General features: G+C 37.9%; 1 protein-coding gene across 2 annotated transcripts; it reads right to left on the bottom strand.

Annotated features, from left to right (window-relative positions):
• Positions 1-37,523: 37,523 nt before the first annotated feature.
• Positions 37,524-41,006, bottom strand: LOC140887770 (uridine nucleosidase 1). 2 transcript variants are annotated; one of them, XM_073295232.1, is made up of 11 exons: positions 40,992-41,006; positions 40,795-40,871; positions 40,509-40,672; positions 39,398-39,513; positions 39,225-39,284; positions 38,766-38,948; positions 38,581-38,685; positions 38,393-38,489; positions 38,198-38,305; positions 37,910-38,045; positions 37,524-37,814 (listed from the first exon to the last, which is right to left on the bottom strand). In XM_073295232.1, the coding sequence occupies exons 3-11, from the start codon at positions 40,612-40,614 to the stop codon at positions 37,706-37,708; spliced, it is 1,020 nt and encodes a 339-aa protein (XP_073151333.1). In that variant the 5' UTR covers positions 40,615-40,672; positions 40,795-40,871; positions 40,992-41,006; the 3' UTR covers positions 37,524-37,705. The 2 variants fall into 2 exon arrangements, with proteins under 2 accessions (XP_073151333.1, XP_073151332.1); XM_073295231.1 differs by lacking the exon at positions 40,992-41,006 and having other exon boundaries at positions 40,795-40,953.
• Between the last annotated feature and the right edge of the window lie 31,083 nt (positions 41,007-72,089).

The raw sequence follows: 72,089 nt of genomic DNA, 5'->3' as shown, positions 1-72,089 counted from the left end.
GACAGTGATGTCTCCTCTTTCCACAATCTCCCGGATGATGTGGTATTTCCTCATTACGTGTTTGGATCTTTGATGAGACCTTTGTTCCTTTGCCTGTACAACGGCACCCGTGTTGTCACAGTACACCGGGACTGGACCAACAACTTCCGGAATAACGCCCAACTCTTGGACGAAATTCCTCATCCAAATGGCCTCTTTAGCAGCAGCTGATGCTGCAATGTATTCTGCCTCAGTGGAGGAATCCGCTGTGGTGTCCTGCTTGGAACTCTTCCAAGAGACAGCACCGCCATTGAGCACGAACACAAATCCAGAGGTTGACTTCGAGTCATCCACGTCACTTTGGAAGATAGAGTCGGTATAGCCTTCCAATTTTAGTTCTCTCCCTCCATATACCATGAACATATTCTTAGTCCTTCGTAAGTACTTAAGAATGTCCTTCACGGCTTTCCAATGAATTTGACCGGGATTAGCTTGATATCTGCTCGTGACACTCAGAGCAAATGCTACATCCGGTCTGGTAGATATCATCCCATACATGATACTACCTATGGCTGACGCATATGGTACATGTGTCATTTTCTCTATCTCTTTATCAGTCTTGGGACACATAGACTTGGATAGAGAAACTCCATGACACATGGGTAGATGTCCTCTCTTGGACCCATCCATTGAAAACCGTTTCAATATGGTGTCGATGTAGGTTGATTGAGTGAGTCCTATCATTCTCTTAGATCTATCTCTATAGATCTGTATCCCTAAAATATAGGATGCCTCACCCAAATCCTTCATCGAGAATCTACCTGATAACCATATCTTTGTTGACTGCAACATCCCTACGTCATTCCCAATGAGTAGGATGTCATCAACATAAAGTACTAAGAATGTCACAGCATCCTTAACTACTTTCTTGTACACGCATGGTTCCTCCGGGTTCTTGATGAAACCAAAATCCTTTATTGTTTCATCAAATTTCTGGTTCCAACTTCTTGATGCTTGTTTTAGACCATAAATTGATCTCTGAAGCTTGCATACCTTATGCTCGCTTCCCATGGATGTGTAACCCTCAGGCTGCTTCATATAGATTTCTTCCTTAATGTCTCCATTAAGAAAAGCAGTCTTCACATCCATTTGCCATATCTCATAGTCATACCAAGCAGCTATGGCAATAAGGATTCTTATGGACTTGAACATTGCAACTGGTGAAAAGGTTTCATCATAGTCAACTCCTTGTCTTTGAGTATAACCTTTCGCCACCAATCGCGCCTTGTAGGTCAATACCTTACCATCAGGCCCAAGCTTTCTCTTGTAGATCCATTTACACCCTATTGGAACAATTCCATCGGGAGGATCTACTAAAGACCAAACTTGGTTTGTATACATCGAATCTATTTCCGACTGCATAGCTTCAAGCCATAAATTTGAATCCGCATCAGAAATTGCTTCCTTGAAGTTTCTTGGATCACATCCAACATCGGGTTCATCTTGATCCCCTTCAAGAAGAAGACCATATCGAATAGGAGGTCTAGAAGTCCTCTCGGATCTTCTAGATACAGGCGTGTCTATCAATGGTTCCTGAGGTGTAGGATCGTTATTTTGTATTTCGGGTTCTTCTCGAATTTCTTCGAGTTCCATCATCTCGCCTTTCTTATCCAATAAGAACTCCTTCTCCAAGAAGGTGGCATTCCTTGAAACAAACACCTTTGTTTCAGCAGGATAATAGAAATAATATCCGATTGAATTCTTCGGATACCCTACAAAATAACATAAGCTGGATCGACTATCCAACTTATCTCCCACTGTCCGCTTCACGTAAGCAGGACATCCCCAAATCCTCAAGTACGAATACTTAGGAGCTTTGCCATTCCATAACTCGTATGGTTTTTTGTCCACTGCTTTAGTGTGAACGTTGTTCAATAACAATACCGCCGTTTCAAGCGCATAGCCCCAAAACGAAGGTGGAAGCTCAGTGAAGCTCATCATGGACCGAACCATGTCCAACAAAGTTCGATTACGACGCTCCGATACACCATTAAGCTGTGGTGTCATAGGAGGAGTCCACTGAGAGAGAATCCCATTCTCTTTTAGATAGTCCAAAAACTCGGTACTTAAGTATTCTCCACCTCGATCCGATCGAAGTGCTTTAATACTTTTACCTAGCTTGTTTTCTACTTCAGCCTTGAATTCTTTGAACTTTTCAAACGCTTCAGACTTATATTTCATTAAATATAAATACCCATACCTTGAATAATCATCAGTAAAGGTAATGAAGTAGGTGTGGCCATATTGAGTACCAACTCTAAATGGACCACAAACATCTGTATGGATCAAATCCAACAGATTTTGACTACGCTCAGGTTTCCCCTTAAAAGGAGATTTAGTCATTTTTCCTTTCAGGCAGGATTCACAAGTAGGTAGAGAGTTAATATCAGACATATCAAACATGCCCTCTCCCACTAGCTTGTTCATCCTCCTTGAGGAAATATGACCTAGCCTAGCATGCCAAAGGTTTGCCGGGTTTTGACTATCGATCTTCCTTTTGTTTGTTGTTACCGGTTTATCAACATAATTTATTGGAACGTCTTTTAATTTTAAGTATATACATCGTTTTCAAGTTGTCCATTTCCAATCAAACATTCATTCTTGTAAATATTGCAAATCCCATTCACAAAATTGCAAGAATAACCATCTCTATCAAGCATAGAAACAGAAATAATGTTTTTAATCAAATCCGGAACAAATAAAACATCTCTCACAAGTAACTTAAAACCGTTCTGCAAAAGTAAATAAACATCTCCCAGAGCTTTAGCTTCAACTCTGGAACCATTTCCGAGCCTCAGCTGGGTCTCACCCATTCTAAGCCTGCGACTTCTTGTCATCATTTGCAACTCATTGCAAATATGAGATCTAAATCTGGTATCCAATACCCAAGAAGTAGTATTAAGAAAAACATTTATTTCAATGTAAAACATACCCTTTGCAGTTCGCAACTGCTTGAGGTATTTCTTGCAGTTACGTTTCCAATGACCGGGTTTCTTGCAGTAATGGCAAACTTGTTTAGACTTGTCCAATTTTGCATGTAACATTTTGCCTTGAGATCATGGTCCAACCATTTCTATAGTTCGGCCAACCTTTCGGCAGTTACATTAGCCGGGGCTGTTTTCGGAGAATCCTTTTCTAACACTTAGAAAATCTTTTCCGAACTTAGGACAATCTTGACTTTATGGAACCATTCCGTATAGTTGCGCCAGAAAGTTTGTTTTGTTCGAGAACATGTGGATTACGAATTCATTGTAATGAAATACTGAGTTGAAATAGACAATAATCGATGATTGTTTAATGAATTTACTAAGACATAAAATAGGCGAAATTTATTTTATGAATCTCACTCCCACTATTTTAACGATTTCACTACCCTCTAGTGAAAACGGAAACTGTTTTCCTTAGTGAGAACATGGAGTCCAATTGACAAACTATGGTCCCGAATAATATCAGCCAACCATAATTTTCAAAAGGTAGAGCCCAATTGCTTCCAAAGCAACCTCCACGTTTTTACCTCATGTCCAATAAGGGCCCAATAATATGACGCCGTTTATTGTGACATGTCAAGATGACCCATCAATATTAAGTTGTGATGGACGGTCGCCATGTGGATCCCCCAATAATATGAGCCGATCCCATGGGAGTTCCACCCAACTTACAACATGTGTCGATCCAATGTACAGCTTTCCGACGAACGGGCCCCCCCAATAATATGAGCCGGACCGTATCCGCGGGTAGCATCTCATACATTGATCGTTGATGGAAGGTAGGAACATTTAAACAAATTTAAATTTCCTTTATATATCTTGTTATCAATTTTAAATCATATTTAAAATGAGGGATTTTAATTTTGAAAATTTGTCTCATCATTTTTTAAAATTTTATATGCTTGCCGGATTCACACAATTTTGTCTAAAACATGCATACAACAATAATATCACATATTATATAGGATGATCGATTCCATTTCTAATCGACCCGTGGTTGCCAATCACGAGTCTTAGTCCAATCCTAGGTAATATGCAGTATGCAATGCAATCCTATTACATTGAGCTTCCAATTTACATTTCTTCTGTCTTTATTGTCTGCTGGGCCCACCACCGTCTTCAAATCTTTATCTCCCACTAAATCTAATGTATTTACAATAAATAACAATGACAAGTAGGGGATACATTTTTAAGGGGTGGGAATGGGCCATAAACCAAGCCCACTTTTATTACATATGACAATTCATATTGGGTCATAAACCAGGCCCATTAATAAATCCAACAACAATAAAAACAAATGTAAATTCCTAACATACACCTACAAAATTGGTCATGACAATCGATCATCCTTATCCAATAACATTTAATTCAAAATTAATTTATTGGATAACATGCATTGGTAATTTAAACAATTTAAATTTAAAAGGATAAAATCATATTTCATATATAAAATCTCATTTTACATACAAAATCATATTTTATCTTTTTATCAAATAAAATCATATTTTATCTATAAAATCCAATTTTATACATAAAATCATATTTTACTCAATATATCCATAAGATCATATCTTATCATCAATTGTACCAAAAATAATTAATTTCAAAATTCAATTTAACGGATAAAATATTTAAATTTTCAAAAAATTCAAATTTATCCAAAAATCAATTTTAAAATTTTTGGACTCGAACAATTCGATCCGACGCCTCGTGGACCAATCAAAAACAATTTTTGATCGGATCAAAAATAGAATTTTAACATATTAAAATTTAATTTAAAAATTAAAAAATTAATTTTTCCTGCGGGCCGCCTGGGACATTCCCGGGCAGCCCGCGCCCCAAAGGGGCTCGGGCCGGGCAGCTCGGCTGCCCCTAGGGCAGCGACGATCGCTGCCCTGGGCAGCGCCGTGCGCCGCCCTGCGCAGTGCCTAGCGCTGCGCTGGGCAACGATCCAATCGCTGCCCGTGTTTTTGCCCGAAAAATTTTTAATTTAAAAAAAATTTATTTTGTTTCAAAAACCGAGGCTTAAAAATTTTTGTACAATCGATTAATTTAATCGCTTGATCTGAGCAACCTGGCTTTGATACCACTGTTGGAGAACGGCGATCAGATCAATCAGAATTGATACCCGGTGCATTTGTCAAACCGAATGGCATCACCAAAAATTCATAATGCCCGTATCTGGTCCTAAAAGCAGTCGTAGAAAAATCTGTGTCTCGTACCCGCATTTGGTGGTATCCCAATCTCAGATCTATCTTAGAATAGACAGAAGTACCCTGTAGTAGATCGAACAGATCATCAATCCACGGCAAAGAATACTTATTCTTGATGGTGGCACGATTCAACTGCCTGTAATCAATACACAGTCGCATCGATCCATCCTTCTTCTTGACAAATAACACAGGTGCTCCCGACGGAGAAACACTCGGACGAATATATCCCTTATCAAGCAGATCCTGTAACTGCTGTTTCAATTCCCTCATCTCTAACGGTGCCAGACGATAAGGTGCTCGAGATATAGGTGTAGTTCCTGGTACTAGATCAATACCAAATTCAACCTCTCGAACCGGAGGAAAACCAGGAATCTCATCAGGGAATACGTCAGGAAACTCGCTGACAACCAGTAACTGATCAATACCCGTACTACTCGTGGACATATCAACTGCATAGATGAGGTAGCCCTCCCCACCTGACTCCAAGACATGACATACCTTCAGAGCCGAAACAAGTGGCATCAGAGGTCGCGCACCCTCACCATAAAAGTACCAGCTATCACCCTCAACAGGATGAAACTGTACCAGACGCTGATAACAATCCACAGTATCGTGATACAAAGTCAGCATTTCTATTCCTAAAATACAGTCAAAATCTGCCAACGCTAATATCATCAAATTAGCCGCTAACACATTACCCTCAAACTCTAGAAGGCAACCCATCACTAGACGCTTAGTTACTATCTCTTGCTCCAATGGAGTAGATACAACTAAATCCATATCTAATGATACATAAGGTAATCTATGTCTCTTAACAAAGCGACTAGAAATAAAGGAATGCGATGCTCCAGTATCAATTAATACAAGTGCAGGAATACCACATAACAGAAAGGTACCTGCCAACATGCGATTGCTTCCCTCAGTAGCCTGCTCCTGAGACAGAGCAAACACCTGCCCTTGAGTCTGGGGACGGTAACCAGAAGAACTCTGTGGTGCTAGCTGCTGACGTGGAACAATAGAAGCCTGAGATCCAACATGTGATCCCGATCCACTAGCAGAACCCATGCGCTGAGGACAATCTCTCCGCAGATGTCCCTGCTGCCCACAAATATAACAAGCCCCAGTAGCCCTCCGACATGAAGCTGCAGGATTTTTCCCCCCACAGTGGCTACAAAAATCCTCCTTCTTCTTCTTCTTTCCAAAACGAAATGTACCTCGTGAACCACGAGAACCAGATGAAGTACTAGGAGTAGAAGAAGACGTAGGTACAGATTGCACAACAGATTGAGCTCAAGGCTCAACAGAGCCACTAGGCTGTCCTGGCATCATCAACTATGCCCGCATATTGCTAGTCTCCAGAGACGGCAATGGTTCACCAAAGTCTCAAAAGATACCAGGTCATCACAAACGACAACCTGAGAGTAGATATCCTGATTCAAACCTTGTAGAAAGATATCATACTTCGACGCATCACTCTCATTGATATGAGGACTGAAAGGTAGCAGATCAAGAAATTGTTGCTGATATTGATCAATAGTCATTGATCCTTGCCTCAGAGTAAGCAACTCCATAGATCGTGCTTGGCGAACAGCCGGAGGAAAATACAATTTCTGGAACTCCCGACAGAAATCCCCCCAAGTCACCTGTCCTCTCTCAGTACGTGCCTGAGCAGCCTTGGCATCCCACCAAAAACGTGCTCGATCCTCTAGAACGAATTCTAGAACTTCCATCTTCTGATCCTCAGTACAATCAAAAGCACGAAAAGTACTCTCGAGTTTAGACATCCAACTCCTCGCCTGTTCAGGATTCTCGCCTCCCACCAAGGGTTTTGGTCCTACCTGCATGAACTTATTAATAGTATAGTGACGTCTATCCTCATGAGGACGATATCAATCATCCTGATGATGATGGCGACGATGATGATGACCACCTCCCTGGCCAACACTACCGTGACTCTCGTCAGCCATATCCTGAAAAGAATTGCACATTAACATCCCAATGCGCAAGAATTACTAGACTAAATCCCAAGTACTAATCCCAAAATCTATGCATGCTCTGATACCAAAAATGTAGTGACCCTGCATGGTATCACCTACTAACTGGCATCTAATAGCATGCATTAAACTTAATACAGCAAAATAACTTAACAGAGTAAAATGTGCGGAAACATAACCATAATTTACATATCAGCTTAGTAATAAAATCCAGGCTTAAATCTGTAGTGATACAACCATATCGAAAACTTAAACAGTAAACATTATACAGCTATATCGAATCTTGCTGTATAATAAAAACTCCTCAAGGCTCCTGCTCCCTAGTCCTGCCTTGAACTACCAGCTCCATCCATCCTGCGAACTGCCCCATGGAATAGGGTGTCCAAGATAACAACTAGGATGTGAGCGCTAACGCTCAGTACATAAACATGAGTACACGTAAATATATGATGCATGCAACATGATGACTGGTAACGGGTCATCCAAAAATCATGCTCAATACCGGCGCCACATGAGTTCTGCCACCGCACGGATCAACCTCTGGGTGCAACCACACTCGTCTAGTACACCAGAGTAGACAGACATAAATGCCCCCGCCGTCGCGGTACTCTCAGTGACAGACTATCGAGTATAGAGTTGAGCGGCTCTATAGTCAGGTATAACAAGGTATAGGCTCAATGTGTATATGCACATGATATATGAATAATGAAAGAGGTAAATCATATCTCATGCCATATAATAATGCCAAATAAATGCAACATATAAACATGTATACTCGCTGGCAATCTCAGTCAATGTGTAGGTACTTCTAGGCTAGTTCTAGTAAAGTAGGATCCTAGGTTCCAAGCCTATATTCAAAAGTTCACCGTATCACTACATAAATTCTATAAGCCTTAACTAAGCTAATAAGTACTCCCAAAACTTAAAGAGATTCCCGGACCATACCTTCGTCAGTAGTTAGCCCTTTGGAATCGCTAGTCCCGGATGACTATAACCACAACTTGGTTATTCCAGAACCTCTATTATAACCGATAGGGCCCTCAAGTGTATATCTCACACTATATAACTGAAGAAAGAAACTCGGGAATTTGTTTTTAGAAATAAATCTGAGAAGCCCTATTTATAGGCAAAATTCCCGGCCAGGATCGGAACTTCCGATTGCAGGATCGGAGCTTCCGATCCAGCTCACTGCGTGCATGTGCTACGTTCAACACTTGTCAAAACTCGCGGCTGAGTCATTGAGCATTGCTGGCAGCTAGAGATCGGAACGTCCGTTCCAGGATCGGAGCTTCTGATCTATGTGCTTCTGATGAGGTTCCGAAGTGGCTGGGATCGGAGCTTCCGATCTGGGTTCGGAGCTTTCGATCCGGCCCAAAATCAAAAGCCCAAATTCTCTTCTGAAGTCCAATAATACTCCGAAATTGATTAATTACCAATCCTTAATTATGTTTATCATATTATTATCTTAAAATGGAATCTGGGTTACTACAATACCCAACTCCACCACTGCATCTATGGTCTCCCTGAGCCTCCTGCTCCATCAAGGCTGAGACCTGCCCCATGGAATAGGATGTCCAAAAATAGTACGCGGACATGAGCATAAAACGTTCAGTAAGAGAGTATGATTATGCATTATTATATGTGAATGTATTCAAGTGTATGAGGTACCAAGACACGAGGTCAAGAATATCAAGATCAAACATGGGCCCTGGGTATGTAGTACTCTGCGCCGTCGCGCCAGGAGGTGGCTTTCATACCCGACAGTGGAATACTTGGTGACCTGAGACGAGTCCACGTGTCCAGATATCTACTAACAAGATAGGGTCAACACCCCATTTCTGGATATCACAAGGATATAGCTCAATATGATCATGCATGAAGCAAAATAACATGTCATAATATATGCAGATAAAATCATGTCATATAATCAATATGATCATGCATGAAGCAAAATAACATGTCATAATATATACAGATAAAATCATGTCATATAATCAATGCACCACATAATACATGCATACTCATTTAGGGTATCTCGAATAGTACTATCGTACCATAGATACTAGGCAAGCCACACCAGCTCTAATCTCCAAGCCTATAGTTCGCACTACAATTCAAAATACTCATGCATCAAAATATTATTCTAAAAGCCTTGAATAAGCTATTGCATACTCCTTAATTATTTATAGGGAACTTAGAAATACCTCTGTCCATTGTCAGCCGGCTGATGACGACTGCCCAGAACATGGGCACCACTCCGCTGCGACTCCGGAGCACCTTGCAAACTCTCTGTCCAAGCCTAGGAAGTCTAGAAACGCCCTAAAATACCCCAAAATACTTAGAATTTGAGAGTGAAATCCTTAATTGGTGTGCCAAAAATAAATCTCGGAGGGCTTATTTATAGGCAGAGATCGGACGATCCGAACTCCCCCTTCAGACGTTCCGATCTTGCATGCAAGCCACGTTGCAGCATGCATAGTTTGGACGATTCGTATTACCCCTTAGAATGTTCCGAACTCTAATGTGTCCCAATAGTGTTGACACGTCACCAGGTGCATGGCCTAACTAAGTTCGGACGCTCCGATCTCTGGTTCAAACGTTCCGAACTCTCTAGAGCTTCCGAACTGCTTCGCCCCTTCCAAAGTGATCGGACCATCTGAACCCTCAAGCTATGTAGTTCGGACAATCTGAACTACTCAAACCAAAATTTACTTCTTAACCATTTTTGGGCATTCTGGATCCTATTTCTTGGTTTGATTATCATATTAAATTCCCTTAATCATGTTTTTCTTAATTTTAAACATGATTAATCACTTAATCTTGTAAAATGAGATTGGCCTACTACATTTTCCCCCACTTAAAATATTTCATCTCTAAAAACATCTTAAGTATACGAACTCAATACTGAGTAAACATTAATTATTATTTATAAAGAATTTTACAAGATAGAGCATGGAAATATAATCAAAATAACTCAGGATGCTCCAAACGCATGCGTCTCTCTATTTCCCAAGAGGCTTCCTCTGTGCCTCAGCGCTGCCACTGAATTAAAAAAAGAGGAATGATCTTGTTACGCAACACCTTATCCTAATGACCCATGATACGCAATGGTCTCTTCACATATGTCAAACCTGTATCCAATTATACCTCAAATAGCTGCAATATGTGAGACTCATCAGCTACATACTGTCGCAACAGTGATACATGGAACACATCGTGGATACTAGATAGATATGGCGGTAAAGCCCACCTGTAAGCCAAATCTCCCATACTTTCCAAAATCTCAAACGGACCAATGAATCTATAACACAAGCTTGCAATATATCCTCAAGATTATGGATAGTGCGCTCTGACTGACCGTCAGTCTCTGGGTGATAAGCAGTACTCAACTGAGCGTATTACCAAATGCACGTTGGAAACTCTCCCAAAATCTAAAAGTAAACCTGAGGTCTCGATCACTAACAATGCTTACAGGCACTCCATGAAATCGTACAATATCCTAAATATACAAACGAGCCATCCGATCAAAAGTATAATCTCGGATATATGCAATGAATTGTGCTGACTTGGTGAGTCGATCCACCACAACTCAGATAGCATCACAATTCCTCAAGGATACTGGCAAATGGGTCACAAAGTCCATCGTTATCAACTCCCATTTTCACTCAGGAATAGGAAAATTGTGAAGCAAACCTCCAGGTCGTCGGTGTTCCTCCTTAACTTGTTGACACACCAGGAATTTGGACACATACTGATACACACTTCGTTTCATTCCTTTCCACCAAAAATGAGTTCGCAAATCCTTGTACATGTTGTTGCTTTCTGGATGAATACTCAACTTGGTACGATGTGCTTGAGATAGAATCTCAGTTCTCAAAGTATTATCCTCAGGTACTACAATGCGTTCTAACAAAAACAAGAAACCATCAGTCTGTTAGTGAAATTCAGACGTAATATCATCTTTGGCTAGACAAGGCAATCTTTGAGTCTTCGGGTCGGACATCTGAGCATCTCGAATCTGATAATATAAGGCTGGCTCAGATAAAATTGCAAACATCTGAATACTCCTCATACCTTTCTTAGGATTGAAGTTATATCTCGAAGAACAACAATCCTGATTATATGAATCTAGAAAACGTTCGAAGATTCATATTGTTCCAAGAATTATTCCGTAATTTTCCATCGAGACTAGAAGGATTTGGAATCCATAACAATCAAGTTGGAATGCATGGAGCTCGAGTTGGAGAACAAAAATTTTAAGGAGACTCTAGAAATATCCAAATCCAATCTCTACCATTCACAATTTATTTTAGAATGTTACAAAGCTACAGTTCAAATTTCAGCCTAATCCGATGGCTAGAACTTGAGATATGAATTTTTCAAAAATTATACACAATTGGAACAGACTCAGCGCCTAAGCTCCAGTGCCAAGCGCTAGGCTCTAGTCCAAGATTTTCACACACTCGGTGTGTAGTGTGTGTTTTTGCATTTTTGATTTTTTTTATATATTTTGTGCAATTTTTGAGTATTCTAAGCCTATTAAGAAACTTTTAGATAATATCTTTTGTATTATTTTAATTTATCTTTTATTATTTTATAGTTGTATTATAAATACAACATATACATTCATTATTGAATATAGAATGAAAATTATGGAAATTGATTTTTATCAATTATAACTCTTTCTAGAATTATGACAAAGATTTGTTTTGTGTATCAAATCAAACTTATCAAAGTTCATAGTTTTGTGGAGTTTGTCGATTGATTATCTTCGTGGATTGTCAGAAACAAGTTTTCTGAAGGTTCCGTTTTGATAAATTGTTTATCTTGTGATTATCTATTGCTAATTTCATTGTAAATTAGAGGTGGATATCCAAAACGTACTTGATCAAAAGATTGGGACAACAACTAGAATCTGTTTTGTTATTGAATTGAGGGTGCGAGTCGTTTATAATCGTGTTTGCTTTTCATGCCATCAGAGATTCATATCATTTGGTATCAAAGCACGATTCTCTTGATTCAAGTAAGTCATATCTTTTTTGTTTTATTTTTTGTGTTCTTTGTTCTTCGTGTTCTTTTTTCTTCGTTGAGTCTTCTCTTCGTCGTATTTCTGTGTCGTTTTTGTTTATCTTGTCGCCCAAGTTTCGTCTCTTGTGCTACAAGTTATTTTCAAAAAAAATTCAAAAATTCAAAAAAAAAAAAGAGAGAGAAGATTAATTCGATGAAAAAAAAAGAGTGAAAAATAAGAGGGGAGAGAAGAAGCGAGAAAACTTGTGAGTTTTTTTTTCTTTCAGGTAACGGGCAAGATTTGAGAACAAATCTTTTTGAAAAAAGGGAGTCTGATATGAATTTAGAAGACTTTCGAAGATTCATATTGTTTCAAGAATTATTCCGTAATTTGCCATCGAAACTAGAAGGATTTGAAATCCATGGCAATCAAGTTGGAATGCATGGAGATCGAGTTGGAGGACAGAAATTTGATGGAGACTCTAGAGAGATCCAAATTCGATCTTTAACGTTCATAATGTATAATAGGATGTTATAAAGCTACAGTTCAAATTTTAGCCCGATCCGAGGGCTAGAACTTGAGATATGAATTTTTTAAGAATTATGCACAATTGGAACAGACTCAGCGCCTAAGCTCCAGTGCCAAGAACCAAGGCGCTAGTCTGGGATTTTCACACACTTGGTGTGTAGTGTGTGTTTTTGGGTTTTTGATTATTTTTTATATTTGTACTATTTTTGAGTATTCTAAGCCTATTAGGAAACTTTTAGATGATATTTTTTGATATTTTTTGTATTATTTTACTTTATCTTTTATTATTTTGTAGTTGTATTATAATTACAACATATACATTCATTATTGAATATAGAATAAAAATTATGGAAATTGATTTTTATCAATTATAATTATTTCTAGAATTATGACAAATCTTTGCTTTTTGTATCAAATCAAACTTATCAAAGTTCATAGCTTTGTGGCATTTGTCGATTGTCGATTGATTATCTTCGTGGATTATCAGAAACAAGTTTTCTAAAGGTTCCGTTGTGATTAATTGTGTATCTCGTGATTATCTATTGCTAATTTCGTTGTAAACTAGAGGTGGATATCCAAAACTTACTTGATCAAAAGATTGGGACAACAACTAGAATCTGTTTTGTTATTGAATTGAGGATGCGATTCGTTTATAATAGTGTTTGCTTTTCATGCCATCAGAGATTCTTATCATTTGGTATCAAAGCACGATTCTCTTGATTCAAGAAATTCGTATCTTTTTTGTTTTATTCTTTGTGTTCTTTGTTCGTTGTATTCTTCGTTCTTCGTTGAGTCTTCTCTTCGTCGCATTTCTGTTTATCTTTTTGCCCAAGTTTCGTCTCTTGTGCTACAAGTTATTTTTAAAAAAAAAATTCAAAAATTCAAAAAATAAAAGAGAGAGAAGATTATTTCGGTAAAAAAAAAGTGAAAAAAAGGGGAGAGAAGAAGCGAGAAAACTTGTGGTTTTTTTTCTTTCAGATAACGTGGAAGATTTGAGGACAAATATTTTTGAAAAAAGAGAGTCTGATATGAATCTAGAAGACTTTCTAAGATTCATATTGTTTAAGGAATTATTCCGTTATTTTTCATCGAAACTATAAGGATTTGGAATGCAAGGCAATCAAGTTGGAATGCATGGAGCTCGAGTTGGAGGACAGAAATTTGATGGAGACACTAGAACTATTCAAATCCGATCTTTACCATTCAGAATTTATATTAGGATGTTATAAAGCTACAGTTCAAATTTTAGCCCGATCCGACGGCTAAAACTTGATATATGAATTTTTTAAGAATTATGCACAATTGGAACAGACTCATCGCCTAAGCTCCAGTGCCAAGAGCCTAGGCGCTAGTTCGGGATTTTCACACACTCGGTGTTTGTGTGTGTTTTCAAATTTTTGATTATTTTTTATATTTTTTTACTATTTTTGAGTATTCTAAGCCTATTAAGAAACTTTTAGATGATATTTTTTGATATCTTTTGCATTATTTTACTCAATATTTTATTATTTTGTAGTTGTATGATAAATACAACATATACCTTCATTATTGAATATAGAATGAAAATTATGGAAATTAATTTTTATCAATTATAATTATTTCCAGAATTATGACAAATCTTTGCTTTTTGTCTCAAATCAAACATATCAAAGTTCATAGCTTTGTGGTATTTGTCGATTGATTATCTTCGTGGATTGTAAGATACTAGTTTTCTGAAAGTTCCATTGTGATTAATTGTTTATCTCGTGAATATCTATTGCTAATTTCGCTGTAAACTAGAGGTGGATATCCAAAACTTACTTGATCAAAAGATTGGGACAACAACTAGAATCTGTTTTGTTATTGAATTGAGGGTGCGATTCGTTTATAATCGTGTTTGATTTTCATGTCATCAGAGATTCTTATCATTTGGTATCAAAGCACGATTCTCTTGATTCAAGTAAGTCGTATCTTTTTTGTTTTATTCTTTGTGTTCTTTGTTCTTCGTGTTCTTCGTTCTTCGTTGAGTCTTCTCTTTGTCACATTTTTGTGTCGTTTTTGTTTATCTTGTCGCCCAAGTTTCGTCTCTTGCGCTACAAGGTATTTTCAAAACAAAATTCAAAAAAACAAAAAGAGAGAAGATTATTTCGGTAAAAAAAAGAGTGAATTAAAAAAGAGGGGAGAAAATAAGCGAGAAAACTTGTGGTTTTTTTTTCTTTCAGTTAACGGGCAAGATTTGAGGACAAATCTTTTTGAAAAATGGGAGTCTTATATGAATCTAGAAGACTTTCGAAGATTCATATTGTTCCAAGAATTATTCCGTAATTTGCCATCGAAACTAGAAGGATTTGGAATTCATGGCAATCAAGTTGGAATGCATGGAGATCGAGTTGGAGGACAAAAATTTGATGGAGACTGTAGAGATATCCAAATCCGATCTTTAACGTTCAGAATGTATATTAGGATGTTATAAAGATACAGTTCAAATTTTAGCCCGATCCGACGGCTAGAACTTGAGATATGAATTTTTAAAGAATTAGGCACAATTGGAACAGACTCAGCCCCTACACTCCAGTGCCAAGAGCCTAGGCGCTAGTCCGGGATTTTCACACACTCGGTGTGTATTGTGTGTTTTCGGATTTTTGATTATTTTTTTATATTTTGTACTATTTTTGAGTATTCTAAGCCTATTAGAAAACTTTTAGATTATATTTTTTGATATTTTTTGTATTATTTTTATTTATTTTTTATTATTTTATAGTTGTATTATAATTACAACATATACATTCATTATTGAATATAGAATGAAAATTATGGAAATTGATTTTTATCAATTATAATTATTTCTAGAATTATGACAAATCTTTGCTTTTTGTATCAAATCAAACTTATCAAAGTTCATAGTTTTGTGGCATTTGTCAATTGATTATCTTCGTGGATTGTCAGAAACAATTTTTCTGAAGGTTCCATTGTGATTAATTATTTATCTCGTGATTATCTATTGCTAGTTTCGCTGTAAACTAGAAGTGGATATCCAAAACTTACTTGATCAAAATATTGGGATAACAACTAAAATATGTTTTGTTATTGAATTGAGGGTGTGTGTAGTGACCCAACCCGGATCAACTAACTTATCAGAGTTACGATAAAAGCGCATGCAATTAAAACTTAAAGCGTAAAGAGCCGATAATCAAAATACAAAAAATCCAATCGGCAGAAAACAACCGATGATATCACAAGTGTATAAGTACTGTTATACAACCAAATCGAAGGTTTAGGGTAAACAAATCTCTACCCTCTACAACCTCGCACTCTCCAAAGCTCAATCCTGCTGAGAGCCGCCTGGACCGTCCAGCCTCAAACCTGCCCCGCCACAAGGTACACAACGAATACCCAAACACAGGGGCGTGAGCTAGAACGCTCAATACGAAGCAATGATATAAATACAAATATGCGCACACAGATGATTTAAAACTCAAGTGAAAACACTTGCTCATGGCGCCGAGAATATACCGTACCGGCTAGAGAGCGACTTTGCGGGGTACTCGTATACTCCATATCAGGGCTGAGCCAACCCCATCCTAACCCGAATCCAAAATAGGATACAAGCCCCATATGGAAACTGTCATACCTGACTCGAGTCCAAAATGAGATCATAGTTCCCTATGGAGACTGTCAATGACTCACATCTCTCCGGATGCAGTCACACGTAAAATCATGTATGTGCTAAGACAGTAAAACATGCTAAAACATGATAAAGCATATAGCACATACTCATGTAACATACATGCAAATATATCATGCCGGCTATCTCGGTTAGTACTTACGTACCTCTAACGCTGCTGGTCAAACCTAGCTCCGCTGGTCTAGACTCCAAGCTTACTAGTCCAGTCTACTTGCTACTACAATGCAAATATTCATGCATCAACAATAAAGCTCTAAAAGCCTTAACTAAGCTAATGAATACTCCTAAATATTTTTAGGATGCCAAAGCTATACTTGCGTCCGTCGTTAGTCCTTTGCTGTAGATAGCCTCAAAACTAGGCCATAGCTCCGCGACGACGTCTAGATCACTAAGCCACTTTTGGATTTCCCATAGGACGCCTAGATCTCCCAAGATCTGAGTTAGAAGGCTTAGGAATTGAGAGAGAAGAGAGGAGATGAGCGAGTCACAAATGAACCTCGGCACCTCTATTTATAGACAAAGTTCGGGCCGTCCGAACTCGGCTTTGGGCCCTCCGAACTTGTTCAGATCCTCCGATCATGACTTCGGATCGTCCAAACACGATCGGACCGTCCGATCCTTACTTCGGGTCTTCCGAAGTCCCATCAGTGATGTCATCCATGACGTCACCTTGCTGACGTAGTTGATGACGTAAGCCCTAACCCTGTTCGGATCCTCCGATCCCACCGACGGAGCCTCCGATCCTTTTTGGATCCTCCGAACATCAGTTCGGAGCGTCCGAACTTCCCGAGCCATGCCCACCATTTTCGAGTATCCTGGTTCTATTTTCGGGCTCCGTTAATCCATTTGGAATTTCTTTAATCATGTTTTATTAAATTTAAACATTATCACTTGATTAATTACCTATTAATCATTACTTTTGGATACGGGTTACTACATTCTCCCCCACTTAAGAAATTTCGTCCTCGAAATTAAAGTCTTAGAGGAAAATAGGAATAGTCAACCAAATAATCTTATTACAACTGAACAAGTACAAACTCGGTACAAAGAAGTACAAAATCTCAAAATAACTCGGGGTGCTCGGCTAACATCCGACTCTCCAACTCCCAAGTAGCTTCCTCTGTACCTCTGCGCTGCCACTGTACCATCACCAATGGTATACGCTTGTTACGAAGTACCTTGTCCTTCCTGTCAAGAATCCGCAGGGGTTTCTCCACATACGATAGATCCCGATCTACATTTACCTTAGTCGGATGCAAGATATGCGACTCGTCCGCCACATACTGCCTCAACAAGGACACGTGGAACACATCGTGGATCTTCGAAAGATCGGGTGGCAAGGCCAGATGATAAGCAACATCCCCAACCTTCTCGAGAATCTCGAAAGGACCAATAAATCTAGGTGTCAGCTTACCCTTGCGACCAAACCTCATCACCTTTCGGAAAGGTGACACACGCAAGAAAACATGCTCTCCCACCTCGAAGTGTAACGGCCTCCGGTGAGTGTTCGCATAGCTAGCCTGTCGATCCTGGGCCGCCTTAATCCTGCGTCGGATCAACTCCACTGCACTAATCATCTGCTGAATCATCCGAGGACCCTCAACCTAACGCTCGCCAACCTTGTCCCAAAACAAAGGTGTACGACAACGGCGTCCATAAAGAGCCTCAAATGGTGTCATGCCAATGCTGCGATGGAAACTATTGTTATAAGCGAACCCCACCAAGGGTAAATGATCATGCCACGCTGGACCAAAATCCATCACCGCCGCGCGAAGCATATCCTCTAAAGTACGAATAGTACGCTCCGACTATCCGTCCGTCTCTGGATGATAAGCCGTACTCAAGCTCAAGGTAGTACCAAGGGCTCGCTGGAAACTACCCCAAAATCTCGAGGTGAATCTCGGATCTCTATCGCTGACAATGCTCAACAGAATCCCATGCAATCGAACAATATCCCTCACATATAATTGCGCCATCCTATCAAAGGTGTAATCGCAGTTATAGGGAAGAAAATGCGCTGACTTTGACAACCGATCCATGACAACCCAAATAGCATCACAATTCCTGGAAGACATAGGCAAGTGGGTGACAAAGTCCATCATCACATGCTCCCACTTCCATTCAGGAATCTCTAAGCTGTGAAGTAACCCTCCGGGTTGTCTAAACTCTGCCTTGACTTGTTGACACACAAGGCATCGGGACACAAACTGATAGACACTGCGCTTCATCCCTTTCCACCAAAATCGAGTGCGAAGATCCTTATACATCTTCATGCTGCCTGGATGTACAGAGAATCGACTGCGGTGAGCTTGCAATAAGATCTCATCCCTCAAAGTAGAGTCCTCGGGTACCACAACTCGACCAGAAAGACACAACAGACCATCTCCCTGCAAATGGAAACCAGAAGTATTACTACCCTCAGCCAAACGGGCCAACTTTTGAGTCTTTAGATCAGAATTTTGAGTTTCCCGGATTCGTCGATACAACGCTGGCTCTGCAAGCACAGAAGAAACACGAATCTCTTACTGTTCTTTCTTATGACGGAATGTGAATCCCAAAGAACAACACTCCTCCACTGCCTTCGAAACTGAACTAGTACGAAGGGAACTAATATAGATCTTGCGACTAAGCGCGTCAGCAACAGGATTAGAAGAACCTGTATGGTACTTGATCTCACAATCGTAATCCTTCAACAGATCCATCCAACGACGCTGCCGCATGTTCAACTCATCTTGAGTAAACAGATACTTCAAACTCTTATGATCGGTGAAGATCTCAAATCGTTCTTCGTACAAATAGTGTCGCCATATCTTAAGAGCAAAGACAATGGCTGCTAGCTCCAAATCGTGTACGGGATAGTTCTCCTCGTGAGTCTTCAACTGTCTGGAAGCATAAGCGATCACGTGGCCATTCTGAGTCAACACACACCCCAAACCCTGGAGAGAAGCATCAGTGAAGACTACAAAACCACCTGATCCAGACGGTAAAGCAAGAACTGGAGCTGTCATCAGACGACGTCTCAACTCACGAAAACTGTCTTCAAAAGCATCAGACCAAACAAAAGAAACATCTTTCTTCATCAACTGAGTCAAAGGATTAGCTATCTGAGAGAAATTCTCCACAAAACGACGATAGTATCCTGCTAAACCAAGGAAACTACGAATCTCAGAAGCGGTAGTCGGACGTGACCAATTCAAAATAGCCTCTGTCTTGCTAGGATCAACAGATACGCCATCCTGAGAAATGACATGACCAAGGAACACAACTCGGTCAATCCAGAAGTCACACTTACTCAGCTTCGCGTACAACTGTCTCTCCCTCAAGACCTGCAGTACAGTATAGAGATGGTAGGCATGCTCATCCATGCAGCGAGAATACACCAAAATGTCATCAATGAACACCACCACAAACTTATCCAAAAAGTCACGGAAAAATCTGTTCATCAGATCCATAAAAACAGCTGGAGCATTTGTCAGACCAAACGGCATCACTAGAAACTCATAGTGTCCATACCGCGTACGAAATGTTGTCTTAGAAACATCCTCCTGTCGAACTCGCAACTGATGATACCCAGACCGAAGATCAATCTTCGAATAGACAGAAGTACCCTGCAACTGATCAAAGAGATCATCTATTCGTGGAAGAGGATACTTATTCTTCACTGTCACCTGATTCAACTGACGGTAGTCAATACACAACCGCATCGAACCATCCTTCTTCTTGACAAACAGTACTGGGGCTCCCCATGGCGAAACACTAGGTCGAATATAACCCTTATCAAGAAGATCTTGCAATTGTTTCTGAAGCTCTTTCATTTCTGACGGTGCCAATCGGTAAGGAGTTCTGGAAATCGGTGCAGTCCCTGGCACTAATTCAATGCCAAACTCAATCTCCCTAACTGGTGGCAAACCTGGAATCTCCTCCGGAAACACATCTGGAAAGTCACGAACCACTGGTATCTCTCGGATATCTGGCTCTCCTAAGGATGCGTCAATGGCATAGATAAGGTAGCCTTCCCCGCCAGACTCTAAAGCACGCCGGGCCTTCAGAGCTGAAACCACAGGCATCGGGGGTCGCGCTCCCTCACCATAGAAATACCATGACTCGTCATCCTCTGGACAAAACTGAACAAACCTCTGATAGTAATCCACTATCGCTCGGTAGGTAGTCAATAGATCTATCCCAATGATGCAATCGAAATCCTCCATCGCTAGAATTATCAGGTTAGCACTAAGCTGATGTCCCTCGAAATCCAAATCACAACCCACAACTAGACGCTTGGCTAAAACCTCGCTCCCCATAGGAGTAGAAACCACTAGCAACACGTCTAAAGGAATAAACGGCAATCTATACTTCTTAGCAAAACGTGCTGAGACAAAAGAATGTGATGCAACGGTATCAATTAAAACATATGCAGGAAAACCACATAAACTACAGATACCTGCAATCATCCGATCACTGTCAGCCTCTGCCTGCTCCTGGTTAAGTGCAAAGACCTGACCCTGGGTACATGGCCTCAAAGAAGAATGACCACGAGAAGGAGTCTGAGTAGGCTGTCTCTAAGACTGCTGCGGCTGCTGGCACTGCTGCGAATACTGCTGCTGAAAAGGTGGCTGCTGGTAGTGAGGTGGCTAAACAGATGCCTGAGAACCTCCGAAACCACTCACTGCCCCAATCAGCATAGGTCAATCTCTCTTCATGTTACCCTCCTGGCCACACTGGAAACATGTAGTGGTCGATCGACCACATTGTCCTGGAGGATGCCTGCGTCTGCACTGACTACATCGGTTCGGTCCCTGTCCACCAAAACGATGCACTCCCCCAGATCCAGAGGTAGAAGAAGAAGTACCTCCTGGCTTCTTGAAGGACTGCCCCCTAGGGCCCAAAGTACTGGCACTCGCTGACCTGGAAGAAGAAGAGTAAAGTCCCCTGTTCCTCCGAATACTGTCCACCAAATCCTCTTAAGTCCCATCGCCGCCCACAGCAACCATCCGATGAATATCAGGGTTCAACCCTTGAAAAAAATGATCAAACTTTGCCATAGAACTATCAGCAACATGAGGACAAAAAGGTAGCAGATCAAAAAACTTCTGCTGATACTCCTCGATCGTCATCGTCCCCTGTCGTAAACTCAACAACTCACTGGCTTTCGCCTGACGAAGAGCTGGAGGAAAATACAGCCTCTGATAAGCAGTACGAAACTCAACCCAAGTAGCTGCTATGAATGGTGCGGAAGTAGATCTCCACCACTTCCTCGCTCTGCCCTCAAGCATAAAGGCAAGAATCTCCATCCTATCCTCAGTCGTGCAACGGAATTCCTGGAAGCACTGCTCCATCCTCTCAAGCCAATCCTCCGCCTCTTCAGCTGTCTCACCTCCCATCAAAGGCTTCGGGCTAACCACCTTGAATCTGCGCATGCTCACTCGCTTGCACTCCTCAGGCTATCCTTGACGACGTCTACGATCATTCGGATCGCCCCAACGACCGCCGCCTCCGCTATCGTGGCTCTCATCGTAATCTGCCATCTGTTACATAAGAACAGATAATTACTTAATCCGCTTTACGATATTCCCAGTGCAATGCGCTCTGATACCAAAAATGTAGTGACCCAACCCGGATCCACTAACTGATCAGAGTTACGATAAAAGCACATGCAATTAAAACTTAAAGCATAAAGAGCCGATAATCAAAATACAACAAATCCAATCGGCAGAATACAACCGACGATATCACAAGTGTATAAGTACTGTTATACAACAAAATCAAAGGTTTAGGGTAAACAAATCCCTACCCTCTACAACCTCGCACTCTCCAAAGCTCAATCCTGCTGAGAGCCGCCTGGACCATCCAGCCTCAAACCTGCCCCGCCACAAGATACACAACGAATACCCAAACACAGGGGCGTGAGCTAGAATGCTCAATACAAAGCAATGATATAAATACAAATATGCGCACACAGATGATTTAAAACTCAAGTGAAAACACTTGCTCATGGCGCCGAGAATTGTGAGACCTCGGTTCTAAACATCTAATTAAGGAGTAAACAATAATTAAGCAACCAAGATCTAAGAACTAAAAGCAAAGCAAAGCAAAAGGAAAAAAAAATATTTTTTTTTAAGAGGTCCGCGCTCGGGCGGCCAAAAACTGCCGCTCGAGCGTGCCCTGGACAGTGGCGCTACTGGATTCTCAGAGTGGGGTGCGCTTGGGCTGCTAAAAAATGCAGCTCGGGCGCCCCCCTGCAGCAGAAACAGAACAGCAGAAACATGCATGGCAACTCCAACTAAAACTATTCCAATGCAATCCAAATCAACACATACATTAAAAATACAGTTCCTCCGATTAATACATGAAGTTCTAGAGTTTAACAACTACTCCAAAATAGAACATGCCACGATAGCAATACGGCAAAGCTTGCATGACAATACAACATAATAACGAAGTTCGATATCTAAACATGTTCTAACAACACTAGGTAGACATGCTGACACGACTTCTAAACCGAGTCTCACTGCTACAACTTTCCCTCGGAGCTAACCATGCCTCTTCTGACTTGATCCTGCCCCACCTATTGCCAAGTACACATACAAAACAAAGCAACAGCCGGATAACCGGTGAGAAAGACATTCCCAGTAAAAGCAACATAACAATTAATACAACAATCAACATGCTTTCAATACAACAAAGAAATCAATAATAACATAATGAATGCATGTCTTTTAAACCGGGATATCAATCTGATAAACGAGGGATTGCTGCTGTGCTTTTGGGATCCCGAGGATAAGATCACGTAACAACTCACCGACTCTCCCAATCGAGGTGGTGCCACGTATCTCACTCCTCTAGACTTTGAGCAACTATAATGAGTATGCTAGCACTAGGCGAAACGACTACGACCTAGGCCACTCAATCATAGTTCCCAAACGTCTAAACAAAAAGGGCGGTTCTGCCCGGTAAAAACAAGATTGGATCAAGATGAATGCATAACATAAACATAACACATAAGACATTTAACAAAAGCCAATACAATCAAACAAGACACAAGTTCCTCATGCTAGAACAAGTGTAAATGCAAGTATGTGATTTCAAAGGGGAAACTCGAGAACCACAGTCCCGAGTATGCTATCCCGCTATGATGACTGCTTTTACCTTTCAATGCAGTAGCTCCCAACTCTGGATACACTACAAAAGAGATTGTATCAACAACTATACAATCTAACAACAACGAGGCAACGGTTCAAGGAAATTCTCTATACCGTTCTTCGTTCAAATCTCGGAAACGATCAAACAGCTGCTAACTCAGGGCTTGGTACCTCCAAACGAATCTGTTACGGAGACAAAAGAATGATCAATAACCACGATCAACTTACAAGTCTAGTTCAACAACTCAAATATGGTTCGAAATCCCCAAAACTCAAACCGACGGCATAACGATTATAAACTGAACAAAACGGCAATGCAGACAGTAGTTCAATACCGATAAAAACTCAATTCAATGCTAATACAACAACAAGGCAAACCCAACATATCTCAAAACTCACATTTTCGAAAATCCAAAAATCATAACAATTCCGAACGTCGCTCTAATTCAAAACCGACAGATAATAAACGATCAGAACTCCGCCAAAAATAACATACTAGAATCTAAATCGATTTTAAGAACCTCCGAAAAATAAAACATATCCGATCAGAGAAATACTTACGGTATAACGGAGCTCTCACTGCTGTGAACACTAATCTGCCTTCAGAATTAATTTCCAACAAACGGATCGAGTTCGGACTGGATTTTAAGAGCTTGGAGAAAGCTTTGGGCGTCTCTAATGGAGAGAAGCCGATGAAGAAGAAGAATATAAGGCAAGGAAGACTTGGTCAATCCAATTCCAAGAGTAGATAATATAACAATCTCAAATTTTGCGTTTTAGTCCCTGAAATTTCCAAAATTTACAAAATAGACCCCGATCAATAAAAAGTCGGCTCATTAACTCTGGAAACTCTGATTATCTCAAATAAGCTCAATTAAGATAAAAACGGGGCTTTACAATTCTCCCCCACTAAGAAGAGATTTCGTCCTCGAAATCAACGAGAACCACAACTCATAAGATAGAATAAAGAACTAAAGACAGTAAGAAGAACTCACGTCAACTGAATAACTCTGGAAAACGCTGTCTCATGTCAGACTCTGTCTCCCAAGTCGCTTCCTTGACTCCGTGACGGCTCCACTGTACTTTCACTAATGAAATCAACTTGGTTCTGAGTTGCTTCTCTTTCCGATCAAGGATCTGAATCGGTCATTCAAAATAGCTCAGAGTCTCATCTAACTCGGCTTCGTCAGGCTGAAGGATGTGAGTAGGATCTGGATGATACTTTCGCAGCATAGAGACGTGAAAAACGTCGTGAATACCAGATAAAGACGGAGGAAGTGCAAGTCTGTAGGCAAGATCGCCTATCTTCTCAAGAATCTCGTACGGACCGATGAATCTAGAAGATAACTTCCCTCTCTTACCGAATCTGACAGTGCCTCTGAACGAAGAAATCTTAAGGAAAACGCGGTCTCCCTGCTCAAAACTCAGAGGTCTACGTCTGACGTTCGCATACTTCGCCTGTCTATCTTGAGCTGACTTCATTCTGGTTTGAATGATCTTAACCTGATCTGCCATATCTCTAAGCATATCCGGTCCCAAATCTGGTGACTCGGACAAGTCATCCCAAAACAACGGAGATCGGCATTTCTTACCGTACAATGCCTCAAAAGGCGCCATACCGATACTCGTTTGGAAGCTGTTGTTGTAAGAAAACACGACAAGAGGCAAAGAATCCTGCCAACTAGTGCCAAAATCTAGCACTACCGCTCGCAGCATATCCTCTAACGTCTGGATAGTCCGCTCTGACTGTCCATCGGTCTGAGGATGATAAACTGTACTCAGATGCAATCGAGTACCAAGTGCCCCCTGAAGACTGTGCCAGAAGTGAGAAGTGAATCTAGGATCTCTGTCTGAAACGATCGACTTCGGCACACCATGCAATCTCACAACATTGCTAACTTACAACTCAGCCATCTGATCATGACGATACGTCATCCTGTACGAAATAAAACACGCAGACTTCGTCAATCGGTCGATCACTACCCAAATGGCATCGCATCCTCGAACGGATCGTGGTAGCTTCATGACGAAATCCATGGAAATGTGATCCCACTTCCATTCAGGAACAGATAGACTGTGCAACAGACCTCCTGGTCGCTTCCGTTCTGCTTTCACCTGTTGACAATTCAAACACCGAGATACAAACCTCGCTACGTCGCTCTTCGTTCTCTTCCACCAAAACTGGTTCTTCAGATCGTTGTACATCTTACGACCTCCAGGATGAATACTAAACCGACTGCAATGAGCCTCTCGAAGAATACGCTGTCTCAACTCCGAAATATCAGGCACAACAATATGGTTATTCACGAACAAAACATCATCTCTAACCTGGAATTCAGAATGATGACACGATCTGACTTTCTCTACTGAAATCTGGATGCAACAAACAACTCTGGCTCGGCTTGAATAGCAAACACTCTGATAGTCTCCCTATCTATTTCAAACTCTAAACCAGAAGTGCAACAATCATCGATCATCTGGGAAACACCCAAAGTAGAAAGAGATAAAGAACAAAGCTTTCGGCTCAAGGCATCTGCAACTACATTAGACTTCCCCGGATAGTACTTGATTTCACAGTCGAAATCCTTCAACAGATCTAACCATCTTCTCTGTCTCATATTTAGCTCTGCCTGTGAAAACAAGTACTTAAGGCTCTTATGGTCAGAAAAGATCTCGAAAGACTCACCATAAAGATAGTGACGCCAGATCTTCAGAGCAAAGATGATCGCAGCTAGTTCAAGATCATGGACCGGATAACGAGTCTCGTGCGGTTTCAGCTGCCTCGATGCATACGCTATCACATGCTTATGCTGCATAAGAACACAACCCAAGCCTCGGTTAGAAGCATCACAATAGACTGTGAAACCTCCAGTACCCTTCGGAATAGAAAGAATTGGAGCACTGGTCAGTCTCCTCTTCAGATCAACAAAGCTAGCCTCACAATCTGGAGTCCAAACAAAAGGCGCATTCTTCTGAGTCAGCTGGGTAATAGGCTTGGCAATAGACGAGAAACCCTCGATGAAACGACGGTAATAACCAGCTAAACCCATGAAGCTTCGGATCTCCGGCACTGAAGTAGGTCTAGGCCAATTCATAACCGCTTCAATCTTGCTGGGATCGACAGAAATCCCATCTTCAGAAATAATATAACCAATAAAGACAACTCGATCTAACAAGAATTCACACTTAGACAGCTTGGCAAACAACTGCTCAACTCACAAAATCTGCAGTACGGTCCTCAAGTGCTCTGCATGGTCAGTATGGTTCTTCGAGTAGATAAGAATATCATCGATAAAGATAATGACGAACTCATCTAAATAACGCTGAAAGATACGGTTCATCAAACCCATAAAAACCGCTGGGGCGTTAGTCAAACCGAACGGCATGACTATAAACTCAAAGTGACCATACCTCGTCCTGAATGCGGTCTTAGGAACGTCTTCCTCTCGCACTCTCAACTGGTGATAACCTGACCTCAGATCAATCTTAGAGTAGACAGAAGAACCCTGCAGCTGATCAAACAAGTCATCTATTCGGGGTAAAGGATACCTGTTCTTAACTGTAGCCTGATTCAATTGACGGTAGTCAATACAGAGCCGCATAGAACCATCCTTCTTCCGAACGAATAGAATAGGAGCACCCCAAGGAGATACACTAGGTCTGATGTATCCCTTGGCAATCAAATCCTCAAGCTGCTCCTTCAACTCTCTCAATACAACAAGTGCCATACGATAAGGAGCTTTTGAAATAGATTGAGTACCTGGCACTAAGTCAATGCTGAATTCGATTTCTCGAATAGGCGGCAATCCAGGAACATCTTCCGGGAACACATCCGCAAATTCTCTAACCACCGGTAAATCTACCAAAGCTGGGCTAGATTTCAGTACATCAACTGCATACACCAAAAATCCTTCTGCACCTTTCTGTAGCAAACGAGTCATAGATAACACTGAAATCAAAGGAATTCTAGATCGAGAACCCTTACCAAAGAATTTCCACTCGTCTGCCATTTCCGGTCTGAACCTGACAACTTTCTGGAAACAATCGACTGTCGCCCTGTACTTGGTTAAAGCATCTATCCCGACAATACAATCAAAATCCGACAGTCCAAGTACAATACAGTCGAATTCTAACAAATTTCCTTCAAAACACAGTTCACAGTTCCTGACTAATCTGACAGAAACAATTCCTCCACCCAAAGGTGAAGTAACAGCTACTACTGTAGGAAACAATTCAGTTGGCAAAGCATGCAATAATACGAATTTCTCAGAGATAAAGGAATGGGAAGCACCTGTATCTATCAAAACATGAGCAGAATGACCAAAAAATCAAACAGTTACCTGCAATAACATCATCAGGTGCTGCTTGAGCCTGATCCTCTGTCAGAGCAAAGACTCGTGCTTGCTGTCTTGGAGGCTGATTTGCACTGGTACTACCTCCCTGTCTGTTCTGTTGCTGAGGCTGGAAAGAGTGCACTGCAGAAGACTGCCTCTCAGGCTGAGCTGCAGATCTAGACGAACTCCCACTTTGAGCTCTATCTCTGTTACGCTGTGGGCATACTTTAGAGAAGTGTCCCGGTTGCTGACAGGTGTTACAATTGCCAAAGACTCCCACACACTGATCCGGTGAGTGTCTTCCTACAAACTTGCTGCAGTACAAGGATGATGACCCAGAACTCGGTCCTGAACCGAATTGCTTCGAACCACTGGAATTGGACAAACTGTTCCCCTGCCTCTTGAACTGTTTACCTCTTGCCTTGTACTGATCCTTTCTGTTTCCCCCACTGTTACCACCTTCATACCTCTACTGCTGGTTTTGATGCTGAGGTGGCTGATTCTGATACTAAGAGGGTTGGTTCTGATACTGCCTCTGCTGCTGAGATGCCACCTGATTACCTCTTTGCCTCCACAAGCCTGCTTATGCTCCCTTTGCGTGATTCATGGCATCCGCAAAGTTGTCTGGCCTAGCAGTGTTCACCAAAGTGAAGATGTCAGGATTCAAGCCATTAATGAAATGATCTGCCTTAGCTTCTTCATCTCCAGCAATTAGTGGTGCAAAACGCAACATACTATCAAACTTGGCAATGTACTCTTCGATGTTCAGATTCCCTTGTCTCAAATTGGAAAATTCTGCTTCCTTGTCCTTACGGTACGAGATAGGAAAAAACCGCTTATAGAATTCAGATTTAAAAAGAGTCCAAGTAACTTCCGTACCTCTATTCTCTATTGCTTTCTTTGTTATGATCCACCAGCTCTTAACAACCCCACGTAGCTGATGAATGACTAACCTGATTCTGCGGTCATCTGTGTAATCAATGGAATCGAATAGCTGATCAATATCATCCAACCAACTCTCACAGTCAACTGGATTTTCTGAACCCATCAACAACGGCAGATTGAACGACTGAAACCTCTTCAGCAAGGTTTCCATAGGAGTCGCTGAAGCATCCAACTGATCAACTTCAGTGCTAGCTTGCTCAGTCATAGGAATAACGGGAAGTGTGTTTCTGTTTATTACTCGATGAGGACCCATCTGATAATCAAAGGTTAGGACACGAGATATCTCAATCGCTACAATCAGTGCCCTTACAACCACTTGGAATACAGGATACCAGTCGATAACAGAAACAGTTATATCTCAAGTAGATCGTACTTTATAAATTAAATCACATAACCATGTAATTCAATAATTCTCAATAATAAAGCATGCTTGCATGGAATTAAGTACACAGTTAAAATAATTCAAACACATGCGAGGAGCCAATACACGCAGACTCGATCTACCCGCTCACTCTAGTTCAACCAAGAATCTTAACTCTCTGATACCACTTAATGTGAGACCTCGGTTCTAAACATCTAATTAAGGAGTAAACAATAATTAAGCAACCAAGAACTAAGAACTAAAAGCAAAGCAAAGCAAAAGGAAAAAAAAAATATATATATTTTTTTAAGAGGGCCGCGCTCGGGGGGCCAAAAACTGCCGCTCGAGCGCGCCCTGGACAGTCGCGCTACTGGATTCTCAGAGTGGGGTGCGCTTGAGCTGCTAAAAAATGCAGCTCGGGCGCCCCCCTGCAGCAGAAACAGAACAGCAGAAACATGCTTGGCAACTCCAACTAAAACTATTCCAATGCAATCCAAATCAACACATACATTAAAAATATAGTTCCTCCGATTAATACATGAAGTTCTAGAGTTTAACAACTACTCCAAAATAGAACATGCCACGATAGCAATACGGCAAAGCTTGCATGACAATACAACATAATAACGAAGTTCGATATCTAAACATGTTCTAACAACACTAGGTAGACATGCTGACACGACTTCTAAACCGAGTCTCACTGCTACAACTTTCCCTCGGAGCTAACCATGTCTCTTCTGACTTGATCCTGCCCCACCTGTTGCCAAGTACACATACAAAACAAAGCAACAGCCGGATAACCGGTGAGAAAGACATTCCCAGTAAAAGCAACATAACAATTAATACAACAATCAACATGCTTTCAATACAACAAAGAAATCAATAATAACATAATGAATGCATGTCTTTTAAACCGGGATATCAATCTGATAAACGAGGGATTGCTGATGTGCTTTTGGGATCCCGAGGATAAGATCACGTAACAACTCACCGACTCTCCCAATCGAGGTGGTGCCACGTATCTTACTCCTCTAGACTTTGAGCAACTATAATGAGTATGTTAGCACTAGGCGAAACGACTACGACCTAGGCCACTCAATCATAGTTCCCAAACGTCTAAACAAAAAGGGAGGTTCTGCCCGCTGAAAACAAGATTGGCTCAAGATGAATGCATAACATAAACATAACACATAAGCCATTTAACAAAAGCCAATACAATCAAACAAGACACAAGTTCCTCATGCTAGAACAAGTGTAAATGCAAGTATGTGATTTCAAAGGGGAAACTCGAGAACCACAGTTCCGAGTATGCTATCCCGCTATGATGACTGCTTTTACCTTTCAATGCAGTAGCTCCCAACTCTGGATACGCTACAAAAGAGATTGTATCAACAACCATACAATCTAACAACAACGAGGCAATGGTTCAAGGAAATTCTCTATACCGTTCTTCGTTCAAATCTCGGAAACGATCAAACAGCTGCTAACTCAGGGCTTGGTACCTCCAAACGAATCTGTTACGGAGACAAAAGAATGATCAATAACCACGATCAACTTACAAGTCTAGTTCAACAACTCAAATACGGTTCGAAATCCCCAAAACTCAAACCGACGGCATAACGATTATAAACTGAACAAACCGGCAACGCAGACAGCAGTTCAATACCGATAACAACTCAATTCAATGCTAATACAACAACAACAAGGCAAACCCAACACATCTCAAAACTCACATTTTCAAAAATAGCTTCCAAAAATCATAACAATTCCGAACGTCGCTCTAATTCAAAACCGACAGATAATAAACGATCAGTACTCCGCCAAAACAACATACTAGAATCTAAATCGATTCTAAGAACCTCCGAAAAATAAAACATATCCGATCGGAGAAATACTTACGGTATAACGGAGCTCTCACTGCTGTGATCACTAATCTGCCTTCAGAATTAATTTCCAACGGACGGATCGAGTTCGGACTGGATTTTAAGAGCTTGGAGAAAGCTTTGGGCGTCTCTAATGGAGAGAAGCCGATGAAGAAGAAGAAGATAAGGCAAGGAAGACTTGGTCAATCCAATTCCAAGAGTAGATAATATAACAATCTCAAAATTTGCGTTTTAGTCCCTGAAATTTCCAAAATTTACAAAATAGACCCCAATCAATAAAAAGTCGGCTCATTAACTCTGGAAACTCTGATTATCTCAAATAAGCTCAATTAAGATAAAAACGGGGCTTTACAAGAATATACAGTACCGGCTAGAGAGCGACTCTGCGGGGTACTCGTATACTCCATATCAGGGATGAGCCAACCCCATCTTGACCCGAATCCAAAACAGGATACAAGCCCCATATGGAAACTGTCATACCTGACTCAAGTCCAAAATGAGATCATAGTTCCCTATGGAAACTCTCAATGACTCACATCTCTCCGGATGCAGTCACACGTAAAATCATGTATGTGCTAAGACAGTAAAACATGCTAAAACATGATAAAGCATATATCACATACTCATGCAACATACATGCAAATATATCATGCTGGCTATCTCGGTCAGTACTTACGTACCTCTAATACTGCTGGTCAAACCTAGCTCCGCTGATCTAGACTCCAAGCCTACTAGTCCAGTCTACTTGCTACTACAATGCAAATATTCATGCATCAAAAATAAAGCTCTAAAAGCCTTAACTAAGCTAATGAATACTCCTAAATATTTTTAGGATGCCAAAGCTATATCTGCGTCTGTCGTTAGCCCTTTGCTGTAGATAGCCTCAAAACTAGGCCATAGCTCCGCGACGACGTCTAGATCACTAAGCCACTTCCGGATTTCCCGTAGGACGCCTAGATCTCCCTAGATCTGAGTTAGAAGGCTTAGGAATTGAGAGAGAAGAGAGGAGATGAGCGAGTCACAAATGAACCTCGGCTCCTCTATTTATAGACAACGTTCGAGACGTCCGAACTCGGCTTCGGGCCCTTCGAACTGGTTCGGATCCTCTGATCATGACTTCGGATCGTCCGAACATGATCGGGCCGTCCGATCCTTACTTCGGGTCTTCCGAAGTCCCATCAGTGATGTCATCCATGACGTCACCTTGCTGACGTAGTTGATGACGTAAGCCCTAACCCTGTTCGGATCCTCTGATCCCACCTACGGAGCCTCCGATCCTCTTCGGATCCTCCGAACACCAGTTCGGAGCGTCCGAACTTCCCGATCCATGCCCACCATTTTCAAGTATCCTGAATCTATTTTCGAGCTCCGTTAATCCATTTGGAATTTCTTTAATCATGTTTTATTAAATTTAAACATGATCACTTGATTAATTACCTATTAATCATTACTTTTGGATACGGGTTACTATAGTGCGATTCGTTTATAATCATGTTTGCTTTTAATTTCATCAAAAATTCTTATCACCTGAATTACACTGTAAACCAGACAAGTTTGAAGTCCAGATACTCACACTTCATTAAGTAAGGAACCGACCAATTCTCCAATTGAGGTGCCCACATCTACTGATCAGCACCTTAGTGCACCTTTGGCTCCTTCTTCACTTTCGTTTAAAGGGATCATATTTACTAAGCCATCTGCTCATGGAAACTCCCTTATGTCCAACATAGATCCCAAAGACAAAGGTAAAGGGATTCTTCTACCAAAATCGAAGGTTCCATCAGTTGCCAAAGTAGAAGCTATGCTCCTTCTTTCAGGCATTCTTCAAGCAGTTCAGTTCAAGTTGAGAGAATTTGATGAATGGTTCACATACAGAACACAAGTCTCATATTCTCAAATTCTCTAGGAAAATAAGTTGAGCTATCTAGCCAGACTTGAAGACAAGATGTTCATTCTCACCACTACTTCGCATCTTGAAACAACACTAGGCCGATCAAAGTTTGTTGATGTCCAACTTTGTTGCAGCCTCGCTCGCTATATCATTATTCAAAGGGAACAAAACTTTGATCCTCTTAGCAGGACTGCTAAATATGATCACGAAGTCATTGAAAGACTAAGGCAATCCACTGATGTAACTGGCCAATATCTTCGTGCATATCATGTAAAGCATCACATTTATTCCGAGCTATCAGACGAATACGTACATTCAAACATATTTGGACGAATCATGGGCAATGATGTCTACCTTGGATACCCAAGATACTTCTGAAGAAGATGAACCCGTCTTCACTGCTGAAGAACAAGCCTTCCTGGAAGCACAAGATGCATCTCTACCGCTATTCTCTACTGTGTCCATGGATTTCGCAACCACATCCGAAGTACCACCCCCAGTGCTCCATCAAGAAGAAACCCACTAACTTACATCGGTTGTACCCACAAATGTTACTATTGACAATCCCTTGACTGAAGTCCCTCTCACATCTGTAACTGAAGTTCTCCAATCCTTATCAGATTTTGAAGTTGTACAACACACTTCATTTCACACAGAGAACACAACGGCTGCATCCTCTCGTGAAACAATTTTTGAAGAAACTCCTCCAACTATTGCAGAAATCAGTATAGAACAGATCCAAAGAACAAGTGAATCTCCTCCAAGGCACACTGAAATATTGGACGAAGTTCATGTTGTTTCTCCCATCTTTCATACCGTTGAAGATACTACTGATACTCAGGCTATCATCAACCCTGTTTTTTACATTGGAAAAAACATTTTGGCTACTCAAAATGAATCTCTCTTAACTACCTTCGATGACTCTCCCGAGAATGATCTTGAAGCTATCATTGAGAGCCTCCGGGTTACAGTGCAATGCTTGAACATATCTTATTCAAGGACAAGACGCCGTAATTGTTGATTCACGATCTGTTATCATCTCTTGCCTAAACGGCTTATCCTCTGACCTTCACAAATACGTCACTGAGTTGAAGAACTATAAATAAAGGAATTTGAATGCTACGGAATCTGTCGCCGACAAAGTAACTCAAAGTGTGCGCCACACAAATGAACATACCTCAGCTAAAATCTTTGTTCTTCAAGCTGATTTAACTGCTCATATCGACTCCCGCATTGAATCTTTTCAAAAATCAGTAGGTGCTCAACTTGGCAAAATTATCTCTCATCTCAATCGTAGTGATGCCAAAAAAAGGTAAAGATTTGAGACAATCAAGTGAGGATTATCATAGAAAAGAAACATCGCAGCACAGGCAAAGTGCATCTGATGTCAAAAAAAGCAGAGGTGGTCATAGCAAAGGTAGTAGTTGGTTCGAAAGGTAAAATTCATGCTCGTCTATCTTAGTAGGTGTAATAGGATTTACATTGCGTTCTTTTGTTGCCTTGTAACAGTTCTATATCAATTCAATTCATTTTCGCAATGAATTCATTATCCTGTTATTATTGATTTTTTGGGGCAAAGGTTTTGTGATCACCAAAAAATGAGAAATTGTTGAATCTTAATTTTTGGTGATAACAAAATAATACATAATTGTTATAAGATTGTCGTCATTCAAATGTACTACCAGGAACACATCTACCGATCTGAGGACATCTACCGATCTATGGATATCAACCAATCACAGGAAAGTCAACTGGTTTTATGAGAAGATATCAACTGCTCAGATATCAATTGATAAAAGTCACTAGTAGCAAGTACTGATGCCAACCGAATACAAGATGATATCTATTGTCTCAGAGATGCCTACCGATATTATAAGCCACAATTATTTACTAACGGATGTTTGAGAAGACAACTTAAATGCGAAAAGACAAGAATTTAAGGAGCCGCCTGATAAAATTGTACAAGCCGTATATAGCATTTATTGTGAAAACACATTGAATGGACACAACGGCAACTCCAGTACAGATATTCAAATTCTATTAGACTTTACTCCCCTTAAAGTGGAAAATTATCTGCTAAAGTATCTGCATGAAAAGACATCTCTTATAACGTTGACAAAGCAACTAAGATAGAGTGCCGATATCAAAGAAAAAGATACGTTAGAAGACTGAACTATATTTATCAGTGGAATATGAGAAGAAAACAGAGAAGTGAGCCAACGTATTATCAAAGTCTTCGATCTAGAGCACTAAGAACTTTCAACACTCTATCTCTCACCCAACCCTAGCTTAAACAGAATCAAATCTGATCTTCAAGAGATCTTTTCAAGGGTTACTCAAATCCAAGTTGTTGTTTGAAGAGCACTATCCTTACTCCAAGGATTTGAGAATCTAAGCTTCCAAAGCTTAGTCTTACACATTATCATCCGAAGAAGTTTGATAAGAATTTAGGATCTTGTCAGTATAAATCTAAGAGTTTCATTTTAGGCAGTGATAAGTCCTAACTTGGAGTGGGTGTATTACAAGATGTTGTAATAACCAAAGTCTACTAGTGTATCCTTCCCGTGAGGAAGAAGGGGTGACGTAGAAGATTGAGCTTCGAACATTCATAAACAAATCTGTGCATATTTAATTTACTGTATTACATCGTATTTCCATCATTATCACCTAGCTTAGTGAGAATTGTTTCCGCACTATCATCTAGTAGCTCTTATTCATCTAGGAAGCTGATCGAAAATATTGGCAAAGTAGACTAACATTTACTTAACCACATACATTTAAAGCATAAAATTTTTAAGAGTGTGTATTCACCCCCTCTACACACACCCAATCCCCAACAAAGATGTTTATCTTCATCACTTAACAAAATATATACCAAAGATTATCATATATCAAAAGGATATCATCTTTCAGGCCTAATCAATACTAGTTTGACAATATCAAAATACTCAAATGATAAGGCTATCATGATGAGATATTAAAAGCATCAAAACATAAAGATAGTACCACAAAATATAGTGTTGCAAAGGAATCCAAAATAAACTAACAAAACTAATCAAACGATTAACACACACACATATATATATATATATATATATATATATAAATGATTATTTGGAATGTATACTTTATTAAATTCAAGATATTGAGATATACATGGAATGCATATTTCAAGATATTGAGATATACATGGAATGCATATTTCAAGATATTGAGATATAGATAATTTTTTTTATATATCCATTTATCTAAAATATGTTTGTATAAGTTATGTTTTTCTCAATTTTACAAGGAGTACACATACATGCAACCATAAAATATGGTGTCCTTCATGAGAAATTGAAGTAAATACTCAAATAAGCTCATCTTTATGCTATTAAAAACATAATTATTGCACAAAGTAGATTAAAATACAAGATCACGTCAAACAAATACAAAATTAAATTTTTAATAAAACAAATGCGTGCGAAATTTTCGATGATAGGTTTCCGTCAAAGATGTTTGAATTAAAGAGCAGAGATTTGACTAATGCAGATGTCATCGACGAAATGGAACTTTTTGGTACGTTTTTTTTTTCATGTTTATGAATACATCAAATATTTTATTCGCATGTTCCATTACTTAGCTTCTTTTTATTAACTATAAATTTATGTTTATGAATCTGACATAGTTCCTATCATTGTCTATTTTTTCTAGCTATCATTGGCATAATGGTTTCAAGATACTGCTCTCATTGGCGTAATGTCATCACTATTTTTTTTTTTTTTTGCGTTCATATTAATGTGAAAATTTTATAAATCTATATATGATGATAAATCAATTTTCAGTTCAAAATTTGAAATTTGTTCGAATGATATCACTACTGTTTAATTTCACTAAATTTTTGTGTGTTCATATATATATGATAACATAAGTTTTGCCTAACATAACCGATATTATGACTTGACTAACCTAAAAATATAAACTATAATTAAATATCTATATTGATTATATTATTTCATTTAATTTCGATCATAATTTTGAGTTTTTATATTATTTTTTTATATTTAGTCATTACTTTTTATCATATTAAATAAATATAAATTTTTTTTTATAATATTACGTTTTTGAACTTTTTTAAAAGTGTCGTCGTGAATATTTGGTGTATCTTAATTACAAGATATAAATTTATTTAACATATTCTAAAAATAATTAACATTTTTAATCAAATTTTTTCATCAACAATGACAAAAAATTTGAATTTTTTGAAAACTATTAATTTTTAAAAATGTTGGTGGAAAAATAATACATAATTTTTCTAGATATCTTTTTGTATTATTTTTAAGTAAGAGTTCCATTCAATTAAAACACAGAAATCAATTTATCCACACAAGATTGATATCACCATTTAAGAATTAATTCAAATGCCATAAATATTTTTCTTTCATTTTATCTTATCGCTCCTGCTATTTCAATTTAAAAAATCGATAACTTCATTTAATTTTTTTCCCCAAAAAAATAACATCATTTTTGTATAGACCTGACATAACAGTCAAAGTAAAAATTGAAGGGCAATTTATTTCTCCAGAAGTGAAATTTATACAAGTTATGAGACTGAAAGAACACTTGAATCAGAACATATAAAGTGATCAGCCAAGAAAGAAATACAGAATGTGATTCCATCAAGAAGCAGAGTTTTTCAGATAATAAATCAGAAGAATAATGTCACGGAAGGTCGAATCATTGCTTTGTTAACGTTTCGAAGACATAATCAATCACTTTTTCCACTTGAACTTCCCATGCTACTGAAACTGGTGAGAGTTCCGACCAAGGGTTGCTCGAATTCCATCTGTATCATATCGTTTGAACACATTTGGATCATTGAAATGGCAGCTGTGTAAAATTCTTACTTGCGTATGCTTCGAAAAACATTGGAAAACTTACTTTTTCAATCCTTGGTCCATCAGTGTGTGCCCCACGCAAATGCCTTGAGTCTCAACCCTCACGACTCCCTTCTTGAAGGTGAAAAGATCGGGCCTCACTAATGCCACGAAACTCACAGGATCGTGTAGGAAGATTCCTGGATCAAGTAGAATGCAAGAATGATTTGGTTACACATACTAAAACACGAAACAAGAATATTGATCTGAGTACTTTGTCACTGCACCAAAATCATCTAGATGGCGGTCACGATTTATCTAAATGATTCGAGTTAGAGAGAATATTACTTACCATTGAAGCCGTCAGATTTGGCATGCCAGTCTCGATAAAATTTGCACATATCACAGATCAACTGAGCATGTTTGCCCTTTGACTGCCTTAGTTTATCAAGGTCCGCGTCTGGAAAAAATGAATTGTTGAATTGGAAAAATATAATGAACTGAAACTACTTGCACGACGGAAACTCGAACTTTATTTGCTTGGGACCTGTCAATTTTACTTGTGTCGTTATATTGATGCCAACAACATCAATATTTGCACCAGAAGTGAACACAATATCTGCAGCTTCTGGGTCCCCATAGATCTACAGCTCAGAACAAATTCAACGTGAATGGCCTAGTATAAACCCAAATTCTAAACTAAATCATCAACTACCGAAAGTATATATTTCATACATTTGCTTCAGCAGCAGGATTGACATTTCCCAATGCAAAGAAAGCTCCACCAAGTATCACCACTCTCTTCACCTTGCTTGCAAACGAGGAGTCTCTCTTCACGGCCTAAATCAACGAACACAGACCAATCACAAATATTTAACAGAACTGCAAGAACAAAATTTAACAACAAACAAATGACTTACCAGAGCAAGATTTGTCAGGGGTCCCAATGCGAGTATAGAAACTTCACCCGGGTATTTGGAAACTTCTTCAACCAGAAATTCAGATGCTGATTTCTCCGATTTCTTGGATTTGGGAAGAGGGATAGAGATGTTCCCCAATCCATCTGATCCATGAACAAAGTCGGCAATACGTGGTTTTCCTCTCTAAATGTAGATTATATATAGTCAGGCTTAATGACAATACCAGATAATTTTGATAAAACTAAAATTATGTAACACCAAATATAGAGGCAAGTTATAACTAAACTACGAGATATGTATATATGATTATCCTTCACATTCCTAGTTCGATTTGCCGAAGTTTATCACCCCTCAAATATAGAATGCATACTCAAGTACAACAAAAGTGGCAGGATTTACGGCAGCACATTCATATAAAAATCTACCGTATATTTTATAACTGAGACCAAACTGGTTTACCTTCAATGGTTCAGGATTACCCTCAGCAACTGGAACATCAGGACAGCCAGCAATCTCACACTATCCTTTTGCATATTAACATGATATTGATCATGACTATGCCTCAAAAACAAGAACGTGAAACATGAATTTGACAAGAAAGGAAATAGAATAAATTAAAGAGAAACACATACCAGAAGTAACGCATTGCGCGTAGCATCTGCTGTACTAACATTGCCGAATATTGTTGTTAATCCTAATATCTCTAAGTCAGGTGTCTGCAATGCCATCAAAATTGCCATGCTATCATCTGCATAAGCAAAAAAGATCCCATATTTCAACTATTTAAGGCATAACATTATCATAAGCGTGAATAATCTCATATTCAGTGATGCTCCGTTGTGATAAATTTTTCAAGAAACGTCAACAGCGACAAGTCGTTTCCGGAAGGGAGATGCAGAATGCCGTGCAATAAATTCAGAAGCCCAATTTTTTAGGAAATTAGTATTAATTTAAAGTTCTCCTGGTTTATCTTGTTGTGGTGGGGTTCCACTATATCCAAGAATTACATAATAAACAATCCTTCTAAACATTTTCACATCGTGACACCCCTGGCATGCTACTGTCTGACAGAAATTTTCTAGAAATAATCTGGAATCATAAATAAATCTGAAAGTTGTATAATTAAGCAAGAAATTGGCATCCATCAAATCCATAAGACTCACTTTTGAACAAACATCATAGACAAATAAAAGGTAGGCCTCTAAATTCGATGAACATACATTTGTTGCCGCCTTCACAAATTTTGGCGCTAATACTAATGCAAAACATTACATATTTCTTGTCACAGCTTTCTTACTACCTATCTATGAAACACCACAAAGACACAAGAGCATCAAAAAAAACAAAACGCAACGCCCCTCCCCCACAGCACACAATTAATCTGATCAATAACATTTAAAATATCACTCTTTTAAATTATTCCAAATCTGAAGTCCAGCGGTCAAAAAGAAATCCCAAAAGCTGAAACCAGTAAAGAAAATAGAAAGAAAAGTTTCAGAAAAATTTGATGCACATTATGAATAAATGATCTTCCTCTCCTCAATAACCCTTTGACTTAAACATTACTTTTACACATTAAATTGGTTTAAATAAATCAAAATGTCATATCAAAATACTCAACCTTAAAATCCCAGAACATTATCCAAATACACAAGTCAACAACAGTCCAATTAACCCCAAGTAAAGCAAATTTATGCTCTAAAGAAATAAGCCCACAAGTACAAAAGGCATGCATATTCTTACCAATCCCGGGATCTGTATCGATGATTATTTTTTCACGAATTTTCGAAAACGTGTCCTTGGGAACCACCAGCCCATCAATTCCATCACTATGAAGAATCGACATCATCGCTTTTTTCCCTTCAAATATTCCTCCAAAAGATCAAACCTTTGAAGGGTCCCAGAAACTGAAATCAAATAAATAAAATAAATTGACAAATATTCAATACACACGAAATATAATTAATGGGAAAAGAAGTAAATGATAGATTTAAGAAGTATAGGATTATAAGGGTTCAATAATTCTAACCCCTCCACGGCTCTAAATGATTTTATCAACACCCGTGTTTCTTGCGGGAATCTCCTTCGTTCGCTAATTTTGTTCTTCTAGGAATACACGGAAACATGTGAAAAATGCCTTTGAGTGTACGAATTTCCAATTCCTTGATAGCTAATATTCCTACTTGTTCCTTTGCTAAAAAAAAAAAAGGAAAAAAAAATTCTTACTTGTATGTAGCGTATTATAAGCATACCATCCAGTTTAAATTAAATTAATTAAAATAAAGTTTGTAATTGCAGCACTGCTGCAGAAACAAGGAGGAATCTTGACGCGAGCAGCACTTGTGCTTCATGTATATAATTTTTATTTACATTTTATATATTATGATTTTGATTTTGATATATGACGTGTGATGTGATATGTCGAATATTCGAGTATATTTTATGTGTATTGTTACCCGCAAAGAGAGCTGAGTAATATTTATAAAAAATATGGGGTTTGGTCTAATTTTATAAAATGAATTAATTTTGTTTATTTTTTTGGCAAAGTGCTTGTGTATAATTTTAAAGAAAAATTGTTTTTTTAATCCTGTATGTTTGTCACTTTGTGATTTTGATCTTCTATAATTTCAGATTTCAATTTTAGTCCGCTATCTTTGTTTTTTTTGTGGCAATTTTAATCTTATCTCCGATATGGCGCTGATGTGATATCAATGCAGTGCTGATGTGGAGCTGACGTATATAGTGCCACATAAGTATTTTTGAAAAAAAAGGATTAAAATTGTCAAAGTCAGAACATGCAGGACTAAAACTGGAATATTTTCGCATAGATAACCAAAATCACAATGTGGTAAACATAAATGACCAAAATTACATTTTCCCAATTTTTTAAGAACACATTGATTTTCGCGTCTCAAACCTATCATATTCTTTTCTTGGCTTCTTCTCCGCAAGGACGCAAGGTTAATCCATATGCCTCATTCTCCATTTTTGTCTTTCGAAACTGTCAATAATGGTAAAACATGTGTAATTTACGAGAATAATTTTTTCTCCTATCTCCCACGATTATTTTGAGCACGCATTTTTCTGATCCAAATGTATATTGTCTTTACCACGAATCATTTTCCTTTATTAATAATAATTGTAGTTTTGCCAATATCTGCGGGTTCATTAATTTTCTTTCTTCCACATATAGGAAACCGAGTAATCCGTTAGTATACTATATGTACATGTATTTTAGAACTTCTTGTAACGACTTATGCATTCTGTTATCATTTTCAATTCGATGATCCTTTAATCCAACTAGTGGAGGATTTCAAATGGATCGATTTTTTTGATTTTCATTGGAGATTATGAATAGATGGACGGTGTATAGGACGGCTGAGAGTGCGTTTGGTTACAGAATCCAACCAAAAAAGCACTTTTTTTTTTGGAAAAAAAATGTTTTCCTTAAAACCTGGGGCTTTTTTCAAACACGACAAGCTAATTAATACTCTATGTTATAGATCATATTCAAAACCATAAGGAAAATGTGATTATGTACTTCATTTTAGAAATTCGTTGAAATAGGAGTACAAGGCTCATGCTAAAAACGAACATATAGTTTGCAGTTTTGGCCAGTCCCGTCGGGGACCGAGCAGTAGAGACGCGCTTTCGAAGGAGCTGCGGAGCGGTGCTTAGGAGTTGGGGGCTTCAACAAAAAGGACTGACGATTGACACATATATATTTCGAGATACCTAGTAGTAATAGACTAATAGGGAGTATTTATTAGCTTAGTTAAGGCTTTTAAAGCAGCTTTAGTGATATGATAATTATTGACTTGTAGGCTTGGACCCAAGACAAGTACTGTTAGGCCTACCTTAGAGAGGTACGTAAAGTACTGATTGACATTGCCAGTGAGTATGCATGCTTATATGTTGCATTTATTGTGACATGATCCATGTTTTACCGCTTTATATATTATGATGCATGTGCATATTCACGTTGAGCTGAATCTCCTTAGATATAACCTTTTGAGTAGAGCCTCTGTGGGGGACCTCGGGTGCTAATCTCCTCTTAAGGGGCAAAGAGAGTTAAATACACTTAACTTATAATCATCAACCAAGCATGCAATAAATTCAAACAATTTTTTTTTTATAGGTGGCTCGCTCGAGCGAGCCTAGGTTGCGCTCGAGCGAGCACCTCTCGGGTTCAAAACCCAAGCATGGCTCGCTCGAGCGAGCCTAGGGTGCCGCTCGAGCGAGCTGTGCTCTGCTCCTGCTGAACATATGCTGCTTTTATGCTGATCTTTCTTGATTTGCAGATGAACATGCATCTAAACATGCTAGATATGATGTACAAATGAATAAGAACATGATAACTTCATTTGCAACATGAAAACATCATCCTTAATCTACTTAGATTCTTCCAAAGGAAATACAAACATATAAATTCTCAAGTTACTACAACATCTCATAATAACTTCATCATATACCAAATAAAGAACATCTTCTCTAAGTTCACAATTTGGTGCACCATCTGCTAAAACCCAAAGTTACCACGTGCTATGACTCTTCTCGAACTATCCAAGCCATGGCTGACTTTCTCATGCCCCAACCTGATGCAATGCACACATACAACAAAGCAACAGCCGGATAACTCTGGTGAGAATAAATCTCAGTACGAACGACATGCATATACATCATTTAAGCATATAAACTCATTCAAATCTTGAATGTAAAATAACATGCTAGCATTTATAAACGCATATTCTAAACCATAGAAATCTTTAGGTTAATGCATAAATGCAATGCATGTGCAAAGGAATAGGCTATCAAATCTGATATCAATAAATCGTAGCTCTGGGATCCCGGGGAAATAAAATCTTTAACCAACCACCGACTCTCCCACTCGAGGTGGTGTTAAATATCTCAATTCCCCAGACTTTGGTGCAACTATAGTGAGTTATCTAGCTCTGGAAATAAATCTATATTCCGTGCCATGAGTCATCTGACTTTGGAAGTAAATCTACATTCCATGCCACTCAACTACAGTTCTCCAAACGTCATCTGCACTCTAGGCCTTTCAACCCTCTGTGCTTTTCAGGCTGGAGTTCAAGATGAATGCAACATAATCTGGATGCATCAAATCATACATAAGCTAAAACAACATCTTGAACACATCAATCATATAATCATATGATTATATAATCACTCAAGGATACCGACAAATCTGTAAGCATCACATAGAATACGTAAAACATGTTCAATACAGAACATAATATAAATCAAAGAAGACAAGTAAACATTTACATAAATATTCTGGGAATTCAAGAATATAGCTATCTTGAATAATCTATCACATTTATGTAAACGTAAACAATAACATATATTAAACATGCATGTATGTGATTTTAGGCAATTCGATAATCAGAAACAATCTCGAGTTATTCTGTCCATCTTATTAATGTCTATTCATACCTTTCGATCTCGAGTTTAGATGATCCAAGTCTGGACAATTGACATCAAAGAACTTCTATCAAAATCTGCTCAAATCATTACAATCATTCAAGGCAAACTAGCTTCACACCTTTTTTAGTCTTTCTCGGTTCAAAGGATAACTTCTCGAGTTCGCCGACTCGAAATCGATATGTTGCAATTCAAATCTGAAATGCATTGATATATACTTCAAGATGAGCTTTCAATATCATTTCATTCTTATTTAGGATCAAACAATCTAATAATTTGATCACGTGACCGAAATTCAAACCGACGGCGTAACGGATCAAAACCGTAAATTCTAAACACATAAACATCATCAATACTATGATCTCAACATGATATCATCTTCAATTCTTCAAATCAATTTTGAAATCCAAAGCCCCAAAAATTCAAATTTTCGAAAATTCTTTCAAAATTTCAAAACATGTCCAAACGACGATCTTTTCTCGATCTGTCTTAGATATGCTATCGTCGTATATGCTAGAACACATTTATACAATCAAATATTAATTCTAACAACAACTTAAAATTAAAACATGGTAGAACTTCATAAAACTTACGTCAAAACGTAGCACTCGGAGCTGTGATCGCAAATATACGATCAATCAAAAATTCTATCGGGCGGATCAAAAGATATGGAAGCTTAAAAGATCAAAATGGACTTGGAACCCTTGTTTCTCTCTTCTCGGTTCCTTGACTGAACTTTCTGATGAATTCCCACATACTTACACGTTTTTATGGCCAAGTTGCAAGGAAATTTCACTTTGGTCCCTAAAATTTGCCCTAATTGCAATTCAGTCCTCGGACAAGCGATTTAATTCAATTTCAATCCTAAATAATTTAAGAATAATAGAATTGAATTATAAACTCTAAATATTCTCAAATTAAATATTCTCGAATTACAATTAAATCATTTCGGACCTTATCGCATTTTAGTCCTTGAACTGCTCAATATTCGCAAATTGGCCCTTGCTCGGAATTCATCCTCAAATTGAATCCTTGATATTTATAATCTTGGAATATACATCTTAAATTCCATAAATATCAATTCAAATATTTTTAATCTTTTAATTTAAGTATTTCGGATATGAAAATCTTAAAATTTGAAAATTCTCAAATTAAATATTTTGGACCCGAAATTGAAATCTCTAATTTCCATAAATTCTTAAATTCATCTTTTCACTCTTATTTGTAATTTAACTCTTCAATCCCGTCATTAAGAACTTAATATTTTCGAGCCTTACAATTCCTCCCTCTAAGGAATGATTTCGTCCTCGAAATCGCATTCGATCTTACTACTGAGTCTCGTAATCGGTATAGCTGACTGAAGTAATACTTACTTCAATTCTGTGAGCTTTAGATATCTATTCTGATATCTTCTCTTCTATAGTATCTTACTCTTCTTTCTGATCGTTTCTGCAATCATATCTATTCTCATGAACATATAATCACTGAGTCAACTTAGATATAAGTTGCTCTTTCTCGTCAGTTGTAAGGCCCCAAAAATATTAAGTTCTTAATTACGAAATTAGAGATTTAAATTCCGAATTTTGGAAAATATTAATTGGAGATATTATGGAAATTTTAGATTTAATTTTCGAGCTGAAAATATTTAATTTGAGAATTTACGGATAGTGAGATTTAAATTTTGGGATTTTTAAATTAAAAGATTAAAATATTTGAATTGGATATTTATGGGATTTAAGATTTAAATTCCATATTTCCGGAATTAAAGGATTTAATTAGAGGTCGGAAGCTTGTCGAGGGACTGAATTGCAAATATTCCAAAGCTTAGGGGCCAAAGTGCAATTTCTCTTTGCAAGTGGGAAATCACACGTGTAAGACATATATACACGTGTAATGGAATGAATTCAGCAGAAACTCCACCGAGAGCAACCATTTCAGATTTTGCAAGATTGTTCTTCATGTTCAAAAATTGATATCTCAAGATCCGGCTGTCCAATTTCAAAACCGAGCATAGTTTTGGAATCCTTGCAAGAAGAGCTATCCATTGATGTAAGTATCTCTAAGATTCAGTAGGTCTCAAAATTATGATGTTATGATGTTGGGAAAAATCAGAATTTGAGTATGTGTTAGTGTTCTTGATGATATAAGCTTTCCGATATCGAAGCCGGAACGAAGAACGAACAACATATGCAATTGTTATGATTTTCAGAATATGTTTCGAATGCTTGAACCTTCTGATATGCTGGTATAAGTTGATATATAAGCTGATATGAAGTGGATATGAGTTGTTATAATTGAAAGTTTTGATATTTTTAAGTTTTGGTTATCGAATTTGTACCGTTACGCCGTCAATTTATGTTTGATAAATTCTGAAAATATATGCTGCTGGATTTCGAAATTAAGTGATGAAATGATATTGATATGATTTATATATCAATGTTTAGATGATTTTTGAGTTGTTATAATTATCGGTTTCGAACCGTTACGTCGCTGGTTTGAATTTCGATCAAATTAGCAAGCCTTGAGTTGTTGAGCTTCGGAATGAGTTGAATGCAATATTGAATGACTTGATATGAATTTCAGATTGTTCAAGAATATATCGAGTTCGAGTTCGCACCGATTCGAATCAATTGAAGATTGGTCAAGGTTTGAGTTGCTAGCTTTGATATTTCTATCATTCTATCTAGTGAGTTGATACAAGCTTGGTGTGTATTGTAGCTTGAGGATTGGAGCTACTTAGCTATCACGATTGGAAGATATGATTCGACGATGACCAAAGCAGGGAATGAGCATCGAGATGTGTTTGATCTCTCGATCCCTTAAATCACACAATAGTTTCTATTTTATATGTTTATGTGCTTTACTATGCTTTATGTGAGTTATGTGCTTTGATTGCCTTACTTGAGTTCTTGAGTGATGGCATGTTTATTAGGCTATGTAGGAGGTGATTGTGTATGATGTCATCCCGTTGAGCCTAAACGTTCTTCTAGTTTTGCCTTGATATCGTTGATGAGTTTTAAACATCGATATCGTGTATCTATGATAAGATTCAAGCATTGATACCTAAAGCCGGGTTTATAACATCAATGAGGAGTTCTAGCATTGATGGTGAGTGATGTGTTTTAGCATCTAAACCGGTGTCGCCTTTGAGCCTTATTCCTTTTTAGCAATTTAATTTATTCTGCATTTCATAAGGTGTTATTTATGATTTGAAATGCATGCTATGGCTACTTGTGTAAGGACCCACTATATCAAGACGGGTTTTTTCAGTGTGCTTATGCCTCACTCACAGGTACCCTGGAAAATTTCCCAGGGGGTCACCCATCCTATAATTGCCTCAAGTCAAGCACGCTTAACTTTGGAGTTCTTATGTGATGAGCTTCCGAAAAGAAGATGCACCTTCTTGATATGAGCAGTACATATGAAATCTTTTAAGCTCTCCTCAACTATGTAGTCCCATACCTACACAGTCTCAGAATCCCCTCTCATTCCGGCACGGGATCGGTTCATTCATGTCTCCCTCCGCCTAAAAGCCTACCAGGAGCCGCTCATTGTCCGTGCAATCTCTTGGCACCGGCGATCACTCCCTGCCTCTTCAGCCCCGGGCGTCACATGCCCACCAGCTTCCGCTTGGTTCATCCCGAACCATACCGTACTAAGAGAGGTCGGCTCTGATACCATTTGTAACGATCCACTATATCAAGATGGGTCTTTTCAGCGTGCTTATGTCCTCACTCACACGCACACTGGAAAACTTTCCAGGGGGTCACCCATCCTATAATTGCCTCAAGTCAAGCACGCTTAACTTTGGAGCTCTTATGTGATGAGCTTCCGAAAAGAAGATGCACCTTCTTGATATGAGAAGTACATATGAAATCTTTTAAGCTCTCCTCAACTATGTAGTCCCATACCTACACAGTCTCAGAATCCCCTCTCATTCCGGCACGGGATCGGTTCATTCATGTCTCCCTCTGCCTAGAAGCCTACCAGGAGCCGCTCATTGTCCGTGCAACCTCTTGGCACCGGTGATCACTCCCTGCCTCTTCAGCCCCGGGCGTCACAACTTGTGATTATTTATATGTTCCGTATTTCATACTAAGTCTTTAGACTTACCGGTTTTCCGGCTGTTGCTTTGTTTTTGTGTGTGCATTGCAACAGGTGTTTCAGGGCCAAGTTATAGGAGGCCATGAGCATTGGGAAGAGTTTAGAAGTGGTGCTCCGAGTTGTGTTGTAGCTTGTTGTGGAAAACTTATTTTTAAAGCATGTTGAGTTTGGATGGTATCCAACTTTTGTATTGTATAGCTTTGCATAGTCTAGAGTTGTTTAGATTATGTGTTATTGGACCATGGTTTTGGGTAAGTGTATATAGCATTTGTATGTTTGGTATTGTTTACCTTAAAGTCTAGGTTATAAGATAGCAAGAAAAGAGCAAAGTACAACACAAGAAAATCTGCAGAATTTTGTACAGGGCTTGGCCGCTCGATCGGTAAAGTTCTACCGATCGAGCGGGGCCTGTTTTTGCTCAAACCCGAGAATTGGCAATTCTTGCTCGCTCGATCGGTGAAGTTCTACCGATCGAGCGAGGGTCATCTTATAAAAAAAAATTTAGTTCTTGTGCTGCTTCTTTTAAATACTGTAATTCTTTTACTATGGTATTTTTAGTAGTCGAGCCCGGGGTCCCACATCAGTTTTCTCTGAATTGAATGCACATACATATTCTAGCTGATATTCTTCAGCCAATGCATATGGATAACAAGTCATCTGTCTGAAAATTCGAGATTGAGTATTAATCAATAAGCTAGATCAAATACTCATTGTAAGAGTGGGTGCCCAGTGAGCCAACTGTGTGGCTATGGGCTTTGATGACTCTTTGTATAAACAATCTTTTGTTTAATATTATTTACACTTTTATGGCAATGACTTTATATTACTTCATATTGTTATATTGTGATATACTATTGTTGTTTTGATAAAGACCTTGAATATACTATAGTGTATGTAAGATGTGGTAGAACATGGAGATGTCTATCATGAAATACATCTTATAGTCACTGTATATTCTAAAAACCGTTCCTAGTCGATTGAGCCGTCCGATAATAAGGATAAGGATCGCTCGAGTTTGAGACTAGCATTTGCGATGCGGAGTACCACGTTTCATTGGTAGGGAACATGGAGATGTTCGAAGCATGCAAATGGATATTCATAGGATGAATAATCGAACTACCCTATCCGGACTTTCCAAGTGGTTATCACTTATCGAGTGGATAAAGTCCGCGGTTTTGGTTGTACACCATTAGTCCTTACGACTTGAAACATCATGGAGACTCTATATGCTAGTGCTGTGCTTTGAATCGTTTACCGACTCTATGGGGGTCATCAGGTGTCGAGATTGGGTACAGTTACGACACATATAGGAGTCAATGCATTGTTGTCAAGGATTCACCACATACTTGCGAGTGTGGATATCCTATGCGATCTGAGGAGATATTAGTGTGACAAATCTCTGGCCAGAGTACTTGATGTGATTTAAGAAATGGTTTCTTAGTAGCACATGCGATGTCACTAATTTGATCTTCAAGATGTATTGCATAGTTATCGAATCTTGAGCGACTCTCGATATACCAATGGTTGTTGATTCGATCGGGATATATGGATGAAGGGACCGTACTGTACGCTAACCAAAATCTACTGGTTCTTGTAGGCACTATCAGTGATACCTAGGGAATCATGGGGCGATGTTGCTAGGCGCTTTACCTTGATTCGTTGGGCAAGTCGGAAAGTGTTGTTCCGAGTCACAAGGAGTTGTGAGCCCACGGCTAGCTGTATCCCTGAACCATTGAGGGTCACACAGTGTAATGGAGTTTTAATCCCCGTTGAGATAGTTAAATTTAAAGAGTTAAATTTAATGAACTAAGGAGTTGGACTTCTTAAATAAGAGTAAGGGAGTAGGATTTCCTAAAATGACATAGGGATGGACATTTTTGGAAACCACTGAATTCGGATTCAGGAAAATTTATTTTGACTTTAAAATGTGCAGAAATGGTTTCTGTGCACATTGGTGAAATTGGTTCATCGATCGGAGTCACGATGAATTTTATATTAATTTCTGAACGTGCGGGCTTTGCTTGTCGGGACCTAGCTTATGACTAATGGGCCCTAAGGTGTTAGTGGCCTGCATTATAAATAAGTTATTGCAGTACAGAAATTACACACAACAGGTCATAATTTTTGAGACAGGATTTTCGAAACCCTAGCCTCCTCTCAAAAGAAATCGGCCGAACCCTCCCCCTCTGCCCGAGAAATTCCGGTCTGTGATTTTTAATTGCAGTCAGGAATAACGAATCAGATTCGTTTAATCTCTTCGCAGAAAAACTTCTGATAGATTTTCTAGTGCAATCTATCAGAGGGATTTAAACCCCATTCGTGGACCTGATTGAAGGAGTTCATCAGTTCCTGGGAGATACAAGAAGCGCAGAGAAATCTGTGTGGTGTCCAATAATCTCGCTTCGAGATTGAAGGTAAAATTTAATTAATTGTTATTTGAATTTTACACACACAATAATTTAATCGTTGAATGGTTGATACCCACACCATGGAATTGTTCCATGATAAAATTTTTTTAAACTTCCGCTGCACCGGGTATCAATCGTGATTGATCTGACCGCCAGTTTTTTCCAACACTCATAGCTTCTGAAATCTCTTTCTGAACCTAATGATGCTTGGAAAAGAACTTCTTTGCCGATCATTCTGTTCAGGCTTCAAAATCTATACCTATTACTCATTTGCTAACTCTGTCTATGCTGCTCTGTTCTTATTCTGTTCAAATCAATCTTCAAATTCTCTATCTTTTATTGACTCATATCTGGTTTGATAGCTGATATATCTGACATATCATTTCAATATAAAGACAATTCTGCTTTTCTTATCATCTAAACGCAAAATACTGTCTCTATATCTATCAGATAGCTGTCATAGGAATTATAGTAATCAAGTGGCAAACAATCAATCAACTAGTACTGAATCTAGTACTATAGTTCTGAGCATATCCTCAAAAATCTGGAAAATCACATCTGATAATCCACTAATCGGAGGATGGTATAATGAAATCTCATACAACCAAACACTCAGAATATCTGACAATCAATGCCACAATCTAGAAAATAAATCTATAGTCTCTATCTTGACAATAGATTTCAATAATTCATGTAATCTAATCATCTTGCTAAATTCATAACAAGTATCTCTGTATGTTTGTATCATATCTAATACAATATATTCTTGATTCTGTCGCAATCTACTACAATCTAAATCGTAAAGTCATGACGATTCGAGTAGATTCAAACTAAAATCTTCTGCAAAGTTGATCTTCTTTCAACTCTTATGTAACTAATCTGTTACAGAAACCACTTGGATTCCTCTTTTCTGCTTCGTTTACTGGAATTTTAGTATTGGTAATGTCAATTCTGTCGTATCTGTTTTCATTTCTTTCACCAATACTGAGTTCCAAGTAATGAATACATGTAAATCATACATGTGTAAACAATTGAATGTATATTCAATCTGTTTTCATATGTCTCTTTCTGAATCTGATATTCCATATCTAGAATATCTGGCATACTCAAACGATTATTCACCGCAAAATTCATATGTTCTGATCTGCTGTCTTGTTTCGTATCTTAATCGAGCATTCTCAATCGAATTTTCATTGCTTGATCTAATATCAATGTTGCTTTTATCTTTCCAAACCAATCTAGCTTAGCGTGGATTGCAACAATTGTGATTGTGTGAGTATCTATCTAGAAACTCAAGTAAAAAAAGTACAAACATTACAGATCTGTACTCAATCGATCAAGCAAGTAGCTAATTTCTTCTTTCTATTTCCCAATTAGTGGCAACTTATGCAATCAACCCATAAATCTTGCTGCTATCGAAATCAAAATATCTATCAGTTACGAGCCCAAAACTTCAACATATACTGAATATATACATCAAATAATCAATGACTCTCAAATTCTAATCAAAGAAACTCGCTCAAGGAAATGTCAGACAAAATCAAATATTCTGAATGACAGCGAGTTAAGCAAAGCAAAATCTAACAAAAAAATAAGAGTCAATCAAAATCGATCGAGATCAAATAACACAACCTCAGAATCGATATCAAGAAATTCAAGAATCATGATTTCTATGATGTAATAGCTTCAGCAAAATCAAAGATAAAGCTCAACTGTAACTGATTTTTATTATTCTCTATTGATATGAGTTTAGCTATTACTTCTCAGCTGACAATAGTCGAATATAATCTTTTCGACTTAACTTATTGTCATAGAATTAATCATCATTTCGGTACTAAATAACTCTTTTCTACTCAATCTTCTAGCTGTTTCTGGAGTTCTTCAGTTCAAGTAATGCTCTTCTATACGAGTTGTCATCAGACTTTCATACTAGACATCACTTTTTATAGACCTCCTTTCATTTCGTAGAAAAGTTGGAATATGTCTTCTGAATATTTCTGTATAGTCTAACCACTGACATATCTGTCAATTCTAGGTTAGTTCTATACCAATTCAGTACATCGACTAAAATTCTTCCGACGTTTTCCTCTTGGTATACCCAGTACCGAATAACAAAAATCTAATTTCTGAAACTCACATCATAACTGTCTACTCATTTCTATTGCTTAATCAATGCACGGATTCAATCAGCTGTTAACTGGTACTCAGTTATTGCATTAATATCTATAATGTTTTCTAGCTTAATATCTCACGCCTGATATCAGCACATTCAATCTTATTTCCTCAATTGTGTATTTCATCTTCTATGACTAATCTTGCAAATGTGTTCCATCTACTCAATGGCAAAATTTCAGCAAATACGATAAATAAAGGCTCATCAGATACGGATTGTAGCATAACAAAACACTGATCTATAAATGTATGCTATGCAATCACTATATAAGCGGTTAACTAGAATTAACTCACTTACCTTGAGCCTTATTTTCTGTATTGGCTTATTGCCTATGAAATTATCTGCCATTCAAATATTCTCTTGATCTATTTCAGCTATGGAAGCTATGCTTATATTTCTTTATCTGCCATTCAAATATTCTCTTGATCTAAATTAATATTTGTTGCAGTTGTCACTATCTCTTGCTTCATAGCTATACTGCTATGAAAGTTATAGTGGAGGTGATGATCATAGTTTTTCACAATTACAGAGGCATGAATAAAAATTCAACTCTGCCTCGTACTAGCGGTTCATGATTTCGTTATTCTATTACTGGCTTGAAATCAACTCATTGAAGTTGTTATGCTTCTATTCTGCAAAGTCTGCTTTTCTATCTTCTTTATCATATACGGAAAGAAACAATTCTATTTACTTACCTGCCAAACATTTCAATCCTTCTTTTGGCAACTTCACCAACTTCTTGCTAAGTCCTGGAGTTGATATCAATCAAGCTGATTCTATGTTCATCTGAACATTCTTCTCTTGAACAACTGATCCAGCTCTTCAAATCAACCCGTTTCTAGACATAGCATATTCTGTATCTTTCTGAGTTGGTGATTAATAGCTTTGGAGTTGTTCAACTAACATACTCCTCAGTGCAATCATCATATCGATCGGCTAAAAAACATACCTCAACACTGTTCTGTTCTGTCAGCGGTTCTGTTCTGTCTGAGGTTCTCATGCTATCTGTACAATCTGTCTTAATCAATAACAAAAGCAATATATATGGCAGAGATTATAAAATACAATTTCATTATACCATACATATAATCTCATTCTTTTGAATAAAACACATGCTTGCAAATTCTCATAATTTCAAATAATACATGCTTGCAACAAATTCATTTATTCTAATTAATTCACGAAATCAGGCATACATATCAGCATATAAGCATGGAATTCGCATCTCAGTAAAGCAAGTAGTGTTCAATCAAGCAATCATAGTCGCATAAAATTCTGTAAAGCAAGTAAAGCATACTCATGCAATACTATAAATGCATGCGACTCAATCTACCCGCTCAACTTCTATCTTAGTCCAAGACTTTACGCTCTGATACCACCTGTTGTGGGGACCTCGGGTGCTAATCTCCTCTTAAGGGGCAAAGAGAGTTAAATACACTTAACTCATAATCATCAACCAAGCTTGCAATAAATGCAAACAAATTTTTTTTTTATATAGGTGGCTCGCTCGAGCGAGCCTAGGTTGCGCTCGAGCGAGCACCTCTCGGGTATAACACCCAAGCATGGCTCGCTCGAGTGAGCCTCGGGTGCCGCTCGAGCGAACTGTGCTCTGCTCGTGCTGAACATATGCTGCTTTCATGCTGATCTTTCTTGCTTTGCTGATGAACATGCATCTAAACATGCTAGATATGCTGCAAATGAATAAGAACATGATAACTTCATTTGCAACATGAAAACATAATCCTTAATCTACTTAGATTCTTCCAAAGGAAATACAAACATATAAATTCTCAAGTTACTACAACATCTCATAATAACTTCATCATATACCAAATAAAGAACATCTTGTCTAAGTTCACAATTTGGTGCACCATCTGCTAAAACCCGAAGTCACCACGTGCTATGACTCTTCTCGAACTATCCAAGCCATGACTGACTTTCTCATGCCCCAACCTGATGCAATGCACACATACAACAAAGCAACAGCCGGATAACTCCGGTGAGAATAACTCTCAGTACAAACGACATGCATATACATCATTTAAGCATATAAACTCATTCAAATCTTGAATGTAAAATAACATGCTAGCATTTATAAACGTATATTCTAAACCATAGAAATCTCTAGGTTAATGCATAAATGCAATGAATGTGCCAAGGAATAGGCTATCAAATCTGATATCAATAAATCGTAGCTCTGGGATCCTGGGGAAATAAAATTTTTAACCAACCACCGACTCTCCCACTCGAGGTGGTGTTAAATATCTCAATTCCCCTGAATTTGGTGCAACTATAGTGAGTCATCTAGCTCTAGAAATAAATCTATATTCAGTGCCATGAGTCATCTGACTCTGGAAGTAAATCTACATTTCATGCCACTCAACTACAGTTCTCCAAACGTCATCTGCACTCTAGGCCTTTCAACCTTCTGTACTTTTCAGGCTGGAGTTCAAGATGAATGCAACATAATCTGGATGCATCAAATCATACATAAGCTAAAACAACATCTTGAACACATCAATCATATAATCATATGATCATATAATCACTCAAGGATACTGACAAATCTGTAAGCATCACATAGAATACGTAAAACATGTTCAATACAGAACATAATATAAATCAAAGAAGACAAGTAAACATTTACATAAATATTCTGGAAATTCAAGAAGATAGCTATCTTGAATAATCTATCTCATTTATGTAAACGTAAACAATAACATATATTAAACATGCATGTATGTGATTTTAGGCAACTCGATAATCAGAAACAATCTCGAGTTATTCTGCCCATCTTATTAATATCTATTCATACCTTTCGATTTCGAGTTTAGATGATCCATGTCTGGACAACTAACATCAAAGAACTTCTATCAAAATCTGCTCAAATCATTACAATCATTCAAGGTAAACTAGCTTCACACCTTCTTCAGTCTTTCTCGGTTCAAAGGCTAACTTCTCGAGTTCGCCGACTCGAAATCGATATGTTGCAATTCAAATCTGAAATGCATTGATATATACTTCAAGATGAGCTTTCAATATCATATCATTCTTATTTAGGATAAAAAAATCTAATAACTTTATCACGTGACCGGAATTCAAACCGACGGCGTAACGGATCAAAACCGTAAATTCTAAACACATAAATATCATCAATACTATGATCTCAACATGATATCATCTTCAATTCTTCAAATAAATTTCGAAATCCAAAGCCCCAAAAATTTAGATTTTCGAAAATTCTTTCAAAATTTCAAAACATGTCCAAACGACGATCTTTTCTCGATCCGTCTTAGATATGCTATTGTCGTATATGCTAGAACACGTTTATACAATCAAATTTTAATTCTAACAACAACTTAAAATTAAAACATGGTATAACTTCATAAAACTTACGTCAAAACGTAGCACTCGGAGCTGTGATCGCAAATATAAGATCAATCGAAAATTCTACCGGGTGGATCAAAAGATATGGAAGCTTAAAAGATCAAAATGGACTTGGAACCCTTGTTTCTCTCTTCTCGGTTCCTTTACTGAACTTTCTGATGAATTGCCACATACTTACACGTTTTTATGGCCAATTTTCAAGGAAATTGCACTTTGGTCCCTGAACTTTGGCCTAATTGCAATTCAGTCCCCGGACAAGCGATTTAATTCAATTTCAATCCTAAATAATTTAAGAATAATAGAATTTAATTCTAAACTCTAAATATTCTCAAATTAAATATTCTCGGATTACAATTAAATCATTTTGGACCTTATCGCATTTTAGTCCCTGAACTGCTCAATATTCGCAAATTGGCCCTTGCTCGGATTTCGTCCTCAAATTAAATCATTGATATTTATAATCTTGGAATTTACATCTTAAATTCCATAAATATCAATTCAAATATTTTTAATCTTTTAATTTAAGTATTCCGGATATGAAAATCTTAAAATCCGAAAATTTTCAAATTAAATATTTTGGACCCGAAATTGAAATCTCTAATTTCCATAAATTCTTAAATTCATATTTTCACTCTTATTCGGAATTTTACTCTTCAATCCCGTCATTAAGAACTTAATATTTTCGGGCCTTATAGCCTCTCAGCCCTACATCCTTGTTATATTATCGAACATCGGGAGCCGTTATAACGGACACTGATTTTACGGTGATCCTCGACGAGTGTGTGGATGTACCCAGCAAAATTGACCCTAGATGGTACTTGATAAGTGCATTTTGTGTGCATTATGTTATGTTATTTTTATGTCTATTTTGCATGCATTTGTATTGTCTCATTGTGTTTTTATGTGTTTTTATGTGATTTATTGCATACGTGTGTATTTCACTCTTCGGGTTGATTTTTGTAGGAATTTGTGAAGAAATCAGGATTTTGGAGCAAGAGAAGAGCCGCAAGAGTGAATTACGGAGAAATAATGGTCAAAAATCTATTTTTAATTTTAGAGAAATCTAAATCTGATCTTCACTGTTCAAATTAAATTTCATGATGTTTTAAAACTTTTATCCAAATTTCGGCTCAATCCGATTTCTAGAACTCGAGATATGATTTTTTTAAAGAAAACAGCGCGCTGGAAAATACACATGCATGGACCAAGGCACGGACCTAGCACGGGGTCCGTGCATATCACAGAAAATTGAGATTTGAGGCAGAAAGTTGCTCGCTCGAGCGCAACTTCTTGCGCTCGAGCGAGAATTCCCACAGAATCAGTAAATAAAATTTTCGGAAATTAAAACTCTCAACTTTTCGGGCTTTATTTCTTGGGCTTTAAAAGACATATAAATAGAAGACTATTAGATGTGAAAGAGGGGAGAGAATAGAGGAGGTTCGAAATGCAGAGATCGTGAGGCGGCTAGGAGGGTTGGAGATTGGAGATTTTTTCCATCGTCTTTAGAGTTTTTCTTCCTTTCTTCTTTTTTTTTTTTTTATTTTTGAATTATTGTTTTCAATTATTGAGTAGTTTTATTTCAACCAAGGCGCATGATTGGGCCGAAAAAATCTATGTAGAAAACTTTGATGTTTCTTTGGGATTTTTCAGATTTGATTTTATATTATTGATTATTAGATTTATATTTATCTTATGAATGATCTGGTCAATTGTTTGCTTGCATATTAATCGATTCTAAGTCTACAGAGGAGAAATTGATTTGGATCACTCTAATAACTAACACGAGGTAAAATTGACTAGAAATAGTATTCGATTTCATCGTGCGGTTTTAGGTGCAAACTGAATTTTCATAATTCTTAATGCATTTGAGTTTGATTAGAATTATGAAAATTAATCCGCCAATATTTGAAAATTAATCCGTCAATATTTGAATCGGCTACATGTTACATGATTTGTTTGGTACCTGCGTGTGTCTTAGTTGTCTCAATTTAATTGAATTTATTCTTCTATTTTATTTATTATTGTTATTAGTAATTAAATTTTTATTTAATTATTCGCACTCCTATTTTTATTATTTTATCTAGATTAAGTTAAATAATTAAATCTTGAGAATTGACTACAGTCCCTGTGGGATCGATACTTGGACTCTCTGTCCACTTACTATTACATGACCTAGTATACTTGCTAGTAGACACCGATTTTAGTTGTCAAGTTTTTGGCGCCGTTGCCAGGGACTGTTTAGTTAATATTAGGATATATTATTTGCTTGAGACTAGACATTTTTTTCTTGCATTTGTTTAATTATTTATTTTAATTTTAATTTTTCTTACTTGTGAGGTTCTTGGAGATAGATCATCGTCAGGTGTTCACAAGGTTTGGCCAGCAATACTTGGAGTCATTCTATGTTTCTTGGGTGAGATTCAATGACTTGGAAAACAGATTTGATACCATGATTTGTCAAACTACACGCTAACTCAGATTTTTTATGGTGGATTGGATGAGAAAATTAAACAAGAAGTTGGGTAGATTATGGAGCTTTGGCCACTGGCAGCCACTTTTTCAATAGATCAGTGCGATGCACTTTTTAAATGATATGACAAATTTCGATTACCATTGGCATTGTGATCCTTCACTGCAGGGTTGGAGTCACCAATATCCTCCAGAATTCAACCCAAAAAATTTGCGAACCAATCACAAAAGTATTAAAAAGAGTGTATCGGGCATTCTGAATATCATGTGGCTCAGTTGGAGAACATTGTACGACATCAGACCTAGATAAATAAGTTCTTAGAAAGCCGCATCAGCTCTTTGAGTTTTTTGGATGAACATATTAAGATCTTTATAGAACCATGTTCTGAGATCTGTTAAGAGAATGAAGTAATTGAGTCAGAGCATGAGGAAATAATTTTTTAGGAATCTTCTTGTGAGGATGAGCCAAACGTGACAATGGAGGAGGAAGAAATATACAAAGCGAAAGATTTGACCTCGTCAATGGTCTTTAAATGTACACCATTAGAAGATCCTTTCTTACCATTGACGCCAACTCCACAGTATTCCATCCTCTATGAGCTTCAGCCTAGATTCGGAGTCTTTCCCCAAAAGAAAAATTTCATGAAGAGTATTGTTGAACTAACGAGCTTACAAAGTCAATATCACGCCAAGATTGAGGGCGTAGGTAATCAAAACTCATACGTAGAGTCGTATGATTCTTACTATGGACGGCAACTGCTATTTGATGGTTTCTACTAGAAAGTCGGGCGATAGAATATAAAATTAGCGCTGAATGGGAGGCAACCCACTGTTCTTACCTTGCTCTTTATTTTATTTTTGGTTTATGTTTATTTTTATTTGAATTTTGCTTCTTTCCTATGCTAGTTTGCCATTCCTGCCGCTATACCCAGTCTGCTGCTATCGCCCCAACTGATACAGCCGAGAAGAAAGTGGACTAATCTATAACCAGTGGAGTGTTTTTTTTTCATTGTGTTTTGTTCGTCTTGCATTTTGTTCATTGTTTCTAAAGCATTGAGGGCAATGCTTTGGATAAGTATTGGGGGGGGGGGTAGTCTAGTTTTTATGTTTTTATTTTTGTTGTGTTTGTGTTGCATCTGTCATGTTTTGTCTGTTTGCATCTCGTTTGTTTTTGTGTTTGTTTGCATGTGTGTTAAGTAGGATAATGAATGGGAGCCTATGATGATGAAGTTGTTAAAATTGTTTTTGTGAAAATTGTTGTTCTTGATTGGACATGAGAAACTGTTGGTTGAACCGTGAATAATTTTTAAGCACACATGTTAGACCAGTGAAGTTGAGCGATATCATTGATGATGTTTTTTTTTCTGTTTGACCATTGCACGACAATAGGTGTTTGTTGATCTTGATATTGTCTTTTGAGTTCCAATGATTTTATGACATTCCACGTATGATCTTGGGCGCATCAAATGAATTTTTATGAAAATTTTTTGTGAATAATTTAACTCCATCCGGGTTGCAAGCAAGGGATTGAAATCCTAATCATCTTTTTTTGACTAATTATGCGGATTAAATGTGGTTAAAAATTTAAAATTTAAAATCAAAATTTTTGTAAATCAATAACAATTCCATCCGTGCTTGGAAAGTGATTGAAATTCTATTCACTGTTCCATGTCTAAGTTTGCGGATTCAATGGGATTGTAGCTCCATCCGGGCTATAGACGAGGGGATTGAAATTCGAATCCTATCTTACTTATAGCTAAGTTTGCGGGCAATTATTGGGGCTTAAGAAAACCAGGTGAAAAATCCGAAGGTGCGTAATATATCTCAAGAAAGCCGAGTTTTTGTTTAGCGATTGTTGGGAGGAAGGAGCCTTGATTGTGATACTCACACTGATTTGTCATAGGTCGCTAAGCACTCTCGAAACTGATTCTTTTGAAGTTGCATGTAACTGAAATAACATGGCATACACACACACGTTCACTCTTAACTGATGATGCATTATGGAAAATCGAGAGTGTTCGTAATTTTGTTGTGTATGTTAGCACTTCTTTGAGGCTGTGATGTTCATGATTCATACTTGCTTATGATTATGTTTGCATATTGTTTTTGCATGTCTTGCTCGAGGGCAAACAAGGTTTAAGTATGGGGGTGTTGATAAGTGCATTTTGTGTGCATTATTTTATGTTATTTTTATGTATATTTTGCATGAATTTGTATTGTATCATTGTGTTTTTATGTGATTTATTGCATACGTGTGTATTTTACTCTCCAGGTTTATTTTTGTAGGAATTTGTGAAGAAATCATTATTTTGGAGCAAGAGAACAGCCGCAAGAGTGAATTATGGAGCAACAATGGTAAAAAATCTATTTTTAATTCTAGAGAGATCTAAATCTGATCTCCACCTTTCAAAATAAATTCAGATGTTTTGAAGATGCTGTCCAAATTTCGGCTCGATCCGACGGCTAGAACTCGAGATATAATTTTTTCAAGAAAACTGCGCGCTGAAAAAGGCACATGCACGGACCCAGACATGGACCAAGCACGGGGTCCGTGTTGGAACACGCGTTCTCTGATCACACGGATGTAATACCCGGAGCAGCGAAAGTTTAAAAATTTTTGTTTTTCGATATGGAACGATTTCATATCGTGGGTATCAAATCCTAACGATTAAAATCTTGCAAGTAAAAATATAAATTCACAATTAAATATTTTTACCTCTTCAAGCTAAGGCTTGATTATGGACTCCAAAAAAATTTAATCTGCTCTTCTTGTAAATCCCGAGAACCGATGACTATCACGATCAACCTCCGGAATTAAGTCCACGAATATAAAACTAAAACCCTCTGATTGATTGCACTAGAAATCAATCAGATGTTTATCGAAGAGAATAAACAGATTTGATCTGTCAATTCAGAATGTAATTTTTCACAAAAATTACAGACTGAATTATCTAAAAAAAAAGCAGAGGAATTCGAAAATTCCCCTTGAAATATTATGCAGTATTTTCGAAAATTGTAAGAGTGAATGCTATGTAATTTTCGAACACTACACATGTATTTATAGATAATTTTTAGACTAGATTAAGTTATAATTGTATTAGAACACTAACTCCTTAGGGCCCACAATCCATAACTTAAGCCCAACAAGCCAAGCGTGTTATTATAGAAATTAATATAAAATTCATCGTGACTCCGATTGATAAACTGATTTTACCAATGTGCACAGAAACCATTTCTGCATCTTTTAAAGTCAAGATAATTTTTCTGAATTCGAATTCAGTGATTTCCAAAAATGCCCATCCCTATGTCATTTTAGGAAATTCCACTCCCTTTTAGTTAAGAAGTCCAACTTCTCTTTCATTAAATTTAACTCTTAAAATTTAACTATCTCAACGGGGTTTAGTAATCCATTACTTGTGTGACCCTCAATGGTTCAGGGATACAGCTAGTCGTGGGCTCACAACTCCTTGTGACTCGGAATAACAATTTCCAACTTACCCATCAAATCATGGTAAGAGCGCCTAGCAACATCGCCCCATGATTCCCTAGGTATCACTGATAGTGCCTGCAAGAACCAGTAGACTTTGCTTAACGTACAGTACGGTCCCTTCATCCATATATCCCGATCGAATCAACAACCATTGATGCATCGAGAGTCGTTCGAGATTCGATAACTATGCATTACATCTTGGAGATCAAATAGTGACATCGCATGTGTTACTAGGAAAATCGAGTAACCTAAAACACATCATGTACTCTGGCCAGAGATTCGTCACACTAATATCTCCTCAGATTGCATAGGATATCCACACTCTCAAGTATGTGGTGAATCCTTGACAACAAAGCATCGACTCCTACATGTGTTGTAACTGTACCCAATCCCGACACCTGATGACCCCAATAGAGTCGGTAAACGAGTCAAAGCACAGTACTAGCATATAGAGTCTCAATGATGTTTCAAGTATTAAGGACTAATGGTGTACAACCAAAACCGCGGACTTATCCACTCAAATAATAATAACCACTTGAAAAGTCCGAATAGGGTAGTTCGATCATTCATCATATGAATATCCATTTGCATGCTTTGAACATCTCCATGTCCATTACCAATGAAACGTGGTACTTGGCATCACAAATGCTAGTCTCAATCTCGAGCGATCCTTATCCTTATTAGCTGACGGCTCAATTGACTAGGAACTGTTTAGAATATACAGTGACTATAAGATGTGTTTCATAATAGTGATCTCTCTTTATTTACTATCTCATCTTACTTACACTATAGTATATTCAAGGTCTTTATCAAAACAAAAATAGTATATCACAATATAACAATATGAAGAAAGACAAAGAAAATGCCATTAATGAATGTAAATTATATTAAACAAAGATTGTTTATACATAGAGTCATAAAAGCCCTTAGCCACAAGTTGGCTAACCGGGCACCTACTCTTTCAATCTCCCACTTGCCCTAAAGCCAGCTAGTCATACTACGTAATCCCATTGCTTTGTGATGTTTGTCAAACAATGGTACTGGCAAGGGCTCAGTAAGTGGATCAGCGATATTGTCTGTAGAGGCCACTCTCTCGACAGTGATGTCTCCTCTTTCCACAATCTCCTGGATGATGTGGTATTTTCTCAGTACGTGTTTGGATCTTTGATAAGACCTTGGTTCCTTTTCCTGAGCAATGGCACCAGTGTTGTCGCAGTACACCGGAACTGGACCAACAGCTTCAGGAATTATGCACAACTCTTGGACGAAATTTCTCATCCAAACGGCCTCTTTAGCAGCAGCTGATGCTGCAATGTATTCTGCCTCAGTGGTGGAATCCGCTGTGGTGTCCTGCTTGGAACTCTTCCAAGAGACAGCACCGCCATTGAGCATGAATACAAATCCAGAGGTTGACTTCGAGTCATCCACGTTGCTTTGGAAGCTAGAGTCGGTATAGCCTTCCAATTTCAATTCTCTTCCTCCATAAACCATGAATATATTTTTAGTCCTTCTCAAGTACTTAAGAATATCCTTCACGGCTTTCCAATGCATTTGACCGGGGTTGGCCTGATATCTGCTCGTGACACTCAGAGCAAAGGCTACATCCGGTCTGGTAGATATCATCCCATACATAATACTACCTATGGCTGACGCATATGGTATGTGTGTGATAAGTGCATTTTGTATGCATTAGTTCATGATAGATTTATGTCTATTTTGTGTGAATTCATATTATTTTTATGTTTTTTTATGTGTTTTAGTGCATGTGTGTGTATTTCCCTCCTTGGGTTAATTTTGTAGGAAAATATATTTTTGAAGAGTGAATTACGGACCAGCTTTGTTCAAAAAATATAATTTAATTTTAGATAGCTCCAAATCCGATCTCTACCGTTCAATTATATTTCAAGATGTTTGAAAGCTGCTGTCCAAATTTCAGCTCAATCCGACGGCTAGATCTCAAGATATGAATTTTTGAAAATCGTCGCTTGGTGCAAAATTTTTGTACTGCGCGCGCGCGTGTTAGAGGGTCATATGTGTTCCGAAAAATCCTTGTTTTGAGAGGAAATTAACTGGTAGGCGTTTCGGACCATATATATACAAGATATAACATATTTTTGAGGGTTCCGAAGTTCCAGAACGCGCACAACACAGAGGAGGCGGCTACAAGGCTTGGGAGAGAAGATTTTTTCTTTCTTTTCTTCTTTTTATTTTTATTTTTGAATTATTGTTTTTAATTATTGAGTAATTTATTTTCAACCAAGACGACGTGATTGGGCCGAACAAATTCATGTTGAAAACTTGGATGTTTGTTTGGGATTTTTCAGAGTTGATTTTATTTTATTTATTGTTAGATTTATATTTATCTTGTGAATAGTCTGATCAACTGTTTGCTTGCATGTTAATCAATTTCAAATCGACAGAGGAGGTTTTGAGTTTGATCACTCTGATAATTAACATATTGTAAAACCGACTAGAAATAGAATTCGGTTTCAGTATGCAGTTTATGTGTAAACTGAATTTTCACAAATATTTAATGCATTCAAATTTGATTAGAATTACGAAATATTAGTTCATCAATATTTGAATAGGTTTGATTGTTCTAGAAATAGACCTTTGAACAAATTAGGAGAATTCCCGTGAAATAAGATTAAATCTGAGTCCTGAATCGACTACATGTTACGTGATTTGTTCGGTACCTACGTGTGTCTTGGTTGACTTTGTCTTAATTATTTTTATTTTCAGTTATTTTTATTCTTATTTCTTAATCAGTTTTTATTTTATATTCTTATTTTATTTAATTCAAAATCCTTCTATTATTTTGTCTAGATTAAGTAAAATAATTAATTCTTGAGAATTGACTGCAGTCCCTGTGGGATCTATACTTGGACTCTTTGTCCACTTTACTATTATTTGACCTGGTACGCTTGCTAGTAGATTTATATCACACCGATTTAGCCGGTCAAGTTTTTGGCGCCGTTGCTGGGGACTATTTAGTTAATATTAGGATAGATTATTTGCTTGAGACTAGATTTTTTTTTTCTTGCATTTGTTTAATTATTTATTTTAATTTTAATTTTATTCTCTTTTGCTTGTGAGGTACTTGGAGATGGACCATCGACAGGTGTTCACAAGATTTGACCAACAATACTTGGAGCCTTTCTATGCTGCTTGGGGGAGATTCAATGATTTGGCGAACAGATTTCAATGCCATCAGTTTTCGACTTACACCCTCACTAAAATTTTTTATGGTGGTTTGGATGAGATTACAAGAAGTTGGGTAGATTCTGGAGCTCTGGCCACTGGCAGTCAATTGTTTAGAAGAGATGAAGACAGTGTGATGCACTTGTTGAACGATATGACAGATTTTGACTATCATTGGCATTGTGATCCTTCACTGCAGGGTTGGAGTCACCAATATCCTCCAGATATCAACTCTAAAAATTTTGCGAACCAACCACCAGAGCATCAAGAAGAGTGTATAGGGCGTTCCGAAGATTATGTGGCTCAGTTGGAGAATTTTTTGCGGCAGCAGATAGAGACAAATCAATTTTTAGAAAGCCGCATAAGTATTTTGGATGAACAGATTGCGCTTATTAGAGAACCAATTTTGGATATCTGCCAATTGAGTGAAGTAACTGAGCCAGAGCATGAAGAAATAATTTTTGAGGAATCTTCTTGTGAGGATGAGCCAAACATGATAGTGGAGGAGGAAGAACCATTAAAGGAGAGAGATTTTACCTCGTCAGTGGTCGTTCCATGTACACCGTTAGAAGATACTTTCTTGCCATTGACGCCAATCCCACAGTATTCCATCCTCTATGACCTTCAGCCTAGATTCGGAGTCTCCGTCCAAAAGAAAATTTTCAGAACAAGTGTTGTTGGACCGACGAGCTTACAAAGTATATATCACGCCAAGCTTGAGGGCGAAGGAAATCAAGACCCATACGTAGAGTTGTATGATTCTTACTATAGGCGGCAGCCGCTCTTTGATGGTTGCTTCTGCATAGTCGGGCATTAGACTATAAATTTAGCGCTGACTGGGAGGCAACCCAGTGTTCTTTATTTTTGATTTTTATTTTATTTTTGGTTTTTGTTTTTGTTTTTGTTTGATTTTTGTTTCTTTCCCATGCCAGTTGGTCGTGCCTGTCGATATATACAATCTGCTGCTGCTGTCCAACTGATACTATCAAGAAGGAAGAGGATGCATCGAAAACCAGGGGAGTGTTATTTTTGTTCTCATTGTGTTTTTGTTTGTCTTTGCATTTGTGGGTTTGTTATGCATTCTGTTCATTATTCTAAAACATTGAGGACAATGCTTTGGATAAGTATGGGGGGGTAGACTAGTATTGCATTGTCTATGTGTTTGTGTTTCATCTGTCGTGTTTCGTATTTCTTTGCATACAGTTTATTTTTGTTGTTGTTTGCATTATTATGAGTAGGATGAATCATAATAGCCAATGATGATGAAGTTTATTTGAAAAAATTGGATTTTTGAAAAAAAATTTCTCTTGACTGGACATGAGAAACTGTAGGTTGAACCGTGAATATTTTTAAGCACTAATGTTAGACCAGTGAATTGTAGCGAAAGATTTGATGAAGTTTCTATCTGTTTGACCATTGCACGGCAATAGGTGGTTTGTGGATCTTGATTGTGTTCTATGAATTTTGATGAGGCTCTAGTTTACACTTATGATCTTGGGCGCACCTAGAAAAAATTTATATACAATTCCATCCGGGCCTTGAAAGGATTAAAATCCTAAAAAAAAATAAATAAATTTAAGGCTAAGTATGCAGATTCAATGGGATTGATGCTCCATCCGAGCTATAGACGAGGGGATTAGAAAGAAAAAATAGAATGATTTTTCGTATCCTAGCCAGTTATAGCTAAGTCAGCGGGTAATTATTGGGGCTAATGCAATACCGGGTGCAAAATCCGGAGGTGTGTAATTCATTATCTCAAGGGAGGTGGTTTTAGTCTAGAGGTCGTTGGAAGGAATGGGCACTTTAAGAGTGAAACTTGCACTGATTTGTCATAGGTCGCCAAGCATTTTGGAAACGAATTCGGTCTAAGTTGTATGAAACTGGAATGACATTTCACACACACGTTCATGTTAAACCGAAGGTGTATTATGAAAAGTTGAGAGCATGTTTGTGTTTTTGGTTTTGTGATTGAACTTCTCAGAGGCTTTGCACATTTATGAATCGTCCTTACTTATGTTTTTGTTTGCATTTTGTTTTTGCATGTCTTGCTCGAGGGCGAGCAAGAGTTAAGTATGAGGGTGTTGATAAGTGCATTTTGTATGCATTATTTCATGATAGATTTATGTCTATTTTGTATGAATTCATATTATTTTTATGTGTTTTAGTGCATGTGTGTGTATTTCACTCCTTGGGTTAATTTTGTAGGAAAATATATTTTTGAAGAGTGAATTACAGACCAGCTTTGTTCAAAAAATCAAATTTAATTTTAGTTTGCTCCAAATCCGATCTCTACTGTTCAGATTATATTTCAAGATGTTTGGAAGCTGCTGTCCAAATTTCAGCTCAATCCAACGGCTAGATCTCAAGATATGAATTTTTGAAAATCGTCGCTTGGTGCAGAATTTTTGTACTGCGCGCGTGCGAGAATCAAGCTCGCGCGCGCGCGAGTTTCGTGTCCAGGCCTCTGTTTTTATGTGTTGCGCGCGCGCGCATGTTCGGGAGTCATATGTGTTCCGAAAAATCCTTGTTTTGAGAGGAAATTAACTGGTAGGCGTTCCGGACCATATATATACAAGATATAACATATTTTTGAGGGTTCCGAAGTTTCAGAACGCGCACAACACAGAGGAGGCGGCTACAAGGCTTGGGAGAGAAAATTTCTTCTTTCTTTTCTTCTTTTTATTTTTATTTTTGAATTATTGTTTTTAATTATTGAGTAGTTTATTTTCAACCAAGACGGCGTGATTGGGCCGAACAAATTCATGTAGAAAACTTGGATGTTTGTTTGGGATTTTTCAGAGTTGATTTTATTTTATTTATTGTTAGATATATATTTATCTTGTTAATAGTTTGATCAACTGTTTTCTTTCATGTTAATCAATTCCAAATCAACATAGGAGGTTTTGATTTTGATCACTCTCATAATTAACATATTGTAAAACCGACTAGAAATAGAATTCGGTTTCAGTGTGCGGTTTAGGTGTAAACTGAATTTTCACAAATATTTAATGTATTCAAATTTGATTAGAATTACGAAAGATTAGTTCATCAATATTTGAATAGGTTTGATTGTTCTAGAAATAGACATTTGAAAAAATTAGGAGAATTCCCGTGAATTAAGATTAAATCTGAGTCCTGAATCGACTACATGTTACGTGATTTGTTCGGTACCTACGTGTGTCTTGGTTGTCTTTGTCTTAATTATTTTTATCTTCAGTTATTTTTATTCTTATTTCTTAATCAGTTTTTATTTTATATTCTTATTTTATTTAATTCAAAATCCTTCTATTATTTTGTCTAAATTAAGTAAAATAATTAATTTTTGAGAATTGACTGCAGTTCCTGTGAGATCGATACTTGGACTCTCTGTCCACTTTACTATTACTTGACCTGGTACGCTTGCCAGTAGATTTATATCACACCGATTTAGCCTGTCAGTGTGTCATTTTCTCTATCTCTTCGTCAGTCTTGGGACACATAGACTTGGATAGAGAAACTCCATGACACATAGGTAGATGTCCTCTCTTGGACTCATCCATAGAAAACCTTTTCAATATGGTGTCGATGTAAGTTTCTTGAGTGAGTCCTATCATTCTCTTAGATCTATCTCTATAGATCTGTATCCCTAGAATATAGGAGGTCTCACCCAAATCCTTCATCGAGAATCTGTTTGATAACCATATCTTTGTTGACTGCAACATCCCTACGTCATTCCCAATGAGTAGGATGTCATCAACATAAAGCACTAAGAACGTCATCGCATCCTTAACTACTTTCTTGTACACGCACGGTTCCTCTGGGTTTTTGATGAAACCAAAGTCCTTTATTGTTTCATCAAATTTCTGGTTCCAACTTCTTGATGCTTGTTTGAGACCATAAATTGATCTCTGAAGCTTGCATACCTTATGCTCGCTTCCCATGGATGTGAATCCCTCGGGCTGCATCATATAGATTTCTTCCTTAATGTTTCCATTAAGAAATGCAGTCTTCACATCCATTTGTCATATCTCATAGTCATACCATGATGCTATGACAATAAGGATTCTTATGGACTTGAACATTGCGACTGGTGAAAAAAAAAGTTTCATCATAGTCAACTCCTTGTCTTTGAGTATAACTTTTTGCTACCAATCGTGCCTTGTAGGTTAGTACCTTACCATCAGGCCCAAGTTTTCTCTTGTAGATCCATTTACACCCTATTGGAACAATTCCATCGGGAGGATCTACTAAAGACCAAACTTGATTTGTATGCATTGAGTCTATTTCCGACTGCATAGCATCAAGCCATAAATTCGAATCCGCATCAGAAATTGCTTCCTTGAAGTTTCTTGGATCACATCCAATGTCGGGTTCACTTTGATCCCCTTCAAGAAGAAGACCATATCGAATAGGAGGTCTAGAAGTCCTCTCGGATCTCCTAGATGTAGGCGTGTCCACTGAAGGTTCTTGAGGTGTGGGATCGTTATTTTGTATCTCAGGTTCTTCTTGAATTTCTTCGAGTTCCATCATCTTGCCTTTCTTATCTAATAAAAACTCCTTCTCAATGAAGGTGGCATTCCTCGAAACAAACACTTTTGTTTCAGTAGGATGATAGAAATTATATCCGATTGAATTCTTCGGATATCCTACAAAATAACATAAGGTGGATCGACTATCCAACTTATCTCCCACAGTCTGCTTCATGTAAGCAGGACATCCCCAAATCCTCAAGTACGAATACTTAGGAGCTTTGCCATTCCAGAACTCGTATGGAGTTTTATTCACTGCTTTGGTGTGAACATTGTTCAACAACAACACCGCCGTTTCAAGTGCATAGCCCCAAAACGAAGGAGGGAGCTCAGTGAAACTCATCATAGATCGAACCATGTCCAACAAAGTTCGATTGCGATGCTCCGAGACACCATTCAGCTGAGGTGTCATAGGAGGAGTCCACTGAGAGAGAATCCTATTCTCTTTTAGATAGCTCAAAAACTCGGTACTTAAGTATTCTCCAACTCGATCCGATCGAAGTGCTTTAATACTTCTACCTTATTTGTTTTCTACTTCAAGCTTGAATTCTTTGAACTTTTCAAATGATTCAGACTTTATATTTCATTAAATATAAATACCCATACCTAGAATAATTATCAGTAAAGGTAATGAAGTAGGTGTGACCAAATTTAGTATCGATACTAAATGGTCCGCAAACATCTGTATGGATCAAATCCAACAGATTTTGACTACGCTCAGGCTTTCCTTTGAAAAGAGATTTAGTCATTTTTCCTTTTAGGCAGGACTCACAAGTAGGTAGAGAGTTAATATCAGACATATCAAACATGCCCTCTCCCACTAGCTTGTTCATCCTCCTTGAGGAAATATGACCTAGCTTAGCATGCCAAAGGTTTGCCGGGTTTTGACTATCGTTTTTCCTTTTATTTGTTGTTACCGGTTTATCAACATAATTAATTGGAACGTCTTTTAATTTTAAGTTATATAGATCGTTTTTAAATTGTTCATTTCAAATCAAACATTCATTCTTGTAAATATTGCAAATCTCATTCGCAAAATTGCAAGAAAGTTCTTCTCTATCAAGAATAGAAATAGAAATAATGTTTTAATGAAATCTTGGTACAAATAAAAACATATCTCTCATAATATAGCTTAAAATCGTTTTGCAAAATTAAACAAATTTTTCCCATATCTTTGGATTCAACTCTGGAACCATTCCTGAGCCTTAACTGGGTCTCACCCATCCTTAGCCTATTACTTCTTGTCATCATCTGCAACTCATTGCAAATGTGAGATCTACATCTGGTATCCAATACCCAAGAAGTATTATTAAGTGAAACATTTATAAAATATATCCTCTGCAGTTCGTAACTACTCGATATATATTCTTTGCAGTTGCACTTCTAGTAACCGGGTTTCTTGCAGTGATGGCAAAATTCTTTAGACTTGTCTAGTTTTGCATGTGACATTTGGCCTTGAGATCATGGTCCAACCATTTCTCTAGTTTGGCCAACCTTTCCGAAGTTACATCAGCCGGGGTTGTTTTTCAGAGGAGCCTTTTCTAACACTTAGAAAATCTTTTCCGAATTCAGGACAATCTTAACTCATGGAACCTTTCCGTATAGTTTGCGCCAGAAAGTTTATTTTGTTCGAGAATTGAAACATGTGGATTACGAAGATTCATCATAATGATATACTGAGATGAAACAGACAATAACCGATGATTGTTTAATTAATTTACTAAGACATAAAATATGACGAAATTTATTTTATGAATTTCACTCCCACTATTTTAACGATTTCACTACCCTCTAGTGAAAACGGGAAACTACTTTCCTTAGTGGGAACATGGAGTCCAATTGACAAACTATAGTCCCGAATAATATCAGCCAACCATAATTTTCAAAAGGTAGAGCCCAATTGCTTCCAAAGCAACTCCCATGTTTTTACCTCATGTCCAATAAAGGCCCAATAATATGACGCCGTTTATTGTGACATGTCAAGATTATCCATCAATTTTAAGTTGTGATGGACGGTCGCCATGTGGATCCCCAATAATATGAGCCAATCCCATGGGAGTTCCACCCAACTTAGAACATGTGTCGATCCAATGCACAACTTTTCGATGAACGGGACCCCCCAATAATATGAGCCGGACC

This window comes from Henckelia pumila, chromosome 3 (genome assembly GCF_033568475.1).
Source record: "Henckelia pumila isolate YLH828 chromosome 3, ASM3356847v2, whole genome shotgun sequence".
Classification (NCBI taxonomy): Eukaryota; Viridiplantae; Streptophyta; class Magnoliopsida; order Lamiales; family Gesneriaceae; genus Henckelia; species Henckelia pumila.
Note: the sequence above shows the minus strand (reverse complement) of the source record. Positions and strands in the feature narration are given on the sequence as shown.

Bases quoted from the DNA above. Each gene is read 5' to 3' on its own strand.
- LOC140887770 (XM_073295232.1), bottom strand. From the start codon at position 40,614: ATGATGTCGATTCTTCATAGTGATGGAATTGATGGGCTGGTGGTTCCC. The intron at 38,949-39,224 runs GTAAACCAGTTT...ATCTACATTTAG, and splicing joins GTAATCCTGAACCATTGAAG to AGAGGAAAACCACGTATTGC. The intron at 38,046-38,197 runs GTAAGTAATATT...TACTTGATCCAG, and splicing joins CAAATCTGACGGCTTCAATG to GAATCTTCCTACACGATCCT.